This window comes from Vicugna pacos, chromosome 22 (assembly GCF_048564905.1).
Source record: "Vicugna pacos chromosome 22, VicPac4, whole genome shotgun sequence".
Taxonomy (NCBI): domain Eukaryota; kingdom Metazoa; phylum Chordata; class Mammalia; order Artiodactyla; family Camelidae; genus Vicugna; species Vicugna pacos.
The window spans coordinates 32,568,012-32,623,340 of record NC_133008.1 but is presented as its reverse complement, the minus strand read 5'-3'; the positions used below and the strand labels follow the sequence as shown (position 1 = coordinate 32,623,340).

At 57.9% G+C, this 55,329-nt stretch overlaps 4 protein-coding genes and 2 long non-coding RNA genes across 8 annotated transcripts; 4 read left to right on the top strand and 2 right to left on the bottom strand.

The window, feature by feature from the left end:
* The first annotated feature begins 9,658 nt into the window (after positions 1–9,658).
* Positions 9,659–14,302, top strand: MADCAM1 (mucosal vascular addressin cell adhesion molecule 1). The gene is made up of 5 exons (XM_006206448.4): positions 9,659–9,725; positions 9,890–10,162; positions 10,599–10,934; positions 12,598–13,098; positions 13,831–14,302. The coding sequence occupies exons 1-5, from the start codon at positions 9,665–9,667 to the stop codon at positions 13,938–13,940; spliced, it is 1,281 nt and encodes a 426-aa protein (XP_006206510.1). The 5' UTR covers positions 9,659–9,664; the 3' UTR covers positions 13,941–14,302.
* LOC140688528 (uncharacterized) lies at positions 13,409–15,468 on the bottom strand. Of its 3 annotated transcripts, none has more exons than XR_012063279.1 (3): positions 15,117–15,468; positions 14,190–14,371; positions 13,409–13,921 (listed from the first exon to the last, which is right to left on the bottom strand). It is a non-coding gene; the product is annotated as an uncharacterized lncRNA (long non-coding RNA). The 3 variants fall into 3 exon arrangements; XR_012063280.1 differs by having other exon boundaries at positions 13,409–13,910; XR_012063281.1 differs by having other exon boundaries at positions 15,192–15,468.
* Positions 15,230–21,021, top strand: TPGS1 (tubulin polyglutamylase complex subunit 1). The gene is made up of 2 exons (XM_072948161.1): positions 15,230–15,603; positions 20,231–21,021. The coding sequence occupies exons 1-2, from the start codon at positions 15,230–15,232 to the stop codon at positions 20,763–20,765; spliced, it is 909 nt and encodes a 302-aa protein (XP_072804262.1). The 3' UTR covers positions 20,766–21,021.
* Positions 21,022–21,745: 724 nt separating this feature from the next.
* LOC116278618 (uncharacterized) lies at positions 21,746–26,092 on the bottom strand. Its single transcript, XR_012063278.1, has 3 exons — positions 25,568–26,092; positions 24,182–24,322; positions 21,746–21,988 (listed from the first exon to the last, which is right to left on the bottom strand). It is a non-coding gene; the product is annotated as an uncharacterized lncRNA (long non-coding RNA).
* Positions 26,093–26,360: 268 nt separating this feature from the next.
* CDC34 (cell division cycle 34, ubiquitin conjugating enzyme) lies at positions 26,361–32,242 on the top strand. Its single transcript, XM_031673837.2, has 5 exons — positions 26,361–26,739; positions 29,479–29,565; positions 29,724–29,821; positions 30,445–30,579; positions 31,719–32,242. Exons 1-5 carry the CDS (start codon positions 26,563–26,565, stop codon positions 31,933–31,935), a joined length of 714 nt encoding a protein of 237 aa, XP_031529697.1. The 5' UTR covers positions 26,361–26,562; the 3' UTR covers positions 31,936–32,242.
* A 1,704-nt stretch (positions 32,243–33,946) lies between these two features.
* On the top strand, positions 33,947–48,272 carry GZMM (granzyme M). The gene is made up of 5 exons (XM_015241228.3): positions 33,947–34,030; positions 45,839–45,998; positions 47,049–47,184; positions 47,325–47,588; positions 48,091–48,272. The coding sequence occupies exons 1-5, from the start codon at positions 33,976–33,978 to the stop codon at positions 48,241–48,243; spliced, it is 768 nt and encodes a 255-aa protein (XP_015096714.2). The 5' UTR covers positions 33,947–33,975; the 3' UTR covers positions 48,244–48,272.
* The last annotated feature ends 7,057 nt before the right edge of the window (positions 48,273–55,329 follow it).

Sequence of the window (55,329 nt, the reverse complement as noted above, 5' to 3'; positions counted from 1 at the left end):
GGGGCGAGGTGGGGAGGATGGTGGCACAGGAAAGATGGGAGGGGTGATGGGGGGCAGACGGCAGGGAGGATGGGGACAATTGGGGGCCGAGGGGTGGTGGGGCCAGTCCAGCAGGGACGGAGGAGCGACAAGAAGCAGGTGGGTTCCGGGTGTATGTTAAAACTAGAACAGGGTTTGCAGGCAGACAACATGGGGAGGGAGAGAACTGGAGAGTCTCCAGGATTTAGTCTGAGCCCCTGAAAGGATGGAGTTGCCCTTACCTGGGGGGAGCAGGTGCAGGAGGGGCATGCTTTAGAAGATCATGAGTTCAGTTTTGGAATCGTGGCTTTGGGGCCCCGTGGGAGATGCATGTGGACGCTGCTGGTCAGCCCACTGTAGAGGGTGGGTCATCTGTCTGCCACACAACCAACCCCCCCAAAACACGGAGGCTAAAACAACATGTGTTGATTATCACAGTTTCCCAGGGCCCGTGCAGCTGGGACCTCCAGCTCAGGCTGCCTCACTGGTGTTGGCCAGGGCTGGGGCTCACGGGGAGGGTCAGCTGGGAAAGGTCTGCTTCCCAGCCCCTCTCGTTGCAGGATTTACTTCCTTGTGGTTATAGGACTGGGGGCCAGTGGCTCTCAGCTCCTGGCCATGTGGCCTACCCTGGCCTAGTTCTTCACAGTCGGCTGAGGAGGACGTCAGGGTGCAGTTATGGGGGCAGCTGTCTTCACTGAGAACCTGGCCCTTTCCCGTCTCCCGGCTTCCTCCATTTTTCCCGGATCCATCTGTTCCTTCTTCAGTTGCTGAACGGTATTACTGCCCCCAAAATTCACTGTCTCCCTTCCTGCCCTGAAGCCCATTCCGACACAACAACCAAAGAGTCTCCCAAAATCACAAGTTGCCCCCATCCTGCTCACAAAGCCCTCCCCCGGCTCCGTCTGTGCCACGAGTGAACCCACACTTCTAACTTTGCCTCTGGGTTCTGGCTACGAAGCCAGGGGCTGCACTTCTTGGGCACCTACTGTGTACCAGGCTCTGTGCTGGGGGTTGGGGACTCGGGGGCAACCAAGATGGCCCACAAGAAACAGAATGCAAGCCACGTGTGTAACTCTGAGCTTTCTGGTGGCCATGTCAAAAAGAGAAACAAGAAAAGTTAATTTTAATAATACATTTTACTTAAGCCAGAATACCCACGATGTTATCATGTCATCATACAAAAGTTAGACACGGGGTATTTTACATGCTTTTCTTCGTGTTAAGTCTTCAAAATCAGGTTGTTCCGCATTCCCAGCACACCTCGGTCTGGACCAGCCACAGTTCAAACACTTGTGGCTGGACGTGGCCAGTGGCCGCTATAGTATACGGCGCAGATCTAGAGTGTTCTAGTCTAGGACCCACCCCCCAGTCCGGTGGTTCTCAACCTGGGCTGACTGTGCCCCCAGGGGACACTGGACAACATCCAGAGACATTTTTGGTTGTTGCCAAGATGGGGGTGGGGAGTAGGGATGCAGTGTGGAGGAGGAATCAGCATTTCTCTTCACGGTGGGCAGAACCCCCGCAGAGCAGTTACACCCATTATGGCCATGTAGCAGCACTGAGACCCCCCCAACAGCTCCCAGCCCCCAGAAGCCCCACATACCAGCTGTCTCCTTCCCTCCACCCGTAACCACCATTCTGACTTCTAAAGCAGGGCTGTTGGCCTCTCCTTTCGAACTGTGCACTGCATTCTTGAGGTCTCTTTCCCCAACCTTGTGTGAGTCGTCCTGCTGTTGGGTGTGGTCCTAGACCCACAGTGCTGGGTAGGACATTCCATTGTGTGCAGATACCACACTTTATTTGATGAGCTTCTTCGTTTCCATTTGGGGCAACTGCGAAATAATGTTGTTGACAGCATTTTAGGTGGAGCAGGGGCAAAGGCCCTGGGGCAGGGTTGTGCCGGGTGTGCTGGAGAACAGGGAGGAGGCCTGTGTGGCTGGAGCAGAGTGAGCAGGGAGAGAGAGGTGAAGGCAGGGTCCTGTGGGTGCAGGGATGCCGTGACTGTTACCCAGAGGGAGGCAGGAACCCCAGAGGGTTTGGAGCAGAGGGGAGTGGTCAGGCAAAGAGAAAGGGAGGAGTCAAGAACGGCTTTGACTTGAATCTCCTGAAGGACGGGTTTGACCTCAACCCAGAAGAGGGAGCCCAGTCGTCGTGCCTGTCGGTCCGGGACACGTGCTCTAGGACACCACTGGCCTGGAGCAGCAGGTGCAGAGACTCAAGAAAGAAGTGGCTTGAGGGAGCTGTCGTCAACATCGCTGCACTGAGCCAAGGCCCCCCACGCTCCTCTAAATCCCCGTGGGGGCTGAAGGTGGGTCTGCACCCCCAGGAAGCTGGGTTATTGGATGGCCTGTTGTTCTCTCCCCGCACTGGGGGTCGGGGGGAGCGGCAGCAGGCCAGGTGTTCTCTGGGATGCCACCCATCCATTGTCAGCTTCCGTCTGCCCTCCCAGCCTGTGACCTGTCACTTCCCACCTCCCCAGGGCCCTCACAATTGTCCTTTGTCCGGCCGCCAGCCCCCTGATTCAGACTCACGCGTCTCCATGGCCGCCTACCCCTTTGTCCCACGGGGACTCTAACAAGGGAGGCTTGTTCTTCCTGGGACAAGGACACAGCGAACCTGCCAGGCTCCCCTCCTGCCTCCATCCCGGAAAGAGCTGGCTCTCCACGTGGGACCAAGCCAGGCGGGGAGGGACCAGCTCTCGTGTTCTGCTGGGCACCGAGCTGCACGCCTGCCGAGGGCCATTATAATGATGAGGACACTGAGGTTCAGAGAAAGGAAGAGCTCGAACTCAGAGGATCTGGGGGCTGGAGAGGGCTGTTCGGGAGCCTAGAGAGTTCTACCCGACCAGGTCCTTTTCTCCCCTCTCTCTGGCTTTATACATCCCCCTGGTCTTGTTTTCCTGGAACACCCCAGGTAGCTCCAGCTGCAGGGCCTCTGCACCCACTGTACTTTCTACCCGGTATAGACGCTTGCTAACTCTCTCCACTTCCTCCAAGTCTCTGCTCAGACCTCCCCCTCTGAACACATCTCCCCCTGGCCACCCAACTTACTCCTACAACCTGCCCCGTCGCCCACTGCCAGGCTCCTTCCATCTCATTTTCTCTTCTCCCCACAGCATTTATCACCCGCAGAGAATACCTTCCACCCCCTGCGCAGTGGCTGGAGCTTACAAGAGCCGACCCTTGAGTCTGCAGGAGTTTTGTAAACTGGATGATGTCGCGTTGGCAGCTTGAAACTAGCCATGAGGGGAGTACTTACACCCCAGGAGTCAGCATGTGCTACAAAGCACAGCTTTTTGCCCTGGAGAGCCAGCTGTTCAACATTTACAGGCACACTGCTGCCTGTTTACCTAACATTTATGCTCCCCGGTCCCCACTCCCCCCACCCCACCCCTACCCCCACGAGAATGGAAGCTCCCTGGTCTCTGCTGTCACCCGGGCACAGAGAACAATACTTGACAACTAGTGGGCCCTCAGTAACTATTTCTTAAATTAGGGAGTGACCCTCATCAGGGCTCCGGCGACTAAACGACCCTCAGCACGACCATGGTCTCTAGCACCACTATGCCGGCCCCCAGGCCCATCCTCCCACACGAGATAAAGCACTCACGGCCCGGGCACCTCGGCCCTGGGCAGACGACAGGAGCCTGGCCGCCTGGCACGTGACTCCATCCGAGCGCACGACCCCGCCCCCCGCAACTCCAGACGCGCCCGCGGCCCTCGCCCGAGCCACGGTCCCACCTCGCTCCTTCGAGCACCCAGCGGGCGCCTCCTGGGTCGCCCCCCCCGGCCTCAGGGGTCCTCGCCCGGCCCCGGCAATGCCCACGCATCAGAACTGGACATAAAGAGGCACGACGCCGCCGTCGTTCGCCCGAAAATACGCGAAGGCAGGAGCTCCTGCCCCAGAAGCCGAGTGCGCCCCGAAGCTCGGGCGCCCTCGCCAGCGACTCGAGGGTCGGGGCTGGCGAGGCCCTGCGCCGCGCGCGGCCTTGTGGGACACGCCCCCCGGCGGGCGCCCCGGCTCCCGCGGCATGCCGGGAGGTGTAGTCCGGCAGCGCGGCGGCCGCAGGGGCTGCCCATAGCCGCCTCCGAGTCGGTGTCGCTGATCGCAGCCGGAGCGGGAGCCGGAACGTCCCTGCGTTCGTGGCTGCAGCATGCGGGGCCGAGCCAAGCTGAACCTCCGCGTCCTGCTGGCGAGGAAAGTCGTCACCGAGGGCGGCGGTGCGGTGAACGCACGAGTCCCGGCCGGGCCCTGACCCTGGGTCCCCACCGCCGACCCTCAACCCGACCCTGACCCTCTCCCTGCTGGGCACCCACAGGTTATCTGGACCAGTTGGGACTCCCAGTCTCAGCCTCGGATGCTGGACGGTGGCCCCATTCCCCACCCAGCACCCCCAAACCCAGCCTGGTCCTCCCGGAGCCCTGCTCCAGACACCTCGGCACAGTCCTGCAACCCCAGTTTCCCACCTGCCCAGCAGAACTACCCCCAACTCCACCTTGACTGGGCTGTGAACTTTCGCCACCCCACCCGCCCCCATCACCCAGACCTAGCTGCCAGGCTTCCGTCCTCCCCAAGCCCCCGGTCCCGTTCATGTCACAGGTGCAGACCCTGCAGTCAGGCCCATCCGGTTCCCCCACATCCACCCGCAGTTTCCCTACCTCCCGGGTCTCAGCACTGCTGGCCCTGGGTCCCTATGTTTCTCCGGCGGCTGCGGGGCTTTGAGCAGCACCCCGGCCGCATCCCCTCGATGCCAGGAGCCCCGAGTGTGATTACCACAGATGCCCCCGGACATTGCCCAGGGTCCCTGCCAGGTAGGAACCACTGTCTTAACCCCTTAGCAGAGCAGGGGCTCCCAGGTCTCAGCCTGGGGTCCGGCGGAGGAGTGGGTGCCATGGTGGAACATTTCTGTTCTGTACTCACCAGCACAAGCCAGTGCAAGGCCAGAGCCTCCCCACAGCTGCAATACAGTTCCAGCCGCACAGTCTGCTCCGTTCCCAGCAGCCATGCAGAAAATGCGAAAAGAAATGGGTGGTGTGAGTAACACAAATGAATTTATGAAATATGATTTATTTAACCACATAAATCCAAAATACTACACTTTGAACCTGTAATAATAAATAGTAAGATTTTTACCTTCTTACTTCATAATAAAGTCTCGAAATCCAGTGTGTATTTTACCTTTACACGTATGTTCTGCTTAATTTTCTTTTCTTAACCTTAAGATTTTTATTTTATTGTGTCTTTAGTATAGAGTTTCACAAGCTTCCGTCTTTCTAGTTAGACAAAAAGAACACTTATTGACCATCTCCTTCAACTGCTTTCCTCAGTAATAAAATGTATTTACCATGGTTGTCATTTACAGAGCACTTACTGCATGCCAGGCCCTGTGCTGTGTTCTGTTCTGCTTAATTTTCACTGGAAGTATTTAATTTCATCTGTATATAAGATTTCCTAAAATTGTAGGTGAAAAAGTAGATTCATAAACCCAAGTTGTTCCAAACATACTTAAAAGTTTCCCAGTAACTGAGTCTTCCCACCTGCTTTTAGGCTGATACTTGAATTAAAACGTACACTGCAGGCGATGAGTGGCCACTCCTGGCTGGCACTCTGCCCGGCCTGAGTTTGTCCTATACCCCCACGTTGTCCCTTCCCCAGCCCAGCCCTCCCAGGTGGATCAGCTGGCTGGCCTACTGCATGGTTGGAACTTCACACAGCTGGCCCAGTGCTGGCTGGTGACCCACAGCAAATCCTTGGGAACTGTTTGAATTTATTGCCAGCACTTCTGCCCTGGGAAACGGCCTGCCTGCTCCTCAGAGACCCTCCAAACCTCCATCACAACACAGGGTCTGATGGAGCAGAGCTGGGCCTCCCCACTCAGCTCAGCTGGTCCCCACACCAGGGCTGCCACGGTGGGTGTGGTCAGTGCACATGAGGTTTCCAGCTGGGGGCAGATGATGCATGGAGGGATGGACAGATGGACACTGAGTGGCTGGATGAGCGGTGGATGTGTGGACGACTGGTGGCCCGGGGATGGAGGAGTTGTGATGATGGGAAGATGCACAACAGGTGGTGGACAGTGGACAAGCGGGTGGGTGTGGGGTGGGCAGATCTCTGTGGTCCCTGGTCTGCACACACCTGCTAAGGTCAGTTCGGGCCTCTTCTGCCCCTACCCTGGGGGGAGTCTGGGAGGGGTGGTGACCCCCCTGCTGTCCTGTCCCCCAGGCACAGTGCCGGGCACGAACGTGGCATCCGTGGCCTGTGTGAGGGCTGCACCCCACCCCCTCAGGGCCCTAGTGCACCTGTGCCCCATGGAGCTGAGTGAGACTGCAGCCTGGGGCCCTCTGACAAGGCACTGCCCACATCCCCACATCCACCTTGGGGGTCAGTTGGCCCCCTGATGCCCGCTGTCTGGGCACTGGACACCATCCCCTTCAGCATCTGCCCCTCGTTCCTGGTGCTCCTGATCACCCTTTGCATCCCCCAGAACCCACGAGAGTCTCCTTGGGGTCCGTGGACCGCCCCTCAGCCCTCCGGCCAGAACCCCACTAACCAGGAGCTGCCCCTGGAGGACAGCATAGCGCCGGGGGCCTGAGGTCAGGAGTCGCCCTTCTAGGTCCCCAGCCTTGCGGGAGTAGAGCCAGCACCCCCAAATCAGCTCTCACTCAGCAAACATGCCTGCCTGCCTGCCCTCTGGGGCAGGTGAGTGGCCCAAGGACCCTCAGAGCCCCCACCCACACATGTTCCGCTTTCTCCAGGTTGGCCCTGGCTGAGCCCTCCGCCCAGGTCGGGGACCAGCCGCATTCCCCAGGGAGCACACCCCCACCAGGGGCTGCTGTCCAGTCCAGTCCGTCTCATCACAGGTCGGAGCTTCCACCCTCTTGATGCTCCTGATGACTCAAACCTCAGTCCCTCAAACGGACCCAAGGGGCGCTAAAGGCCCCAAGATGGCCAGCCGGCCACCACCCAATTTGCCAAACTTGGGTTCAGCTTCAGAGAGAATCTCCCAGTGAGGCTGTCTTCACGGGCATCCCACGGTGGTTGTTTATTTGGGGACCTGGCCTCACCTTGGTGCCCTGGGTGTCAGCCCTCCATGCCCCCTCAGCCCAGCTGACCCAGGGGACTTTAGGGGCCACCAGATGGACTGGAACAGCCCCGTCCTGCTCTAGAATCTTCTGTGTGGCTATTTAATGAAAGACCACTCATAGCCTCCATCTCCTTCCTCCCCCACTATCCCTGAGATCCCCCAAGGCAGGGGTGACCCAGAGAGGGGTGCCCAGGCTGACATCCTGGGTCTGCGATTCTCCAGGGCCAGAGCTGGGTGGGGCACCTGATGGGGGAGGGGCTCCAAACAATCCAGCCCTGCCCTCCTAACTCCAGCTCACCCCAAAGAAAAAGAGCTGTGAGGTCCCCAACTGACCAGTGGTATAGCAAGAGGAGCTGGCAGGAAGGTGTCCTTGGGGAACAGGCATGTCCTGGGGCTGGGGCGCTGGCCTCTCTGGACACTGAGCCTCCTTGGCCCCGAGTACCCTACAGAGCACTGATGCCGTCCTGGGAAGGTGGGCGAGGAGGCCAGGATGTGGGTCTTCGGTGGGGCTGGGACCCTTGATGGGAAGGAGGCTTCCTATGGGGACCCCTGAGGGCTTCCTCTAGGCAAGAAAGATGCCGGGAAGGGGTGACCCAAAGCTAGCACTGCAGGAAGCCCAGGCTTGGAGATACCACCGTGGCCTCAGCCCCCACCCACGCTCAGTCCCCCAGGGCAAGGCAGGTGGGAGATGAGGTTCAGTCCCTGCTGGAGCTGGCTCTGCCTGTCCTGGGTCCATCCAGACCCCCTTGGGCCTTCTCCCCACACACCTCCCTCTGTCTCTGTCTCTCCACCCGCCTTTTCTTCTCTCCCCTCCCCCCCAGGCTCTGACTCTCCCCACCTCTGCCAGAACCTTCCTCCTGTTCAGCCCACCTGTCCCTTCCTCAGGGTGGCCTCTGCTCTCCTTAGCACTCAGCCTCTTAGAGCTGTGGGTGTCTTGAACCTGATGGTTCCTCACTGCAGCAGCAGAGTCTTAGAGCTGAGGGGCCAGCAGTTGGGGAGACCAGTCCACGCCCTGTGAGGGCGGCAGGAAGCGGGGTCAGGGGCTGGGAAGAGACCCATTCACCAGGCCCGTGGCCCCCCACCCGGGTTAAGGGCCCAGCTTCCCGAGAAGGCCCACACCTCCGGCCTGGGGAGGGCCGCACCTCAGAATGGCCTTCCTGTGCAGTCTTTCCCGGCAGGGGGTGGAGGGGGATGGGACCAAGGAAGCCAGACTTTGGGTTCCCACACCTGGGCCCTCCTCACTAGGGCCTGCTCCCCTCGAAGCCCCCCAACCACAGCTCTCTCCTCTGCTCCAGGCCCCTCCTTGTGGGCGCCAGTTTCTGCCTCTGACAATTAAAAGACTGAGTGAGAAGGCACAAACAGCAAAGTGGGTCATGCCCAGACCCCATGGCCGGGTTGCCCCCTCTTATGAGGAGGTCGGGGAAACTGAGGCACAAGCCACACCCTGAGGTCATGGGGGCAACCGAGACCCTCCATTCTTTTCTTCCTGCATGCCTGCTGCGCATGGGGTCTGGGGGTCACTGCAGGGGGCAGCAGCATTACACGGGGGATGTGACATCAGCTGCAAGACCTTGCTAAGGGCTAGGAGGAAAACGCACCAGAGGAAGTGCGGTGGGGGAGGGGCGCAGGGAAGCTGGATGGAGCGGAGAGCAGGGGGGGGCCACGTGCTAAGGTCCTGGGGCTCTGGCGGCCTCCAGGAGTTTGGCTTTTCCTTCTGCCACAGGCAGTCTTGGGGTGTCTACGTGCTCAGAGGGTATTTCTAAATCCACTCTGGGTGCCGGGTGGTGAACGGCCCAGAAGAAGCCAGGAACCAGGCTGAGAGGCCAGGAATGGATGGATTCAGGAGTTGGGAAGATGAGATTCTAGGACTCGCTGATGAGCTCTGGGGGTCCCTCCCAGTCTCCTGTGGGCCCCAGACCCAGGCCTATGTGTGGAACAGAGCAGAGGCGGCCTCCATGCCCGGGGCTCCCAGGGTCCCATCAGGCCTGCGTCCCAGGGACCGGAGGGCCTCAGCTCCATCACCCCCCGGAAACCCCACTGCCTCCACAAGCTCCTCATCCCTGACGGTCCCCTCTTCCAAGCGGTTCCCCCGACGAGCCGCCACCCCGGAGACCCCGACCCCGACCCACAAGCTTAGGGGAGGCTGCTCGCCGCCGCCCCCGCGCGGCCGTCGCGGGCAGTGAAGGACGAGATTTCCGCGACGGGGCGAACCTGGCGCCAACCCTGGGCCTGGCTCCGATTTCCATGCAATTGACCTCGACAGTCACCCCTCTCCCGCCCCCATCTTCCGATCTTCCGTGTCTAAAAGTGAGACCTGGAATCGGCCCAGGCCCTCCGCCCGCCTGTTCTGACCTTGTTCTGCCCCCACCTAAACTCTGGCCCCCAGCCCCTGTCTCTCTGTCGCCTCCGGGGTCGAGGGTCAGGGTGGGAAAACCCCTCGGGAAACCCCCGGGGAGCAGCTGGGGGGAGGGGAAGCGAGGTCTCGGGGCGGCGGGAAGGAGCCCGGGGCGCCACTATTTAAGCCTCCTCCCCGCGGGCCGGGGACAGAGCAGGGGACCGAGCATGGAGCAGGGCGTCTTCCTGCCGCTTCTTCTCCTTCTGGGGCTGCTCCCGCAGGGCCGCGGTGAGTGGGGACCGGGCTCAGGAGAGAAGCGGGGCGCCGCGGAGGTTCAGGGAGGTGATGGGGGATCCTACAGCGGAGGGCCTTGGAAGAGGCACGGCTGGAGAGGGAGGAAGGGGCTGGGGCTGGGGGCGCGGGGCGGGGCTGAGAGCGCCGTCTGCCCGCAGGTGGGCCGCTGGAGGTGGAGCCCCCCGATCCCGTGGTGGCAATGGCCGTGGGCGAGTCCCGAGAGCTCACCTGCCGCCTGGCCTGCGCAGACGGCAGGGCTGCCTCCGTGCAGTGGCGGGGCCTGGACACCAGCCTGGGAGCCGTACAGTCGGGCGCGGGCATCAGCGTCCTCTCCGTGCGCAACGCCTCGCTGTCGGCTGCGGGGACCCGCGTGTGCGTGGGCTCCTGCGGGAACCTCACCTTCCAGCAGGCCGTGCAGCTCCTGGTGTTCGGTGAGCTCCCGCCCCTCCCGTCGCCTTGGCACACGCGGAGCCCACCCGGCAGCCCTGCTTTTCCTCTGTCCCTATGCCACCTCTTCCTTGAGGCTTCCCGGATTGCCCACCCTGCCCCAGCTCAAAGCCTGCCCTGCAGGTCCTCCTGAGCCACTCTGCAATCCACTCCCTCCTCCTCGCATTCCCCTTCCTAGCCTCTCAGACTTCACTCCCTTTCCATCCCCAAACCTCCTGCACCCAAACCCCTGCCCTTTCTGCTCTGGACACCTGTCCGGCACCTTATAATTTAGCCACACATGGTGTGGCCACTGGGTTTCCCTGTCCCTGCGCCCCAGCAGTGCCCACTCACCCCCTACCCCACCCCCACACCCCTTCCTCAGGGCCCAGCCCTGACCCTCTGGGCTCAGCCCACCCCCTCCCATCCCTCCCTCCACAGCTTTCCCGAACCAGCTGACTGTGACCCCAGAGGCCCTGGTGGCCGGGCAGGGTCGGGAGGTGGCCTGCACAGCCCACAACATCATGCCTGCTGGCCCGCCTACCAGCCCTGACACCTTCTCCATGTCCCTGCTCCTGGGGGATGGGGAACTGGAGGGGGCAGAGGCCCTGGGCTGGGATGTGGAGGAGGAGCCCCAGGAGGGCGAGGACCCGCTGTTCCAAGTGACGACCCGCTGGCTGCTGCCCCCCTGGGGGACCCCCGCCCTGCACACCCTCCACTGCCAGGCCACCCTGAGGCTGCCAGGCTTGGAGCTGAGCCACCGCCAGCCCATTCCAGGTAAGTCTGCGGCTTCCCGGCTGGGCAGCACCTCAGTGTCCCCAGGACGCGGGTGAAGTCACAACACCCAGCTCCTAGGAGCCCTGACGGGCAGTGCCCAGCAGCTCTTCTGGAATCTTGGGAGCAACCCTCTGCATCCCCATCTGGGCGGGAGCACAGTGCCCACCGCAGGGGGAAAAATGCATTCAATTTTTACTCTGTCCCCTGGCGGCAGCCAGAGTGCGGCTTCTTATTCATTCGACAGCTTTCCTGAGCACCTGCCCTGTGCTGGGCCGTAACTTGCTGCCCCTCCTCTGCCCACAGCCTTCTATGGCTCCCACCTCCCTCTGGGTGGAATCCCAAATTCTCCCTGTGCCCAGGGGCCCCTGCAGAGCCTGCCCTGCCTGTCCCACCGCCTCCCTGCCCTCTCCCCTCCTCTCTTTCCCCCTCACTCACTCTGCCGTTCCCCCAACACCCCAAGTGTGGTCCTGCCCCAGGGGCCTTTGCACTGCTGTGTGTTCCACCAGCAGTGCTCTTCCCCACACCCACATCTCCCCTGGCTCCCTCTCTCACCTCCCTCAGGTTACCTTCCCAGTGAAGGTTTCTCTGACCTCCCTGTCCAAGGGGTCAACCCCTCACCCCTCACACAGACACATATACACACAACACACACTCACACATGAGCCCCTTCTCTCCTGTTGAATGTCCGTTGAGGATCTATTGACACCTTTTGTCAGCATCTGACATCTCATGTGCTTGCTTTGTTTTTTCCATGATCTGTAGAGACAGACCCTGTTGCTGTGGGTTTTATCCAGATAGGAACGTGTCGCTCCCATTCACAGCTGTGTCTCCAGTGGCTAAAACAGTGGCCAGCACATAGTAGGTGTTCAGTACCTACATTTACATTCTGAATGAATTAATGATTAACCGTTACCACAGTGCCTGGCGCATAGTAGGTGCTCAAGAAATGCTGAACGAACTAACAAAGACATTTAACGTGGGGTCTGGCACACAGTAGGTGCTCAGTTCATTTCATATGTTATTATTAGTTTAACCCACATGTGTCTAATCTGGGACGGGCCCTGCCCGCATCACCAGGCCCCTGGCAGGCTCTCATTAGAAAAGTACAGGTTGATTCTCTGATAGGGCACCTTGAAACTCATGTTAACACACTGGGGTCATGGGGGCCAGGAAAGATTCTGGATCAAGAAGTAGGAAGGGGCCAGGCAGGGACACAGAGAGAGGGGCTGCAGACAGACCTCCGGGTCTGAGAGACTTCACAGCAGAGCCTACAGATCCCCTCTCGGGGCCTCAGCCTCTTGACTGCACAACAGGGCATCTCCTCATTCCATGGGGGGCACCCTCCCCTCCCGCCCCCCACCCTTTTCCCAATACCCCAAGGCCCTGTGCTCTGGGTACACGGATCGCTCTCCATGCCAGCCCCCCGGGGTAGGTGGCTGTCACCCCACCCCCATTACAGCTGAGGAAAGTGAGACTCGGGGATTTAGACGCTCACTCAGGGTGGAACGGCCACAGTGGACCCCGACCCTGCTCCTACCCACCCTGAAATTCACCCAGGATGGGCTTAGAGCAGTTCTGGTCCAACCATGTGGTCCAGATGGAGGGATGCAGGCAGGAGAGGGGGCCTGGGCAGCAGTGAGAACAAATGGCTGCCATTTTCCAGTCCTGCAGGGCCTGACCTCCCCGGAGCCCCCCGCCATGTCCCCTCAAGAGCACCCTGGCACGACCCTCCCGGATCTCCGTATCAGGATCCCCCCAGAGCCCCCCACTACCCCCCGAGAGCACCCCATCACGACCCCTCTGGAGCTCCAAATCACAACCTCCCCTGAGGTCAGCCCCGAGCAGGCCTCCGCCCACAGCCCAGGGAGTCCTGGCCTGGCACCTAGGAACAGCTCCACGAGGCCCTGCCACCCGGAGATCCACGAGTCGTCAGCACTGGGGGTTTTGGAGCTACTGTGTGAGGCGGCCTGCGGCCCAGGGGTGGCTGTGCGCTGGACCCAGGCCCCTGGCGGACTGGCAAATTACGAGACGCGGGAGTCCGGGGCCCAGGCTTGGCTGAGCAGCAGGAGTACCCTGTGGACCAAGTGCCACCCTGAGGGCTGGTTCCAGTGTCGCCTGGACCCGGGGGGCCAGGTGGCCAACCTGCACCTGGTCCCGGAAACCTGTGAGTCTGGGGTCTGGGGTGGGCACTGGGGGAGCTGGGAGGGAGGGAAATTTGTCAAGGCCTTAGACAAGGAGGCATCCTGCTGGCTTCAGTTTCCCCAGCTGTCCAGTGGGCTCCCCGGAATGCAAGATAACAGCTGCCTATACGGTGGTGAGAACTATGTTTCCAAGACCATTGTAGATGTCACAGCACTTTGTAAACTCTAAACTACATGGGCCACGGCAGCCTGTGGAATAGAAACAGAACTAGAATACACCTACTTGGGTAATTTCAGTTTTTCTAGTAGCCACATTGAGGAAAAAAGGAGAAATAAGTTTGATAATATATTTCATCGAACCCAATACATCTCAGGTATTACCACTTCAGCATGTCATCTATGAAGAAGCATGAGTGAGATTTTTTTCTTCACATTGGTCTTCAAAATGCAATGAGTTTTACATGGACAGGGCTGTCCATTCAGAGGGGCCATATTTCACAGGCCGTCTGGCCAGTGTCCCCCTCACTGGACAGCTCACCTCGAACTATAAGATCCTATGTACCTTTCAAAAGACTCACCTTAAAGTCCTTTGGCTATTCCAGGGATTTTTATATGACTCAAAAGATGTTTCAAACCATGAAGTCCTTTGTAAAATTTCAGGGAACTTGGTGAATTGGGGTGCCTTAGGGAGAGTGCTGGGCTGCTCCCCCAAAACCTTCAGAAAGCTGTAAGTGCTCCGATGTGTCTTTCTCCAGGTTCCTCGCCAACCTCTGCAGCCCTGTGGACCGGCAGCTTGGTTCTGGGGCTGCTTCTCCTGGCGTTCCTCATCTACCACCTGCAGAAACACTGCCGGCACACCAGCTGATGGCCAAGGCCGCACTCTGGGCCCCCTGCCCTGCCCGGACCACACTGAGAGGGACTTTCCTTCCACTCAGTTGCGACTAGAGGACGTTTGCAGGGTTCTGGGCAGCAGGGGGGCTAACCGTGGGCCCTTTACCCTGATGGCCACCACATCCGGCTTCCCCAGCAGGCTGGGCTTCCCCTCAGTGGAGCCCTGGGGAGCCCCCCCACCCCAATGGTGCATAGCTAGAGAATAAAAAGCATCTGGTCTGACCTGGGTGGTTCCTGTGATGGTATGAGGAACCTGGAACCCTCTGCTCTAGATGACTCCCCAGAGAGACAAGGAGGGACACACACCCTCACCCTCCTTGGCCAGGGTTGGGCGAGAGGCTTGCCCTCTTCCTGGTGCTTTTCCTGGATGTGGGGACACTGGAACTAAAAAAATAAATAAGAGTCCTGAAAAGAAGCAGACAAGAGTATTAGTTGGGAGACAGCAAGGGCAAGGACACAGAAGAGACGTGGCTTGTTAAAGGAAACTGCATCTCTTTTAGGGTAGCTGGGGACTGAGGTGGGAGGAGAGGCGAGGGCGAGGCTGGCTGTAGATTTCAGGGCCTACAGGAACTGGGGAGCTATGGGAGAATTTAGAGCTACGGAGGGTGCAGTGAAAAAGATCCTTCTATTAGTAAGGTAAGGTAACAGCCTGGGACAGGGAACTGGGGACCGTGGGTGGTCCACTCATTCCGCGAACAAGTGCAGTGGCGGGGACTAGTGGCCGCGAGGGCTCAGAGCAGACCCCCTAACCCAGCCTGGAGTCGGGGGAGCCTTTCCCAAAGAGTTGAGCTACAAACTCAGGCGGAGACTGGGTTAGGCTGAAAGCCAGACTGAGCACAAAGGCTCCGAGGTGAAAGTCAGAAAAGGGCGGGATGGGGGGCGGCGCTTTGTCCTGGAGTATGGGTGGAGCCATCCCGCCCACGCTCTCCAAGCTTCTCTGGGCACCAAGGATGCTGGTTGCTAGGGGACCATGCTACTAAAGGACTCGCCCACTATCAAGATGGCAACCAGTCGGGCTTCATACCAGAAACCAAGCCCTTCCTAGGGAACCCATCTTGGAGCCGGGCAAAAATTTAGGTTCTGGGCCTAAGCCAGGAAAGCGAACCGACACACGTAAAGAGGGAGCCGGAGAGAGAGTGCCAATTAGAACCTAAGGAAAATGGTGTCCTGAGCTGGTTAGTTCCCAGAGTCTTCCAGGGGGATTCAGGCGCTCCCTGCCCTTAACTAAGATGGCTGCCCCGAGGCGCCAGCGCGCTATGAAATATGGCGACACTTCCGGTCCCGCTGCCCTCAGCGAAGATGGCGACGGTGGAGAAGCGGCGGCTGGCGGTATCCCAGGCGGCCGGTTTCACAGACAGCGGCCGGCCGGGGGCGTCTCGAACGGCGGCGATGACCGAGAGTGAGGAGGACTTCCTGCGGCAGGTCGGGGTGACGGAGATGCTGCGCACGGCCCTGCTGAAAGTGCTGGAGGCGCGACCCGAGGAGCCTATCGCCTTCCTGGCGCACTACTTCGAGAACATGGGCCTGCGCTCGCCTACAAACGGCGGCGCCGGGGAGCCAGCGGGCCAGCTCCTGCTGCAGCAGCAGCGACTGGGCCGCGCGCTGTGGCACCTTCGCCTGGCTCACCACTCCCAGAGGTGCGGGGCGGGGCCGGTCCTGGGCGGGTGGGGGCCGCGGCCGGACTTCAACTCCCAGCGTGCTCCGCGCGGCCCCCCCGCCATTGGCGCTCGAGCGCGAGGCATGCTGGGAACTGTAGTCCGCTGCACCTGTGGCGGGATGGGCGCGGACCTTGACGGGCTGGAGGTCCCCAGCGTGGCACCTAGCTGACTGCTTGCGTCGATAGCTCAGGCCCACTTCGTCTTTTATGATGCCTCTTTGCAGGTGCTGAGTTCCTTCTTGCAGCCCACCCCACTTTTGAAAGTCATGGAGCCCAGAAAGGACTTAGCCCAAGGTTGCAGAGCAATTCTCTGAGCCAGGTCCCTCCTAGCAGCCTCGTTACCAGCATTGTAGCATCCCCGTCCGTTAAGCCAGAAAATGAGTATTTATAGGTCTGGGCCGTGGAGACACAGAGCAAACCAGTCACCCAAGGCCCCTACCCTAGGAGTAGGCCCCCAGCAGGCACCGAGGAAGGGGCCTGCGCGACACACAGGGAAAGGTGTTTCAGTCACGAGGCAAGCAAGTGCACTGGCCTGGAAGCTGTAGTGCTGTCGTGAAGGACCCACTGGGGGAGGGAAGGCAGTGGATGCTTCCTGTGGCTGAAGCATGGTGGGGTGGAGGGGATGGCTTCCCCCACCCCACTCAGCCCCGCCCATCTCTGAGCCCAGGGAAGGGGGCTGAGGAACATGCTTTGAGTGAGTGGTCCGCGTCCGGAGGATGGGAAGAAGCTGACACGCAGCATCAACCAGATAAGGTCACGGCTGGATGTGGGTGGGCTGGGTCTCAGGTTGGGGGTGGGGGTGGATTCCCAGAAGCAGGGTCTGAGGCTAGCATTCACGTGGGGGTAATTTTAAGAGGTCGCTTCCCAGAGAACCCATGGAGGAGGAGGAGGCCAAGCAAGTGAGAGTTTCAGTCTGATCCCCAGCACTCCCTGCCCACAGACCACCCTCCCAAGAGAGTCAAGGTGCAGACCCCAAGAGAAGGGAAGCACAGAGGAGCTGGGAAGGGAGCCAGGGTATGGAAGGGGTGTGGAGAGGAGCACCAGATCTCCACCACAAGGGGAGGGGAGAGCAGGGTGTCCAAAGTGACAGCCAGGAAAAGCTGCAGGATGGCCGGGGCCACCCCTGAGATGGGGACCTAGGGAGGGGAGTGGGCTGGTGGGTGTCCATGTGCTCAGGGCAGGCTCTGAAGGTTGAGCTGCTGGGTTTGCTGGGGCCGAGGTGGCAGGGGTTATGCACGAACAGTCTCAGGTGGTCTGTGAGATGGGAAGTCACTGGTTTGGGGAAATTTCCAGAGTTGCTTGGAGACTATTCATTCAGGGTCTGGGTAAACCTCGCAGCAGGAAGGTGGACAGTCAGGTCTGCAACTGAGACATGTGACTGCTACAGGAGGTTTGTCACCTGGGAGGGCTGAGAAGACCCCAGGCACTGACTTCAAGGAGCCCCAGCTCAGAAAACCGACAGAAAAGCATGAGAAGGCAGACCAGACATGAAGGAGAGAACTAGAAGAGAGTGACATTCCAGGACATCCTCCAAGGAGGAAGAAAGTCAGTGGCAGGACCACCATGTATAGTTGTTCAGGTCATGCACTGTGCAAGCCACTCACCCCATAGACGTCACAGACAAGAACATTTATATGAAGGCTTTTTGTAGAGCTTCTTCCTGATTCACACAGAGACACTTTGTGGGCTGTCAGTGGCCCTGTGTCCGATGGCCCGATAGATGAGGGCTGGGAAGTGTCTGATGGATTTATAGCCAAGGGGGCTGTTTGAGATTCCTAGAGCTGCTGTAACAAATGACCACAGACTTGGGGACTTGAAACAACAGACATGTATCCTCCACTGTTCTGGAGGCCAGAATCTGAAATCAAGGTGTGTCAGGGCTGTGTTCTCTCTGGAGGCTCCAGGGGAGGGTCCTTCCTGCCTCTTCTGGCCCCTGGGGGCTCCAGGTGTCCTGGGCTTGTGACTGCTTCCCTCCCATCTCTGCCTTGTCTTCCCCATGGCTTCTCCGTGTCTCTGTCCTCTCTCTTAATAGGACACTTGGCATTGGATATAGGGCCACCTCATCTCCAGATCCTGAGCTGATCACATCTGCAGAGACCCCATTTCCAAATATGGTCACACTCAGAGGTGCTGGATGGACCTATATTCAGGGGATGCTGTGCACAGCACTTCAGGGGTGCTGGAGCCAGGGGCTGGTGACAGTTGGGAGAGGAGGGGCACAGAGGGTGAGTGGCAGGTGCTGGTGGCTGATGTGCCCTGGCACCTGGGTTCACCTGGTCTCCCAAGAGACAGAGCCAGTGGTGAACTCAGAAGGTGGGGTCGCAGCCAGGAGCCCCTTATCCTTGGCCGATGGGCGAGAAGCGGAAGCCGGGCCAGGTGAGTCCTGGATTTGGGAGATAGGTGGTCCCTCCGAGGCCAGGCAGCTTTGTCCTGACGCCAAGGGGTTGTCTGGGGCGTCCTGGGGCTGTTCTTGAGAGCATCACCAGCATGAAAAATTTGGGGAGAACTCAACCAAAATGAGAGATTTGGGGAGAGCACAACCAAAATGAGACCAGCCTCTGCTGGTATCTCAAGAAATCAAAAGCTCTGGCTGCTAGGACTGGTGATGGCAGCTTTGACATTCTACTGGCCCCCAGAGCACAAGCAGGACTGTCCCAGGACTGGCTGAGGCCGCCTGGGCACTGTGGCCCGAAGGCCTCCCTCTGAGCCACTGAGTGCTCAGAGGTTCAGCAAGAGTGCGACCCCTGCAGATCCTGTGGACCCAGAAAACATGCGGAAGCACCAAAGGGTCTACGCCAGTCTCAGCTCAGAGCATCCTCTAGGGAGCATGCCGGGCACTGGGGGGTGTGGAGCCGCATCCCTGACTCCACCCACTTGATGCCAGGAGCCACCCCCAGCCGTGACAACCACAGATGTCCCCAGAGTCCCCTGGGGTCAGAATCTCCCCTGGCCAGACCCCTGGGTTAGGGATTCCACTGGCCCCAAGAGACTGCATTCATGACCCTCTGACCTCTGAGGTCCTGGGGTGCTGCACACATTTAAATACATACCTGAGTGAGAGGGAGGCGGGGGTGACTCAGAGCTGGGAGTCACCTTGGTTTACACCGTCTGACTCAGTGGGAATTCATGTGGGTGTCTGGTGTGAACAGGGAGAGAACCGAATTTCTTTCCAAATAATTAACCAGGGTCTCTCCCCCTGGGCACTGCTGACATGGGGGCTGGGTCACACTCTGTGGGGGGGGGGGGCACCCTGTGGGTGATGTGCAGCATCCCAGGCCTCCAGCCATCCAGTGTGACAACCAAAACTGTCCCCAGATATCACCCAGTGTCCCCTGGGGGCGGAGTCACCCCCATTGAGAGCCCCCAGTCCACAGTGGAAAATCTCCGTGTCTGTTTCTGGACACAATCCATAAATCAGTTCCTTTTAAACAAAGGCGCAGATGGTTTGCAAACTGCTGGGTGTGGGGCTGACCCGAGTGGAGCCTCAGTTGTGCCCAGGCCCCACTGCACAGACAGGGAAACTGAGGGCCAGAGCCTAGGCCGCCAGGACGGTTCAGCAGGTGGCATGGGCGCCCCCTCGCGGCTGGGAGCTGCCACGGGGAGCCCCAGGGAGGACGGATGGGAGGCGGGGCCTAGAGGTTGAGTTTGGCCTTCCTCTGGGCTGCCCGCCTGATCCTCCAGTCTCACTGGGTGTCACTGCTCCTCCATGAGTCTCCCTGCCCATGGGGCCAGAAGCCTGTGGTCACCAGCATCCAAGCAGTGGCTGAGCTGCAGCGCTGGTTACAGCTAATGACAGGTGCACATGGGGCCCCTCCCACATGCCAGGCACAGTCTGAAAGCACTTGGCCCGAAACTTACCCTCTGTCCTCCCAAGAATCCTGAGATTCGGGGATTAGGACCCTCATTTTCCAGATGAAGGAAGCAAAGAGCGCAGGGTCCTCAAGAGGCAGCTGATCCTTGGTGTGTCCCTTGGCCCCCAGCCGTTGCAGCCACAGGCAGCCCATCTGGGACTGACATGGCCATATGCCAACAAATCTTTACAGAAACAGGCAACAGCCAGGTTTGAGCCACATCTGTGGTTCAACTCTTGGCCTGTGCGAGGAGGAAAGGTGGGCACGGGGTCCGGCCCCAGAGAGCCTGTCAGTGCAGGCATCATCAGCGGGAGGGCCGCTGGAGAGTCCGTGGGCAGGTGCCCGTTGGCTGAGTCAGCAGATGATCCTCGGCCCCCTGGGCAGCGTTCTGGGTACTGGGGCTATAACAGTGACCAACAGATAAGCCCCCTGCTGTGGGCTCCTGGGCAGATGTGGGAGAGAGGAAACTCCTGAGGACCCCAGACAGTGGGTCTAATGTGATGACCGCCAGGAAAAAAAAGTAGAGGAAGAGGGCAGGGAGTTGGGGAGGCCCCTCTCCCCCAGAGAGGCAAAGACTGGGAGGAGCCTGGGGAGGTCTGGGGAAGCGCACTCCAGGGAGGGCATAGCTGGTGCAAAGGCCCTGAGGTTGTACGGGCCTGGTGTGCTGGAGGAGGAGCTGCGGGGCAGGGGCCGAGGGTGGGGAGGGGCGGGGCGGGGCTCTGCCCGGCTGGCCCAACGCCCCTGTCCGCCCCGCAGGACAGCCTTCAACAACAATGTCGGCGTGGCCTACGAGTGCCTGAGCGCCAGCGGGCGCAAGAAGAAGCCGGGGCTGGACGGGCGCACGTACAGCGAGCTGCTGAAGCGCATCTGCCGGGACGGGGAGGCCCCTGAGGAGGTCGTGGCGCCCCTGCTGCGCAAGATCCAGTGCCGAGACCACGAGGCTGTGCCGCTGGCCGTCTTCCGCGCGGGGATGCTCACCTGCTTTGTGCTGCTGGAGTTCGTGGCGCGCGCCGGCGCCCTCTACCGGCTGCTGGAGGACCCGGGCCTGGCCACGGCCGACCGCCGCGTGGGCCAGGCGGTGCTGGACACCCTCGAGGGGGCCCTGCAGGCCAGCGACGACACCGCGCCCGCGCGCTACCTGGAGGCCGGCTCGCGCCTGGGGCCCGACAGCCTGGCACTGGCCATGGACCGCGCCCTGGTGGCCCGGCGGCCCAGCGTCCCCATGACCCGGGAGGAGTTCCTGGAGAAGGCCGCCGCCCTCTTCATTGCCAAGGTCAAGCCGGTGGGCTGAGCCCTTCCCTCGGCTGCTGCCACCTGCGCCCAGAGCTGGGGCCCTGAAGGTCCGGCTGGCCTGCTCCCGGCTGGAACATAGTCCGGGGCCAGGACTGGGATGTCCCTGCATGCCAGCGGGCTAGGGGGAGCCCCCCCACCAGCTTCCGACCTGAAATGATGTCCCATCCCCCTTCAGGCGGAGGCCAAAGCTCCCTCTCCGGACTCCCACCAAGGCCCCTCTCATCCACAGAAATAAAGTCTGTTACCGAGGCTGACCTGGTGTGTGTGCGCGCTGCCCCAGCCCCAGCCTTGTCTCACCGCCGCCCGGAAACCCCACGGCATCCCAGGCTTTATGGGAGCCGAGGGCACTGGGCACCCAGCAGCCCAGAGACCCAGGAGGCACAGCCAGCCCCTCACGAGCGCCAAGCAGTTCCTCCCCAGCCTCTGTCCCAGAAGTCAGCTGGGCTGACAGTCACGCCCGCGATGGTGGAAACTACCGACACACCCTAGCCCTGCTGTGTCTGGGTTCACGCTGCCCTAGGGTGAAGGCAAACCACTGCCCACAGGTGGGGAGACCCAGGCCCAGAGGAGGGACAGTCCCAGCACCAGCAAGGGTGCCACCCAACGCAGGCCCGCACTCGGCACCCCAGACCCCACGCTGCCTCCGCCTCCACCGCTGCCGTCCGGTCCGTCAGGGGTCCGGGCGCACCTGCGAGGTTCACCAAGCACCCCACAGAGTGGCTTCCTAGAGGCAGGATGCCGAGGGAGCAGAGTCCCAGCCCAGAACAATTCCTGCTGGGTGACTTCACTCTCTTGGCTTAAGCTTCCTCCTCAGTTAAATAGGACTCAGGACAGCCCCTATTTTGATTGAGGGCGATCACGTGGGGACAGAATCTAAAGCCCTTCACAAGCTACTGAGGGCGGGACCACCTTGCCTCCCAGGTCCCAGCACCTGCCCTTGGCCTCTGGCAGGTAATCAGAGAGCCCACGGACTGCAGCTGTGTTCTCCAGTTACAGCTTTCTTTGTGTTCCCACCTGCTCTTCCAGACTCTCCCACCCCCTGCAAGGGGCTGATGAGAGGCGGGATCCGTGTCCCCCTCCTTGAACTTGATGACTTTTGTGACAGACAGTACACAGCTTCCGCCCCGCGGGTGCTTCCAGGACATGACACCCACGTTGTGAGGACGCGCAGGCCACGTGGAGGTGTTCCGACTAGCAGCTCCTGCTTTGCAGGTCTGTGAGCTGAATAAATGGTTGTTACTGTTTTAAGCCATGAAGTTTTGGGGTCATTTGTTACATAACCACAAACAGCGTACCGCTCAGCAAGCATGGCGCTCCGGAAATGCGCCTGAAGCCTCAGCCACCCAGGCTGAGCATTTAGGGGCTAGACAGCCTCAGGGAACCAGAGGTGGCAAGGCCCCCGCCAAGAGCTTGCGGCCAGGCGCAGCACCTGCTTTAAGTGCAGGCCAGGAGCAGGCCACGTTGTACGGTGGACTCGCAGGCCCCAGCAGCTGCTGGTCAGTCTGTGGTCCCACTGGGGACCACTGGGGAACCTCTCCCTCTTGGCCATCGGAAACTGGGCTGCTTAGAGTGAAGCAGGTGTCACTGGTACCACCAGACCTCCTTCCCAGCTGCCGTGGCTCACAGCTGTCCCTCCACAGAGATGGACTCTAGCCCAGGAGGCACCACCCCCATCTCGGGCAGGAGTGGCCAATGAGTGACCAACAGCCCCAAAGCTGGTCCTCTTGCCTCAGGTGGACCTGACTCTGGGGGCAGCTCACCCTCCAGGGCCCCCAGGTCAGGCTGAGGCCGACTCCAGCCGGGGTCACCCCCTGCCCTGTCCAGTTTCCCTCACTGCCTCCCCTGAGTCACCATCACACCTCGTCTTGGGTCCAGAAGTCCTGCTATGACCTTTGCCTGGGGAAGCTGAGCTGTCCTGCTTACCTGACCTCACAGCAGGGTGGACCCTCAGTCTCCCTGTCATCCACACCCCCGCCATTGGGGTGGTCTCTCCATAGCCCCCTGGAAGGCTGCCCCTCTTCCCCTGCTTCCCTGTGGAAGGCGCCCTCCTGCTCTCCTGGGGCCTCTCCTCTCCTCTCCTCATTTGGCATCTCCTGGGCCCACGGCTTCAATTACTGCCTGGTCACCAAGGAGTCTCAAATTCACGTTTCTGGCTCCACCCTGCCCTACTGCAGCCCTGGAGAGCCAACCACCTGCTGGGTGTCTCTTCAAGGACATCCCAGGTCTGCCATGTCCAGCATGGAGCCTCTGGTCGGCCTCCCTGATCCTGGGACTCCTCTGGAGCATGTGGTCTCTGAGGAAGCCCCGGTCCTCCCAGGACAGGGGCTGGGCCTGGGTGCCTCCCCTGCCCCCTTAGCTGGCCCTTCTCTGCATCCTGTTGGTTGCACATAGCTTCATTCTGCCTGATCCTCCCCACATTGGTCCAGCCCACAACCTCACCCACCTGGGCAACCCCACCAGCCCCACCAGCCAGTAGGAGTGCTCCAGGCACCTTCACCTCAGTGATTGGCTCAGGAACAGCATGTGACTCCAGCTGGCCAATGAGATGCAGCCCTGGGACTTTTTCTGGGGTGGCTGAGCTCGGAGGACCTGGGCCTAGATTCTGGAGCCACCTGCTCACCACATGGCCTATAAACTAAGTGAGTTCTCAGGAAAGATGAGCCAAGACACTCCCCAGCTTCTTTTCTTGCCTCTGTTCCTCACTCAGCCCCAGGCACACTGGTCACTAGCTGGCCCAGAGTGTCCCTACCTCAGGCCTTGACACGTGCTGGTCCTTCTCCCTCTAACACTGTTCCTCCTGATTCACTCCATTCTGGTCTCTGCCCAAATATCACCTCCTCAGCGATGCCTCCCTGGCCTCCTAATCAAAATAACCCTCCTGCCCCGCCCCTGTTGCTACTGCTTCACGGTGCTTCATTTTCCTCCGCAGCAATTACTGCTACCGGAAGTTGCTTATTTATTTATAGCTTGCTTAAGTCCCTTCTACCTGCCTCTCCGAGGGCAGGAGTTTTTACTTATTTTATTCATTACTGTACCTCTGGCACCTAGATTTGTCCGTGGAAGGCCATGAACCAATTAATCAATTTTCCAGAGGAAGAACCTGACGCTCACAGAGGTGAGGGTACTCACTTCCTGCGGCTGTTGTAACAAATCACCACAAAGTCAGTGACTTAAAACAATGCAAGTTTGTGACCTTACAATTCCAGAGGTCAGAAGTCCTAAAATCCAGACGTGAGAAGGGCTAGTCCCTCTGGAGGCTCCAGAGGAGATTCGGGTCCTGCCTTTTCTAGCTTCTAGAGGCACTGCATCTCTGGCTCACGGCCCCTCCCTCCACCCTCACCACCAGCAGAGCAGCATCTCCCGTCTCTCTCTGACTCTGACCCTCCCACCGCTGCGGGATTGCTCTGGGCCCACCTGGATAACCAGGACATCCCCTTCTCAAGGTTCCTTCTCTCAGGCGAGGTGGCACGTTCCCAGGCTCTGGGGTCAGGATGTGGACGTCTGCTGGGCATTATTCTCTGCCACGGTGGGTAACTGTGTCCCAGATTGCATAGTCTGAAAGAGGCAGAGCTGACCCTGAAGCCTGTTCTGTCATGTCCAGAGTACACCCACATGTAGCCTTTGTCCCCGGCCCCATGGCCCTCTCCCCCATCAGGGGCCACATTCTCTCCCAGGCATCCCCTTTCCTTCACCCCTACAGCCCCTCTGTCTCCTGAGATGATGCCTGTCCCAACAGGCACAACTGCGGCAAGATGCTATTGTGCAAGTCTCCATAACATGTTCCAGCTCTATGCTAAGAGCTTTTCAAGTATTCCCTCACGTCACCCATTTTACAAATGAACAGGTCCGTTTGAGGACCACTTCCAAAGTCCTAGCAGAACCTAGATCTGAATTCAGGGCTCTTCTGTGACATGTGATGGAAGACTCAACTCAAACTGCCTTATAAGAAAAGAAGTAATTCATTAACTTGCACCATTGCAAGGGGAATCAGGCATGGCTGGATCCAGGAGTGCAAATAGGGTCATCAGCACTTTCTCACCAGTCAGCTTGGCTTTCCAGAGCCAACTTTGTTCACAGGCCTCATGGTGGTGATAAGGTGGTCCAACAGCTCCAGGCCCAGTTGAGGCACCCCAGCACTGTGTCCCCAGAAAAAGTCCCAGGCTGCAACTCATTGGATGGCTGAATCACATGCTGTTTCTGAACTAAGCACTGCAGCCAGGGGACTTGAAGCTCTCTAACTGGATGACCCAATTCCAACCTCAAAGACTAAGAGTGGAAGTCCCCAGGGAAAAATTGAGGTGCTATGTCCAGAGAACAGGCAAAACCCCAGATGTCCATCCCTCCAGGGTGTTTCATAGCCTGAGGTGCAGGCTTTCCTGGGGTGGGGGGGAGGCCCCACATGGGACCAGCTAGAGGGCCAGAAACCTGGTACCTTCCTTTACATTTCCAGGACCGCCGCCACCCACCCAATAATTCCTGCAATGTGGGGTGTATGCAGGGAGATATCTTGGGACACTTCTGGAAGAATCATAATCAGTTCTAATTACTGTTCATCAGCGTGGCGCTGCTTGTCAACGCTATCACACTGGTGATACGGGCAGTGTGAAGGACAGACTGGGCAAAGTGTGCTCAGCCCATTTCATACATGCAGGGCCCCACCAGGTCCCCCAGGGTGAGGGCAGAGCCCCTTGCACTGATGAGTAAGTCGTGTGAAGCTGCTGCTCCGCCGAGGGCTCTCTCCTGGACTCCTCCTATTTCCCCACCTCCCCACCTGTCCTTTCCTTCCCTAGACCCGTTTACCTGCCTGTCCTTCACTGGTACCAGCGAGGGCCAGGTATTGGGGCGCGCGGGGCAGAGAATCAGCTGAGCCTAGCCCGTGGTGTTGGTGCAGCTGTTGGCTGTCTGGGACAACTGCCAGCAAGGCCACCACAGGCCACGGTTGCCACGCCCACCCTCGTGGGGAGATGTCACCTGCGGAGGCGCAGGGATGGAAGCCAGCGCATCACATCCAACTCTCCCGACCCAGAGGTGTGTAGGAGCCCGGGCCCGGGGCGCAGCCAGGTCAGAGCTCAGGAGGGGTCCGGGTGAAGCCCAGGGTCAGGGCTCGATGGGGTCAAAGGTCAGCCTGAGATAGGGTATGGCGAGGGCCAGGGCTCTCGTGCTTCGGCCAGGACCTGAGGAGTCGGTGCTGCAGGAGTGCTGAGTGGGCAAAGGGCCGATTTCTCCCCGCTTCTCCGGGAGCGGTGGGACCCTCCCCCTTCCCCCTCTCGGCCGGCCCAGGGCGGCCAGGGCCGGGGTCGCGAGTGGGGAAACTGATGCTCAGGCCGGCCCCCGCCCCGGCCCCGCCACAAGCCGGGACGTCACAAAAAGGCCCCAAAAGCGCGGCAGGCCGGGTGGGGTGGCGCAGCGCAGCCCTGGGCGCAGCCCCACGCACAGGCGTCCGGGGAGCTCTTCCGAGCTGGGGCGGCGGCGGCCTCCCAGGGGGTCGGCAGCGCCAAGGCGCCCGCGCGCACGGACCCCGGCTCTCGGCCGCGCGCTCGGAGGCCGGGGGAGGGATAGTTTCCCGGCGTGCCCCGCGGGCGGGCGGCGCGCAGGCGCAGTCGGCGGGGGCGGGGCGCGGCGGCCGAAGCCAGCGCCGGGCGGCGGCGCAGAGCGGGTGGAGCGCCCGGGGTACGGCGGCGGCGGCGGCGGCGGCGCAGAGGAGGAAGGCGGCCCCGGCCCCGGTCCCAGCCCCGGCCCGGCCCGCGGCCCCGCGGCCCAGCGCGCCCCCGGCCCCGGGCCCATCCGCCGCCGCCATGGCCCGGCCGCTGGTGCCCAGCTCGCAGAAGGCGCTGCTGCTGGAGCTCAAGGGGCTGCAGGAGGAGCCGGTGGAGGGCTTCCGGGTGACCCTTGTGGACGAGGGCGACCTGTACAACTGGGAGGTGGCCATCTTCGGGCCCCCCAACACCTACTACGAGGGCGGCTACTTCAAGGTGAGCGAGGGGCAGGCGGGCGCTGGCGACCCCTCCTCCGGCTCCTCGGGGCCCGTCCCCCGGCTCCCCGCCCCGCTGTTCCCTGCCCTCGCCCCTCGCGGCGCCCCCTCCTTCTGCACGGCTGGGTCCGTCGGTCACCCCCTCTGCCACCCCGTCATTGTCTGGCCCCAGGAGCCCCTCCATGGCCGCTTCTGGCCCCCAAAGGAGAGGCCCGGGACCTTCCCAGTTCCTCTCGGTGCGGGGCTCTGGTGCCCCCAGCCCCTGGTGTCCCCTCCCTTCAGCCCAACCCTGCCCTGCCCCCCACCTTCCCTGCCCGCTGCCCGCAGGAGACAAAGGGGCCTCCCCAGAACAGGCGCGCTGTTCTGGGGAGTGCCGGCCCTAGGGGAGGGAGCGAGGCCGGCCGGCCGGCCTGCAGACTGGACCCTCCACTTGCTCGGGTTCCAACAAAGGCCCGGATGGGGCCTTGGCAGCCGGGACCTGCTTGGAAGGCGGCCACCCTCACTGATAGCAGCAGGCCAGGCCCTCTGGGTTGCATCCTGAGCTTTACATAACCTGTTCTCTCCTGCGGTCACTCCCATCTTCCACCCTGTCCCTGGGATGTGGGAGCCTCGCACAGAACAGACCTCGGCCTGGCCTCAGAATCTTGGGCTCCTCTCTGGCCCAGCTGGCCTTTCTCAGGTTCTACTGAGCGGGTGGCTGCTTGAGCCCAAACATTTGTGGGCCCTACGTGTTGGCTGGATTCTGAGCAGTTCCCACTTTTGTCGGGAGCGGGGAAATGAGTGCCTTCCCCGGGACTGGTCACATTTCTGTCTGGTGTGACGAGGACTCAAGCCAAAACTTGGGCAGCTTCCTTGACCCCCCTGATCTGAGTCTAGACGTGGCCTGGGAAGAACCCCTCCCAGACGGAAGACTGCTTTTCCAGCCTGAGAGACAAGGCAGGGGGTCTCCCTGCAAGAGAGGTGGGGCCTGAGCCCTGGGCTGGGACACCCCGTCACCGCCTGCCAGGAGCCCAACTGGCCTGCCAGGTTCTGCCTGCCTGCAGGCCTGGGGGAGGGGCGAGCTGGTGCTGGGGCAGATGTCTGTGTTTGCACATTTGGCTGACGTTTTAGCCACGCCTGCTCAGTGGCCCTGAGGAGCAGCCTGGTCTGCTGTGGGCCATGCCTGAGTTGAGGTTCCCTCACAGCTTTGGTGGGATGGGGGGGATGAGTGTGGACAGCCCTGGGCTGAGTTTTGTGTCTAGAGTCCACCTTCCCCATACAGGGGAACAATTTGGGGCCGATCACCAAATGGTTTAATCAGCCCCCTCCTGCAGCCTCTTCTGTTTGCTTCTGAGAGCAGTTGGCTGTGAGGATAAGAGCTCTGCTCACAGCTGGGAAAGCGGAGTCCCATCCTGAGGCGTCCCATCCTGAGGCGAGGCGGGGACTCTGAGCGAGGCTGGGACTCTGAGCGAGGCTGGAAGGGAGGAGGGACGTGGGTTTCTGCCTGTTGCTGGCTGTTTGCAAGGGATTGTGGGTAGGGCCCTCCAGAACGGCTGTAGCGGGGTGGTCCTGTGTTTCTGGAGAAGGATGGGCTGGGAAGGGGGCTCTGCACATCTGATCACACCTGCTGTAGGGTGTGTCCCCAAAGAGCCCACACAGGACCCAAGGTGATCCTGCCATCTCCGATCCTCCTATCCCGACTTGGCTGGGTGAGGAGGGCTGGAGGGCCCAGCGTCACTCCCCAGCCAATTCCTACAGCCCTTCCTCCCAGCCGGCTGGCCCCTCCTTCTCCCTGTGAGCAGACAGCCCCAGGCACACTGAGGGGTGCCACAGAGACCTTGTCAGGAGCCCCTCCAGTGCTGTGTGCCCTCAGGCAAAGTGCTCTCCTTCTCTGAGCCTCAGTTTGCATAGTGGAAAAGGCATCTCTGGAACTTCGTGGGTGCTTGGGGCGGGGCGGAGGGGCCTGTCCCCCTTGCTCCGCTGAGGAGGCCTCAGGTGGTCTTAGGCCGTCACTTAGAAACCCAGCACTGGGCTGGGGGACCACAGGGCAGGGTCTGAGGCCCAGGTTCCAGGCTGGCTCTGGGCCTCAACGTGTTCAGTCCAGGACAAAGGAACTCCCCCCAGTGCTCTCAGCGTCCCCACCCAGGAGAGCAGTTCTCCAAAGACGGCCTGACGGGTCTGCAGCAGAGGTGCCCTGCACGGTCCACGGCACTGCCAGGGTCCCAGGACTGGGCTTAAACAGGCGGAGGACAGGGCACAGCTCTCACCCGGCTACCCCGTGACCTCCCTGTCTGCCTTCCTGACCCCTCAGAACTGACACCTGCGGGCAGAGAGCCCGTCAGCCCAGCGCTGACTCATCCCCGCCCACAGCGCCTGCCCAGGGAGGTGTCAGGAGTGGTTGCCCAGTGAACACGGGTCTATTTTAATCCTTCCCACAGGCTGGAAACTGAGGCCGGGAGTCCAGCACAGTGCTTGGGCACCCAGCTCCCAGCACTGAGGCCCGGGCCCCTCTGCTGGCCTTTACCATGAGTATGCTCTTCTCCTCGGGGCCCAGGCTCCAATCCCTCCCACAGGCCAGGGCCGGGCAGGTGCCCATGCCCGCCAGCAGCAGACGGGGACCAGGGCCAGCTCAGATGCGCCTGGCCCAGGCCTGTGAGGGGTGTGGGCAGCAGGCAGGGTCCCAGGCTGATGTCCTGCTGGCGTGTTTGTGGGCAGCCTGAGCTGGGGGCCCCTCACCCCCACCCTCTACCCTCCCTGCCAGGCGCGCCTCAAGTTCCCCATCGACTACCCCTACTCCCCGCCGGCCTTTCGGTTCCTGACCAAGATGTGGCACCCCAACATCTACGAGGTGAGCCTGACCCTCCCGGCCCCTGTGTTGTGGAGGGGTCGCGGACAGGAGCCCCTCAGACGCCGAGCCCTCCTATGCCGCACAGACTGGGGTCTCCTGCGTTTGGGGGGGTCGCGAACAGGAGTCCTGCGGACGCTGACCATTCCTGTGCCGCACAGACTGGGGACGTGTGCATCTCCATCCTCCACCCGCCAGTTGATGACCCCCAAAGCGGAGAGCTGCCCTCAGAGCGGTGGAACCCCACACAGAACGTCAGGTGAGGCCAGTTGGGGTCCTGGCTCCCTCTCGCCGGGCTCCCTGGGGCCTGCCCAGCCCTGGGTACACTGACACAGGGAGACCCCGGTGTCATCCTCGGGGCCATGGCTCCCTACAGGGTGGCGTCTATGGGAACCAGCTCCCTTCTGGAGTCCTACCAGCCTTTCTGCCCATTTCCCAACACTCCCTGCTCCACCCCTCTTCAGGAATGGCCTCTGGGCATCCTGTGTCCACATCTGCCTGTCCCTGGGGTCTCCCCTCCCTGTGGAACACAGCCCCCTCCGTCCTCAGGGCCAGACTGCTCACCCTGAGTGGCTTGGGTGCCCTGCATTCTGGCCCGTATGTCCCTGGTCCAGCCCCAGCCATAGCAGAAGTGGGTAGCAGGGGACCCACTCTCTGGGCAAGATGCTGAGGGGATGGGTCAGGCCTGCTCCGGTGGAAGGGGGAGGTCCTGGCCTCCGCTGCCCACCTGCTTCCCATCCCAGAGCCAGGCACACGGCAAAGGGTACGAGGCGGTGGGGAGGGGGCGGGACAGGTCCAGGGTGTGGGGCTCCCGGGCAGGCAGTACTCCAGGCAGGCTGGGCTGGGCCATGAATGCCCCCCACAACTGGCTCATGCCCCCAGGACCATCCTCCTGAGCGTCATCTCCCTCCTCAATGAACCCAACACCTTCTCTCCGGCCAACGTGGATGCCTCTGTGATGTACAGGAAGTGGAAGGAAAGCAAAGGCAAGGACCGGGAGTACACGGACATCATCCGGTGAGCGGGGCCCGGCTGGTGGGGCAGGGGGCCGGGCTCCGGCCTCAGTCCCCGTCCTGGTCCCTTCTCTGAGTTCTGGAAAATCCAGTGCTTTTTTCTCTTGGACTCATTGTGACACCACAGTCATGCAAGTGTGTTGTCCGCTGTCTGCTGTCCTGCACAGCGGTGCCATGCACGTGGGTGTCGTGGCGCGTGTGTGTGCACCTCCCACTGGGGCATCGTAGCGCAGTGTCCACCAGGTTTCAGCAGGTTTTGCCACAATTCCTTTGCTTTGCAAGTGAAAGGGTGGCAGTCCCACTGACCTCCCTCTGCGCCCCGGTGGCCCTGTCCTGTGTGCGAGTGCTGGAGGCGGGGGCGAGCACGTGCGAGGTCTGTTTGGGGTGTGCGTGTTCCACACGCTTCTGAGACACTGCTGCGCGTGCTCTCTCCCCCTCAGCGTGAGCAGCTCTTCCACTGGTGGTTGTGGGACTCGGAGTTGTTCTCCAAAGGCAGCAAATCCATCTGGCACTAGCATATGTAGGAGATCCCTTCTTTTATGGAAAATAATTTCTTTTTGGTTACAAAAGCTTCAGAATTTGTCAGGTTGAAGCTCCATCTCAGCGTCATTGTCTCTGTTCTCTCACGAATGAGCAGGTGCCAGTCCCCACAGCAGGGTCTGTACAAAATCTTCTTGGGAGCGTGGGCCCCGCGGGGACTGGGGTCCCCAGTGATGTCCCCAGGAGCCTGCTCTCCCCTCCCCGTTGTGTTTGTTGTGTCCTGTGAGCTGCTCTGTCACCATTGTCCTTTGTCACTTGTCCTCGTGTGGTTTGTGACTCATTTCACGGCTGTTAACCCTTCACTAGGTCTCTTCCAAATAGCTTTTGAGTTTATCGTTTACTTCTTAGTAAAGCAAGTGAGTTAGACCTGCAGGCCCAGTGTTTCCCCAAGAAGAAAGGGCACACATCCTCACTCGGCATCCAAGGCCCCCAGCCCCGGCTCCTTCTGCCGCCTGGCTTCCTGTGCAGCCCCCCGCTGGGCTGGAGGCTCTGGTGTCAGCCAGGGGTCCCTCGGGGCTGGGACGCGGGCTACGGGCTGTCTGCTTTCCGCTGTGACCCCATGCCGTCCCCATGGCAAGCAGACCCAGCCCTGTGTCTCCCCAGGAAGCAGGTCCTGGGGACCAGGGTGGACGCGGAGCGGGACGGTGTGAAGGTGCCCACCACGTTGGCCGAGTACTGCGTGCAGACCAAGGCCCCAGCGCTGGACGAGGGCCCGGAGCTGCTGTACGACGACTACTACGAGGACGGCGAGGCCGAGGCCGGCAGCTGCTTTGGGGATGACGGGGACGCCGGGGATGCCTCGGGCCCCGAGGAGTCCTGACACCGCGCCCCGCCAATAAACGTACACGTTTCACCTCAGCTGCCCGCCTGTGTGGCTCTGGGTGCCTCCAGGGTGCGCGGGCTCCCCCGGCCTGCCCACCGTCCACCCTGGTCCGCTCGGCTCCGGAGGGAGGGCCCCCATGTGCTGGGCGCCGCTCGGGTCCTGGGAGCGGTGGAGCCCATCCTGCCCACGGCTCCCGCTGCTGGAGCCAGAGACCTGGGGTCTCGGCTCGTGAGTGGATGGGTTAACTTGGGGTCAATTCTCTCCTTTGGTTTGTTTGGAATCTAAATAAAGTGACTTTATGAGACGTCTAAGGACCCTTCTCTCCTTGGCCCCGAGGACCGTGGGGCCAGGCGGGGGCAAAAGCCCAGGTGGCCGTGTGCGTGTGACCTGGCTCGGGCAGGCGGCAGCTGCCCCTCCGAGCCTGCAGGGGCGGCGGGAGTCCTGAAAGCTCCGAGGGACAGGGGCCCATGCCCCCCAGCAGGAGGCCTGTCTGGGCTCGGTGATCTGGGGAGGGGGCCACAGAGATCCAGGGTCTGGGTAGGAGGGAACCGGTTTATTAAACGAAGCCCCAGCAGCCTGGGGGTGTGGCCATTAGAGGTCCTGCCCAGCCCCCAGCCCTCAGGCCTCCACACAGCTGCCTGGAGGTGCATCACACCAGGGGTGGGAGGCAGGTGTCACCCACAGCGTGAGCTGCTCCCAGGGCTGCGTTTCCTGTTATCCCAGAGCTGGCCAGCAGCCCCAGGGGTATCTGCACGGGGAGACCCTGGGGTCCTCAGCTCCTAGGCCACAGCCAGATCTGGTCACTGCCCGTCCTGTAAATAAAGCTTTATTGAAACAGGCACACCCACTTCTTAACCTACCACAGGTGGGTTTTTGAGCCGCAGCTTCAGGGCCGAGTGAGTGTGGTGCAGAGTGTTTGACCCAAAGAGCCAGAAACACTTAGTGTCTGGCTGTTCACAGAAGCTTGCCAACCTCTGTCCCAGCCCGCCTGCCTCTACCCTCAGGCCCATCGGTCTGGCCCGTCTGCTCTCCCTCAGAGCTGGTTCCTACACTTCTGCTGCTGTGTAACAAAGCACCCCAGACCCATCCACGCTGGGCCACCCCTGTGCACCATAAATCGAGTGCAACTTGTGCGGGTTGGAGGTCCATGGACACGGGGACTCAGCGCAGTTCAACCATCTAGGTGACCGGATCCTTGAGGCCTAGAGGTGTCTGGAGGCATGGGGTGAGGTGTACTGAGCACCCACAGGCACCTCCCCACGTCTCATGGGCTTCCTTGCGGCCCCAGGGCCGGGATGAGGGCCCAGGAGCCAGGCCGATCCCCCTCAGCCTCAGGGTCACACGGCGCCACTACCACTGCGGGTCAGAACAGGAACGAGCCCCCAGACCCAAGGGGACAGGGGCTGAGGTTGGTGGCCAGCTTGTAAAACTCCACTCTGGTCCCCTGTCCCCTTCAGACTGTCCCCACACTTCACCGCAGTACCTGAATGATACCCAAGGCCTCAGGGAGCCTGGACTCCAGGCCAGTTAGGTTGCCCAGTTAGATGCAGGCTGCAGGTGAACAGCAGGTGGCCCACCTGAAATCAGATACAAGCAGGCTCCCCTCACCCCACAATGGTGGAACCTACTTCCTGGGGTTCTTTGGAGGATTAAACAGTGGGACACGTGGACACAATAAATACTAATTTCTCTTCACCTCACCGCTTGCCTCCCTGGTGAAGACAGTGCCGTCAAAGGGGAGGGGGTGGTAACTGGGCTCCAGGGCCCTGGTACCCAGTGAGCTCATCCGCTATGGGACCCACGTTTCAGCAAAGGAGTTCTTGCCAATTTTTCAGGTGCGACCATGGCAATGGGGTTTTGTCTTCGGAGAGACCATGTCTTTCAGAAACACTTTCTGAAACACTTAGGGGTGAGTAGAACCAGTCAGGAGCAGTGTGTGCACTGTGAGGGCAAAGCTGTGAATGTCACCTCCCCCACAGGAAGGGGAGGTGTGGGCGACGGGGCCCGGGCCGGCACCAGGGCTGCATTCCCAGCGACATGGAGGCCCGCCTGTCCCAGCTGCTGCTGCTGGTCCTGGGAGCTCTGTGGGCAGGTGAGCGTGGGGGGGACACTGAGGCCCAGGATCCGGGCAGGGGAAGGCAGGGCACTGGGTGTCAGAATAGAGTAAGGAAACAACCCACTGTACCCAGATGGGGACCCATGGAAGAGACGTCCCCACTCCACAGAGCTGCTGTGAGTTTCTTTAAGTGAAGACCAAAGGCGAGGGTTATGGCCCTGGGGTAGAGATGAGGCCACATCAGGACAGATATGTTAAAGTCTCTGCTTTCTGACTTAATTCTGACCCAACAGAGAAGCCATGAGAACTGTGCAGATGACTCCTACCTTCTCTTTCCTGAATCCCTCAGGTGTGAGCATTTCCCGCAGTTGCGTTGTCACTGCCAGGTGTGGGTGTAAAATACAAACATGTGTAGTTGTTACTATTTTTCTGAACCACTTAATGGTGAGTTGTGGATGCACTTCCTTTCACCTCTCAATGCTTCAGGGTGTGTTTTCTGCAAACAAGGACATTCTTTTATGGATAGATGATGGATGGATGGATGTTGGATGGATGATGATGGATAATGGTTGGATGATGGATGGATGGATGGATGTTGGATGGGTGATGGATAGATGGATGTTTGGATGATGGATGTTTGGATGATGGATGGATGGATGATGGATCACCCTTGGGATTCTGAGGACATTGTGTGCTCCTCACTCCTCACCCTCAAGCTGTATTCACAGAACATGGGGCAGATGTAGGCTGTTTGCCCCCTAGCAGCACCTAGGAGGCAGGGTGTGTTACATACATTTATATGTAACCCGAAGTTTCAGACTGGGAAACCACAGTTCAGAGAATGAGGCAGCCCACCCAGGATAGCCCGGCTGGGAGGGATGGAGCTGGAATTTGAGCCCCAGCTGACTGCCTCCCCAAACGGTATATGCTTGGCCAGAACTGGCACCTGGGAGCATGAGATGGAAGGACAGGGATGGTGGGCATCTCACTATTCTGGCCTGGATGGATGACAATTGTTCTGGGATAAATTAGGGACCCAGCAGGATGGGATCCAACCATTCATCCATCATCCTTTCTCCCTCCCTCTTTCCTTCCTGCTTTCCATCCATCCATCATCTTTCTATCCATCCATCCACCCGTCCATCCATCATCCGTCTGTCCGTGCATGTTTGCTGAGCACATACTGTCTCAGGCCTGTTGTAAACAAGACAGGCGCAGGGCCTGCCCGCACATCACTCACAGATTAGTGGCGATAGACAGGAAATGAGCAAGTCTGTGGGACATCAGTGTGTGACAAGTGCTCAGCAGAGAACAGAGCAGAGTAGGGGGAGCGGGGTTATACCAGGAGGCAGTCTCTGAGACTTTCGAGCTGATACCCAGTGAGAAAGCCAGACTTGGGAATGAATGCCTGGGAGAAAGGCTCTTTCCGCTGCCAGAACAGTACATGTAAGTGCCCTGAGGGGTCACAAGGGCGGTGCCCTGGAGGAGTAGCAGGGGCCTCAGTGCTGGAGGGGAGCGAGGGAGAGTGTGACAGAGGCGGGGTCAGCTGATGTGTGTCTTATGGGTCGTGGGGAGTTTGGACATTTAAAGCATGATGGAGAATCATAGGAAGAATTTTAGCTGATTAACACTAAAGCATTTTTTTCAATCCTTTTAAACTCATGATTGGTTTTAGAACAATTTTAATAGCTTTATTGAGATATCATTCACATAGTATACAATTTACTCATTTAAAAAGAGGACAATTCAGAGAATTTTAGTACATTTGTTACGGAAATGACAGGCCAGCCAAGAAACAAGCACCACTCGGAGGGTTGGAGTACTCAGATTTATTACGCCGGCGGGCTCAGAGGGGCTTCTGCTCCGAAGCTCTGAGCACCTCCAAGACGTGCACATGAGGTTTTATAGGGTTAATTACAAGTATGGGGCTATTAGCCAATAAGGTTCAAACAACAAAAAGCAAGGAATCAGTACACTGGAGCTTATCAATTTGGAACAGATCACGTTACTGACACTTGTTGAGCTTGGATTTACGAGTTAGCTTGTTAGCCCAGTAAACTGACACTAAACTTTAGATTTACAAGTTAGCCCGGCAGAACTTATATCAGTAAACCAACACTTATCACACTTAGATTTGTGACTGAGCTCGTTAGCCCAATAGACTGACACTAAACTTCAGATTTATGAGTTAGCCCAGCAGAACTCAGATCAGTAATCCGACACTTGTTGCACTTAGATTTGTGACTTAGCTTGTTAGCCCAGCTGGGCTTTTCCTTCATATTCCCCCCTCTTGATGCTTTTACAACCCTTGTTGGAGTAAGCATCATCATTTACCTGTTGCAGGGGCTCATAATTGGAGGCTAACATCTGAAGTTTTATAGCCTCTATCCGCTCACTGACAAAGCGGGTCAGGAAGTTTAGGACACAGGGCCCAAACAGCAGAACTGCAAAAATCAGGAGTAAGGGACCTATGAACGGTGCCAGCCAGGAGGTCCAGCCCCAGGGGCCTGTCCATGGGCTCTTATCTAAAATATGTTTTCTTTTTTCCACTCGGTCTTGTAACTCTTGAACCATCCCTCTGACAATTCCTGATTGATTGGCATAAAAACAACACTCTTCATTTAGAAAGAGGCATAGTCCCCCCTCTTTGGCCGTGAGTAAGTCCAGACCCCTCCTGTTTTGTAAGACCACCTCGGCGAGAGAGTCAATCTGATTCTGCAGAGTTCCCAGGGTTTTTGCTATTTGTTGGAGATCGTGGCTGAATTTACCTGTAAGCTGATAATAGTAATAAGAGGAAGAGGCGATGCCCCCGATTCCTGTGCCTACCCCTGCTGCCACTCCGAGCCCCACTAGCAAGGGGATCAATTGTATAGCTCGTTTTATTCTCCGTGGATGCTGGTGAGTTATGACAGGGATGGGCAGACTTTGATTATTAGGCATAATGTCCATTCGGGGAGTGAGATAAGCCAAAGCACATAACCCTGCCCATCTGGCAGGGAGGCACCGGTAGGCAAATTCACCACATACAAAATAAGTCCCGTTATTAGAACACCATCTTTGTGTGGGTTGGCACCCTAGACCCATACAGTGAGAGGTTTTAATACATTGATTTATAGTTAGATTGCCCTCTAAAGGATTAGTTCCATTGTTGAAATAACATTCTGGTGCCTTGTAGGCGAGCTGTACCCAGTTCAGCCTGGAACTCCTAGTGGTAGAAACGGCATCGCTATGAGTTGTGGTGAAAGTCTTAGTGAGGTTTGTCAGAGGTAAAGCCAGGTGCTGGATGGGGCCAGGACGCAAGCATAGCCAGCAATCTTTAGCCAGGTCTGGATTGGAATGATTGAGAATCCCATGGACTGCGGCTAACAGCCCATTTATTTGTGGATCCAGATCCCGAGGCTCGGCTAAAGATGGAAGTTTTATTGGCTTCCGGGTAGGTAATAACTTCCGGTGTTGCCTCTGGACTGCTTGTTGTACTGCTTGCCGGCGTGCCTGGTCCTGTACGCCCCCTCCATCACTCATCCCATAATGTGTTTGCTTGGTCCAGCACACCAGCTTGTCGGGTGTGCCATAGCATTTGATGCTAGATACATAATAAGCCTTAATTGTGCCAATCCAGTAGGATTTTCCCTGATATGTGCACTCTGAAGCGGAGTCATAGCATTGACTCGGCTGATAAGTATAAGCTGAAAATACAGGCCGGTATATGGACCACCTGTCACCCGGTTCCATGTAGGTGCACTGTACAGCCAAGGAGAGTGAGGACATTAGCATTAGTAACATGAGCCTTATGATTATCTTAGACATGATGCTGCGGTGATGGCACTAATTATAAGAAGATATAAAATAGCTATCAGGATTTTATGGCCTATGTTCCAGTCAGGTGGGGTGGCGCTAGCTAGCCCCACTGCTAGTACGCAGACTGGTATAGAAAACAAGGAAAGAGGCAAGGGAGCACAAAAGAAATATATTTAACAGCTGCGTTGGGCTTTCCTCAAGCTTCGGCCGTGCGTTGACTAGCCAGCTTCCGGGTGTGGCTAGAGCAGGGCTCATCGATCCTTTTCTGGTCCCTCTTGATCTTGATCTTGAGCGGGTCTCCCGGGACACTCTCAATTTTCCAGGGACCCTCTGTCTGAGGTGCAGTTGCTCTCTTGACTCTGGAGTGGTGGATCCAAGGGACGATTCCTGCAACTTTAACAGCTGTAGGAGTAGTTAATACCACTAAATATGGTCCCTTCCATGTTGGTTTGAGAGGTTCCTTTTTCCAATTCTTCACCCATACCTGGTCACCTGGTTTATGGGGATGCACTTGAACCCCTAATGAAATGGGGGTTTTTTCTATCACCTAACCCCAAACTTCTCGTAGTACTTTTCCTAGTCCCAACAGTTGTTGGTGGAGCCCTAGATTTCCTATTTCTGGGGTGGGGTTTCTTATCCTGACTAAAGGTGGCGGTCGCCCATAGAGGATTTCAAAGGGAGAGTACCCAATATTAAATCTTGGGGTGCATCTAATTCGCAACAGAGCCAGGGGTAGAATGTCCACCCAGGGAAGCTGGGTTTCTTGGCTGATTTTAGCTATAATTTGTTTTAGAGTTCTGTTCATTCGTTCTACTTTCCCTGAGCTTTGAGGCCGGTATGCTGTGTGTAGGTTCCAGCGGATGCTCAGTGCCTTTGCCACTTGCTGTACAATTTCTGACACAAAGGCGGGTCCATTGTCAGACCCGATGGAGGTAGGCATTCCAAATCGAGGGATAACATCCCTGAGAAGAGCCTTTGTCACTTTCCTTGCTTTCTCTGTCCTGGTGGGGTAGGCCTCTACCCACCCTGTGAAGGTGCAGACGAAAACCAGCAGGTACTTATATCCCTTACTGGGCCCAAGTTTAGTAAAGTCCACTTCTAAATCTTCAAAGGGAGCCAATCCACATCGTTGTATTCCCATTGGCCCAGTGAGCCCTTGTTTTGGATTGTTTTGTGCACAGAGCAAGCAGCGTTGGGAAACTGATGCACATAGAGTAGGGAGACGAGAAATTAGGAAATATCGCTTTAAGAGGGCCTCTAAAGCTGTTTTCCCATATGTGTGGCTTCGTGCTGTTGTTGGACTAAACGATAAGCTAGTCGTTCTGGGATGAAAACCCTTCCATCCGTCATGATCCACCATCCGTCCTTTCTTTTCTCTCCTCGTTCAGCCTGTGCCCACTTGTTTTCATCATGACTATATTCTGGGGCAGTGGGTAGCTCTGGCGCTGCCATAACTTTAATTACTGAGTGTTCCCAGGCGGCTGCTTCTCTTGCCTTTTGATCAGCTAGCCTGTTCCCCTGGCTCACAGGGTCATTTCCTCTTTGATGTCCCTTACAGTGAATAACGGCCACTTCCTTTGGATCCCATACTGCCTCCAGTAACTGTAAAATTTTTTCTTTGTTTTTGATTTCTTTTCCCCCAGCAGTCAAAAGTCCTCTCTCCTTATAGATGGCTCCATGTACATGCAAGGTTGCAAATGCATATTTGGAATCAGTGTATATATTGACTCGTTTTCCTTTCCCTTCCCTTAGTGCCTGGACCAGTGCCCAGATCTCTGCTCGCTGAGCAGACCATCCTGGGGGAAGGGACTCTGCCTTTATTACCTCTCGGGTTGTTGTTACAGCGTAACCTGCTCGCCGTTGTCCATCTTGCATGTAACTGCTGCCGTCTGTGAAAAGTTCCAGGTCTGGGTTTTGCAGGGGCTTGTCGGTTAGATCAGGCCTGCTTGCATACACCTCTTCAACGATTTCTTCGCAGTTGTGGTCAGGCTGCCCTTCCCCTTCAGGCAAATATGTGGCTGGGTTTAAGGTTTGCACAGTCTCTAGACGGACTCTTGGATTTTCATATAGAAGCCCCTGGTAGTGGGTCATCCTTGTGTTAGTTATCTATTTGTAACCTGGGCCATTCATCAGGGCCACCACAGAATGGGGCACTTTTACATTTAAAGTCTGTCCCAGTGTGAGTTTGTCTGCCTCATTGACCAGGAGGGCTGTGGCAGCGAGGGCCCGTAAACAGGGTGGCCATCCTGATGCTACAGGGTCCAGTCTTTTAGATAAATAAGCCACAGGGCGCTGCCATGGCCCCACATTCTGAGTTAGGACTCCAAGAGCAGTTTGGTCTCTTTCATGTACAAACAGATTAAACTCTCGTGTTACATCTGGTAAGCCTAGTGCTGGGGCTTGGGTTAGTAGTTCCTTTAATTGCCTAAAGGCATTTTCTTGTTTAGTTTCCCATTTGAGGGTTTCTTTTCCTGATCCAGCAGTTGCTTCGTAGAGGGGCTTGGCTATTCTTGAAAATCCGGGGATCCAGATCCGGCAAAACCCAGCTGCGCCCAGGAACTCTCTCAGTTTCCTTTTTGTTTCCGGTCTGGGTATGGCACAAATAACTTGTTTTCGTTCTGGTCCTAGGGCTCGGTGTCCCTCTGAGATAATAAATCCCAAGTATTTGACTGTCTTTTTGCAGATCTGGGCCTTTTTCCATGAGACCTTGTACCCAGTTGTTTGGAGTAACCCTAGGAGGGCTCGAGTTCCTTTCCAACAGTCCTCTTCACTGGGGCTGGCTAACAGCAAGTCATCCACATACTGGAGCAGAGTACAGTTTAATGTTTCCCCAGGGAATTTTACAAGGTCTGCGGCTAGTGCCTCTCCGAACAAGGTGGGCGAGTTTTTAAAGCCTTGGGGAAGACGTGTCCATGTCAGTTGAGTTTTTCCTCCTGTATGGGGATCCTCCCATTCAAATGTGAATATGGGCTGGCTCACAGGTGAGAGTCGAAGACAGAAGAAAGCATCTTTAAGGTCTAGGCATGTAAACCATTTGGCATCTGCCGGAATGAGGCCCAGAAGAGTGTATGGATTTGGCACTGCTGAATGTATTGTAGTGACTACTTCATTTACTTTTCGTAAGTCCTGCACTGGCCTATAATCTATTCCTTCTGCTTTCTTCACTGGGAGCAACGGTGTGTTCCAGGGAGATCTGCACTCAGTTAGGATTCCCTCTTGTCTGAGGCGCTGTATATGCTTCTGGATTCCTAGGTGGGCCTCTCGAGGCATGGGATATTGCTTCTGTCTGACTGGGCTGGCTCCAGGTTTGAGGTCAATCACCAGCGGTGCCTGATTATGTGCCAAGCCTGGTGGTCCATTTTCAGCCCAGACTAATGGAAACTCTTCCAGGAGTTTGCAAGGATTTTCCTGGAGTTCTCTGCTCTCATACAGACGCCACTCTTCTTCTCGGGGAACTGAGATGGCTAGAATCATAGACTCTCCCTGTAGGGTCAGATGTGCCTGTTTCCCGGGGACAAAGGTAATTTGTGCCCCCAATTTAGACAGAAGGTCTCTTCCAAGCAATGGTATTGGGCATTCAGGCAAATATAAAAATTCATGTGTCACTAGATGGCCCCCTACTTGACAGGATCGTGGTTGGCAGAAATGGCGGGCAGTTGAGTCCCCAGTAGCCCCAATAATAGTCGCCTTTTTTTTGGTCAGGGGGGCTACAGGTTGGGTCACCACAGAATACTCTGCTCCTGTGTCTACCATAAAAGTCATTGGTTGGCCCCCTATAAACATCTTGACCTTGGGCTCCCGGGGGCCCAGGGGCAGGGAGCCCGGTCTCTCCTATTCTGAGTTAACCCCAGCCAGTCCGATGTGATTACTGGCTGGTGGCTCCAGCTGATAAGTAGGCCTTTTAGGGAGTGCTCTCTTTCCATCCTTTCTGTTTGGGCACTCGTTCTTCCAGTGCCCTGTCTCCCGGCAGTATGCACATTGGTCTCGGCCCAGGGGCATCCATGGTTGGGGTCCCCTCTTCCGGGGTGGTGCAGGGTTCTGGCTGAAGCCTGTTTTCCCCAGGGCTGCTGCAAGGAGCGCGGCTTTCTGCTTCATTCGCTGGTCTGCTTCTCGTTGGGCTTCCCGTTCTCGGTTTACAAAAACTTTGTTTGCTACTTCCAGCAGCTGTGTAGCGTTCATCCCTGCGAATCCATCCAGTTTTTGGAGTTTCCGGCGTATATCTGGGTATGATTGGGCTACGAAGGCAGCGTTGACCATCCGTTGGTTTTCTTGGGCCTCAGGATCAAAAGGAGTGTAGACTCGGAATGCTTCACACAGTCTCTCATAGAAGTCAGTGGGGGTTTCGTCTGGCCTCTGGGTCACTGTGGTCGTTTTAGACATGTTAGTTGGCTTCTTGGCTCCTGCTTTTAGCCCTTGTAGGATGGCCTCCCGGTACTCACGTAGTGCTTCTCTTCCTTCTTGAGTGTTAAAGTCCCAATCTGGTCTGGTGTCAGGGGCACGTGTCATGGCCCACGCCTCAACATCCATTGTGTCCCCAGGGGCTCGGCCCTGTAGCCATTTTCGTGCTTTAGTGAGAATGCGTCTCCTCTCCTCTGTATTGAAAAGAGTCAGAAGCAGCTGGCGGACATCTTCCCAGGTGGGCCGGTGAGAATGGAAGATAGACTCTATGAGGTCAATCATAGCCTGTGGCTTTTCAGAGTAGGAAGGAGTGTGATGGCGCCAATTGAGAAGGTCTGTGGTGCTAAAGGGTTGGTAGTAGAGTACGGGGTGCCCAGGCTGAACAGTCCCGTCTTCCCCAACTTGCTGTGGCCCTTGTGTCTCCCGCAGCGGCATTTGGAGGGCCGGTGGTGCTGGCTTCACGGCTTGTGCTGAGCGGAGTCTCCTTCCTACCGGCTCAGGCTGGGGGCTGAGTTCTGCCTCTGGGTCCTCAGGTTGGGGAGGTGGTGACACAGAGGGTGGTGGTGTCTCCAATGGGACTGGAGGTGTTTGTGCCTTGGGGGCATATGGAGGGGGCAGGCATATCTCGTCTTCTGCGTCTCCCTGGAAAATCGGTTTTTTTCTGTCTGTCTTTTTGGCCTGGACTGGCTGAGCTGCTAATATCTTGCATTGTCCAGGTCCATTTGAGCAAAACCGAATCCATGGGGGTAGAGTCTGGGCGATATTCAGCCAGGAGTCAATGTAAGGGAATTGATCTGGGTGGCCTGGGGTTCCAGTGATTATTTGATAGACTGCTCGCACTGTTGCTAGGTCCAGAGTTCCTCCTGAGGGCCACCCGACTCCAAAGGCAGTCCATTCAAGCTCACACAAAGTGCGTAGCCTGCCAGGGGTCATTCGAATTCCATAGTCTCCTGAGAACCCCTTTTTGAAATTCTTAATCATGCAGTCTAGAGTGGTGGGTTTTGACTTAGAGCCTCCCATTCTTTTAGATATTTAAGGATAATAGTTCTGTTGCTTTAGATGTTTGGGAAGGTAGCCTTTATATCTTTTTCTTCTTCACTCTTCAAAACACCGGAGTTCCCAGAGAGACTGCTCTCTTGCTGGGTCTATGAGTTGTTTTAAGGCTAACTTGGTCAGGGACTCTGGGTTCCAGTCTCAGCTGATGTCTCTGGATCTCAAGGCCTCAAGCAGTTTCAGGGACTTTCTTCATAAAATCCTCTCTATATTCTGAACTAACGTATCAGGGGCGTGGGACTGACGGCAGATGGCAAAACAAATGGACTAGAAAAGGGACCTCCAGGGCTGGGCAAGCCCGGTCCTGAAGGAATTCGTCTTCTAAACTTACGTCCTGGGTGTCTGGGGCTAGGCAAAAGGGGCACTACTTGGGTCAGTTCAGTAGGGGAACAATAAGTCTCGGGTGTTCTGTGACAGAGTCAGGTAGGAGACTTTCTCAAAGAAATAGCATCCTAGCCTCCGAGGGCACAGGGGCGTTGACTCGTTGGCTGTCTATGTCCTTTTCCCTCCCAGTGTAGCCACCCTGTGCCGGTGTCGCAGACAAGACAAGGGAGGGTTTTCGTTGCGTCCGCCTGGCCGCTCCCCTCGCGGGGACGAAGGTGCCTCTTAGCTTTGGCGGGTCAGTATAAGCCGCTGACTCCGATCGGGACCCTGAGGGACCGATACCGCCCTGAGCCGTATGAGGTCACCACGGAACCGCAGGTTGGGACTCACTCGAACTCCGTAGCAGAATGCCGTGGAGCTACAAACTCGAGCCTGATCGCATGCTTCACAGGCCGCTCATTCACTCACACATACACACACACACAGAGGTTAACAACATTCCTCCCACCAATACCAATATCCTATTTCCTGTAGGAGGGGATCAGCCTCCTCTTCTGTCCACTGGGACAGGACCTGATTCCTGACCTGATTCCTGATTTCCCCGTCTGAGTTACCATCAGACGGAGAGCCTGTAGGAGGGGATCAGCCTCCTCTTCTGTCCAATGGGACAGGACCTGATTCCTCCCGGGGGATCCTACCTTGTCCGGACGGCCACCTGGTGAGTCTGTCCGTCCCTCCACGGAGTCTGGCTCTGGTTGTAGCCCAGCCACCCGGGGGGCCGAGTTGCCGTCACGAAAGAGAACCCGGAATACCGTCGGGTGGCGCCTCCTCGTTCGCTGCCGGAGTCCCGTCCCCCGGTGGGCCAGAGCCACCAGTCCAGCGGCTCAAGGGGCCGGCGTGGTTGTATCTCGCTGGAGCCTCCAAAAATGTTACGGAAATGACAGGCCAGCCAAGAAACAAGCACCACTCGGAGGGTTGGAGTACTCAGATTTATTACGCCGGCGGGCTCAGAGGGGCTTCTGCTCCGAAGCTCTGAGCACCTCCAAGACGTGCACATGAGGTTTTATAGGGTTAATTACAAGTATGGGGCTATTAGCCAATAAGGTTCAAACAACAAAAAGCAAGGAATCAGTACACTGGAGCTTATCAATTTGGAACAGATCACGTTACTGACACTTGTTGAGCTTGGATTTACGAGTTAGCTTGTTAGCCCAGTAAACTGACACTAAACTTTAGATTTACAAGTTAGCCCGGCAGAACTTATATCAGTAAACCAACACTTATCACACTTAGATTTGTGACTGAGCTCGTTAGCCCAATAGACTGACACTAAACTTCAGATTTATGAGTTAGCCCAGCAGAACTCAGATCAGTAATCCGACACTTGTTGCACTTAGATTTGTGACTTAGCTTGTTAGCCCAGCTGGGCTTTTCCTTCACACATTCAGAGCTGTGTGACCATCACCAGTCTAGTTCCAGAACATTGCATCACCCCAAGAAGAAACCCCATTCCCGTGAGCAGTCACACCCCCTCCTCCCCCAGCCCCTGACAGCCAGGAGCCCCCTCTCTGTGTCTGGGGACTGGCCTGTTCCGGACGCCTCACATCCACGGACTCGCACACTGTGTGTCCTTCTGTGTCTGCTTCTCTCCCTGAGCACCGTGCTCTCAGGGTCCGTCCACGTGGTGGCAAGTGTCAGGGCTTCTCTCCTGGTCACGGCTGAGTGATGTCCTTGTGTGTGGAGGGACACATGGTGTTCATCCATTTATCTGTCGATGGACACTTGGGCTGTCCCATTTCTGGCTGCTGTGAGTCCTGCTGCTGTGAACCCATGTGTGCACATCTCGTTTCTGTTGGAGCAAATCCCTGGATGGGGCGGCGCTTTAACCTTTGAGGAGCTGCTGGACTGTCTGCCCAGTGGCTACCTCTCTCACATTCCCACCTGGCAGGTGTGAGGGTCCAGCTTCTCCACTTTGAAAAGCTCTCTGGCTGTTAAGTAGGGGCCCGGGGGCTCAGGGAGGCTGAGAGGTCTGGAAGCAAGGGATGGGGTGCAAGTGCAGGATGGCCACTTGCTGGTGACCGGGATGTGGAGTGAGGGATGGGAGGGGTCCAGGACAGAACTGCCTATCAACCTGAACACCCCAGGTAGCAGAAGGGACTGTGTTAGGGTGATCCATCTGTTATGGGTCCAGGACCCCAGAGCTGGAGTCACAGGGTTGTGGCTGAGGTGAGGTACCCAGCCCTAACATGACTTTTCATGTCCCCTCCTCAGGAGGCAACACATTCGAGACCCACATCATTGGGGGTCGAGAGGCTGCCCCCAACTCCCACCCATACATGGTCTCCCTGCAGAAAGCCGGCACCCACAGGTGTGGGGGGGTCCTTGTGCACCGGAAGTGGGTGTTGACCGCTGCCCACTGCCTGACCAACCGGTGAGTCACCCTGCCCTGCCCCACCCCCATCACTCTGTCTCCAAATCTATCCTGTGGTCCCTGTTCTCACCAAGAGGTGGGGTCCTGAGAGATTTAAGACCCCTGTAGCATTGCAGGAGGTCCCGTTCACCGCTCCAGTGATCCTGAGGTGTGCATATTGACATCGACCTCAGGCCTGTGTCTGTGACGTTAGGCTGAGAGGATTCCAGGGGACCGTTTATTTGCTACCACAAAGCACCTTCCAACTGGACAGAGTTGAGCCTCTTGTGACACCCAGGAATATGTCTCCCACTTGTGGCCACGGGGATAGAGCTGGCCTATGAGTGTGGCAGAGCCAACACAGAGAGGAACCTGGGTCCCTGGTGCCATTCTGAAGCCACCAAATAAGCCCATCCTGGAGCTGCCCTACCTCTGGCTTGGCCAGTAATAAAGACCACAGATCAAACTCGGTGAAGTAACCAAAGGCAACCCGTTGGTTCATGTAACTGGAAATGCTAAAATGACACGGCAGTCAGGCACAGCTTGATCCAGGTGCTCACTGAGGTGCTCAGAAGCCTGGGCCTGTCTCTCAACTCTGCTGTCTTGCCCCTTGGCCACATTATCAAGAAGGCGCTCCCCTGTGGTGGCAAGGATGAGCCCCCTTAAGTCCTGTAAAAAGAGCTTGTTTCTCTACAGTTTGGGCAAACGGATAAGGATAGATACTGACAGACCCAGCCTAGGTCTTGTGCCAGCTGGCTGATGTTGAGTCATGACAGATGCCCTGGGTGAGACGGGAGCTCCTGCTGTCTGGAGCCCCTGGCTGTGGGGAGCCAGGGGGCGGTCAGCATTTTTAGACACACACAGCACATGCCTCTGGCCTGGGCTTAGCTGGAGTCAGGGGCCAGGTGGGAGCAGGGAAGGCTTCCTGCAGGACGATGGGAGAAAGCAGGTTAAATGGGAGCAGGAAGAAGCCACAGGGAGGCTGGGTGAGGATTACGGGACAGCAAGTGTGTGGGGTGTGTGGAGGGGTCCTGCAAGGCTGCTACTCACACCCTCACCCTGCTGCCACAGGATAGAACAGCTGAGGCTGGTGCTGGGGCTCCACGTGCTGGGAGACCCCAGCCTTACCTACCGCATCAGGAAGGTTGTCAAGCACCCTGAGTACAAGGAGGCCCCCAGTCTGCAGAATGACCTCGCGCTGCTTAAGGTGCTGTCGGTGGGAGAAATGATAGTTCCTGACCTCCCCCTACTGTCTCTCCCAGAGGGGCTCCCTCCCCCACTGCTCCTCCCTCAGTGTGCCCCCCAGGGTCCCCTCCACAATCCACCTGCCCCTTCCTGTCCCCATAGCTGGATGGGAAGGTGAAGCCCAGCAGGACCATCCGGCCCCTGGCCTTGCCCCAAAGGCGCCAGGCAGTGGCAGCAGGAGCACGGTGCAGTGTGGCTGGCTGGGGCCTGACCCACCAGGGTGGGCAGCTGGCCAAAGCGCTGCAGGAATTGGATGTGCACGTGCTGGATGCCAGGATGTGCAACAACAGTCGTTTCTGGAACGGGGACATCACCCCCGACATGATCTGCCTGGCGGCCAACGCTAAGAACCAGGCCCCCTGCAAGGTAAGGACATACGGTGGGGTGGGGCAGGCAGCAGCCCTGGTGGGAGGCACGGGCCAGCGGCCAGGCAACTCCACAAGCCCCGACTCTCCCTTGGCCCTGGCTCTCTCCATTCGCTGGGGGTCCTAAAGGTTGGCACTACACAAGCCCACTTCTCACATGCAGAAACTGAGGCACAGAGAGGTTAAGCAGCTTGCCTGTGGTCACACAGGCAAGAAGCGGCAGAGCGGAGGTTTGAACTCCAGCACCGAGGAAGATCATGGCATATACAGCACACGGCAGCTTGTGCAAAGGCCCTGCGGTGGGAAAGGAGCAAAGAGGGTTAAAGGGACAGGAAGGAAGGAGAGAGTGAAAGAGGTGGGGGGAGGGAGGGGCCGGGAGATAAGGGATAAGGCCTAACAGCCACAGGGCAGGGTCTCTGCCCTGGAATCAGCCTCGCGCCCCCAGGGATACTCAGGTCCCCCGGGAGCCGGCGGCGAAGGTGACCTGCGCTCCACCTCCGCAGGGGGACTCAGGCGGGCCTGTGGTATGCCGCAGAGGCCAGGTGGCTGGAATCGTGTCGTTCAGCTCCAAGGTCTGCACCGACATCTTCAAGCCCTCCGTGGCCACCGCCGTGGCCCCCTATACTCCCTGGATCAAGAAGACCATCCGCCGCTAGCAGTCCCCGCTTGGGCCTGACCTCCAGAGGGTGACCCGACTCCTGCGCTCCTGCGGGATTAAGGGGGCGAGGGGGCAGGCAGACAGGGGACGCATGTCAGAAGACCAATAAACTGTAGTAAGGAAACCGTATGAGTCTATCCAGATTCCACCCCGCGTCCACCCGCGCTGGCCGTGCTCAGCCTGGGTTCCCCGCCGGTAACACAGCGGCCGCGCTTCTGAGGCTGCGCGGGCCGCTCAGCTCCGCGAGGGCGCCGGGCGACGGCAGGGGGCGGTGTTGGCCAGCGCTGGGTTCCGGAGCCAGCCACTCTCTCTCTCTCTTTTCTTTTTTTGGTTTCCTTTTTTACACTTTTCCTTTCTTCTTCTTTTTAATGTTTTTTAATGGAGGAGGAGAGGTAATTTAAGATTTATGCATTTGTTTTATTTTTCTTTAAACAGAGGTGCTGGGGATTGAACCCAAGACCTTGAGCATGAGAAGTGTGCCCTCTACCACTGAGCTACACCCTCCCCCACCTGAAGCCAGACTCTGTCCGGCAGGGGGCGGGCCGGGCGTGCGCGCAGGGTGCTGGGTGCTGGGCGGTGGGGAGGTAAGGACAACTGAAGGAAGCACCCTAGAGAATCCTCCTCTCTTATTTTATTTATTTATTTATTTAGATACTATGTGTAATGAGATATAATTCACATGCCACCCTTTAAAAAAATTATTTTTTTAATGGAAGTACTGGGGATTGAGCCCAGGATCTCCTGCATGCTAACCACGCGCTCTACCGCTTAGCTACACCCTCCCCCCAAAATTATTTTTAATAACTGCTTTTTGCTTTATTCTGCATTTCACGTAACAGTCCCAAGCCCAACACGTGGTTTTTCTTTTCTGACTTTGTTATTCTTTCAACAGACATTCTCCCAACAGCGTATGCAATGGGATCTTCACCTGGTGGGTCCACGTTGACCCTCCAAGATCCTGGCTCTCCAGCAAGAGACCATGGTCCTTCCTTTCCACTGCCCCCACGTCTGTCTGTGCTCGGCTCTGCCTTGGTCCCACACCCTTGAGATGTCTTCAGGACAGGAACGCCAAACAGTTTTATGTGTCACCAATGAGTAAACGCGGCGGGGGGCTCCTGGGAACCTCGGATGGAGGGTAAGAAGGTGGGCGCGTCTGGGTTCCCTCACAAAGAATGCTGCGCTCGATTGGCCACGCCCACTAGATAGACTCTTCTGGAGAAGGGGTGCGGGGAGAAGGGGTCCCACGCTGGCCACGGATGTGCACTGCATCCTTGCCTTAGGGGATTCAGCTTCGCCGGCTGCGCTGTCTCACGGGCCAGGTGGCCAAGGAGGCAGTCTGAAAGTGCGTAAGCCCCAAGCGAGAGGGAGCTTGGAGGGACAGCCCCTGTGGGGCCCCGCAGGGGTCCACGTGCTGCAGGCCACGCTGGCATTACCTCCTTGACCTCTGGAGTTGGGCTTGTCCAAAGAGTTGGACGCCACTCAGAAATAACCGTAGTCGCTGGATAAACTTTCAAGAATGTCCAGTCCAAACTCAAGAGGTTTATCTTCCATGTGCTACCGAGAAATTAAGATAGAGGTAAAGGACGGTCTGACTTTAATCAAGTTCCAAAGTGAGGGCTCACTGCTTTGACAAGCAGCGTCCTATGGTGGTTGGGGTGGGGGTGGGGGGGTGGCGTATTGCTTAAGTGGCAGAGCAGACGCTCAGCAGGCACAGGGTCCTGAGTTCAATCCCCAGTGCCACCTCTAAAACTAAATAAACCTAATTACCTACCCCTCAAAAAACAAACCACTTGAAAGAAAGAGAGAGAGAAAGGAAGAAAAGCAGCGTCTTGGAAGAAGACGCCAGGGTGTGAGTAAAAGAATGTTTCCAGAAAACACAGAAGGCACCAACATGAACCTACTGTGCCGTCGGCTCTCCTCCACGCCTCTCCACATCCTGAGAGGGGAGGCTGCGTCGTCCAGCCGGCTCTGCGAGGCCACCGTGCCCCGTGGGCACGTCCAGGTGTCTGTTCCAGTCCTCCACTCTCTCCTTGGGGTTTTGGATGCTCTTCAAGCCCCTTTCCGTTTTGCTGGGTCTTCTCAAGGCTGCCTGAGAGCCTCAAGGCTCTCGTCTTCATTCTTTCTGCTCCTTCCTGTTCCGGGAGCTTCACCTCATCTTTCTCCTTTTCCTTCCTCCACTTCAGCCGAGCCGTGCGATGCCTTTTAACTTTCGGGACCCTCCTGGACCTGCTCATAGGCGCCCATTTCACAAGTCACTGTTTTAAAAAGTGAACAAGTCAGTGGTTTTCAGTACATTCACAGGGCTGTGTAACCATCACCTCTGTCTAGTTCCAGAACCTCCCATCACCCCTAAAGGAAGCCCCACCCCCATGAGAAGTCACCCCAGCCCCTGACAGCCAGGAACCCCATCTCTGTGTCTGTGCACTGGCCTGTTCTGGGCGTTTCACATCCATGGACTCACACACTGTGTGTCCTTCTGTGTCCGCTTCTCTCACTGAGCATCGTGCTCTCAGGGTCCATCCATGTGGTGGCAAGTGTCAGGGCTGCTCTCCTGTTCACGGCTGAGTGATGCTCCTGTGTGTGGAGGGACACACGTGGATCTGTCCACCTGTCAGTGGACACTTGGGTTACTTCCACTCTGGCTGCTGCAGACCTGCGTGCACAAGCGTGTGTTTTCGGTTCTCCCAAGTGTGAGAGATTGCTGGGCCAGGTGGTGACTCCATTTTTAGCAGTTTTAGGAGCTGCTGTTTTCCAGCAGAATCTCTTGATTTGATTAGGAAAATGCTCAAACATACAGCCAAGCTGAAATCATGGCACACGGAACAGCCAGGTGCCCACTGTGCAGGCTCTGCTATGAGCAGCTTCGTCCACATTCAGTCCATCCCTCTGTCCACTGGGCTCCGTTGCTGGTGTATTTCACAGGAGGCCAAAGCCTCCAGGCAGGTCTGCAGAGGCCGCAGTGTAGGGCCAGGGCTGGGACTGCGGCTTTATTTAGAGCCCTGTGTCTCCCACCATCTCACTCACAAGGCAAAGTGCAGACATCTGACTCAGGAATGTGCTGTTGAGACAGCAACAGATGTGTGTAATCCAAGCCCCGAGGATCCACACCAGTGACCCCTCAGCCCCACGCAGTTGGTCTTGTCTTAAACTGAGTTTTTGCATAGTGACTACTGCCCAGGGACTGTTAGTGAAAGGGACAGAAGGCCACCCAGGGGAAGACAGTGCCCCTGACCCCGCCATCCCCCATGAAAACATTTTCCCTTAGAAGCAACTGTCACCAGTGTCTCTCGTCCTCACCCAAGGGCGTTCTGAGCAGGAAAGGTTGCAGGCCCTCCACCCAGGCCTTGGACCAGCTCCTGGCCTCACCTTCACACATCTCCTCCGCGGTCCCACCCGCCACCCGGCCCGCACCCAAGGGTGTATCTGGGCTGCAGGCCCAGAAGTGGAGTTTGCCCATCAAATCCAAGTGCTTTTCCCTGTTTGGCGATACAGCAGAATTTCTTGTCTGCTGAGCACCGACTGAATGCCAGGCCTCCCAGGAAGCACCGGGCTGCATTGGAAAACCCTCCCCTTCTTTATTTCAGAGCAAGAGCGAGGAGGGGGAGGGAGGGAGACTGCGCACAGTCCGTCTCTCTCCTTTTTCTGTTTTTCTAATTGCTAAAGGTTCTTTATCTTTTTAAAATTTTTAACTTTTATTATTTTTTAATTGAAGCATAGTCAGTTTATAATGTTATATCAGTTTCTGCCGTACAGTGTAATCTTTCAGTCATATATGTACATATGTATATTCCTTTTCACTTTCTTTTATCCTTTTTTAAAATAGAGTTCATTTTTTTATTTGTCTTGTTTTGCTTGTTCGTTTTTTGACAGAGATACTGGGGACCGAACCCAGGACCTCGTGCATGCTAAGCATGTGCTCTGCCACTGAGCTGTCCCCTCCCCTCTACCCGCAGTGGAGATTTTTCCCCAGTGTTTCTCTCATGACTGGATAACCCATCACAAGACTGATGGGGCTGGGACAGGCAGGTGCCTTGTTAACCTTTTAACACTGTTTACTGAGGTGTCACTTGTGTACTGGACACACCCGGGCCACAGCAGCCCTGTGACGTCCCACAGAGCAAACGGGGATCCGAGTCTGTGGTTGGTCTTTGTGCTGCCCTGGCACAGAACTCCCAGACCCTCCCAGTGTCCTCAGTGCTGAGAGAGGCCAGGGATCAGCTGCTGCTCCCCACACGCCCCCTTCAGTCACACGAGTCTGTCGGTGACGGGGAGGGATGGGGCTGGAGGCCAGGGAGACCCTCTCAGGCCCACCCGCCGGCCTCTGGGAAGGGAGGGGACGGCAGACCCGGAAATTCTGGAACTAAGAGATCTGATGAGCTCAGGTCGTCCACGAGAATCCCCACGCCGGGAGGGTGGCACATCCCACCCCACGAGGACAGGGCCTCTGAACCCCGCCCTACAAGTGTCTTCCTCTGTTCCTCGGTCAGGACTCCAATAAACTCATGTAACTGCTTCCCTGGATTCTATGAGCTGCTCCCGAAAACTAATTGAACCCAAGGAGGAAGGCTGTGGGAGTCCCGATTTACAGCCGGTTGATCAGAAGCTCCAGTGACCCCTGGACTTGGGACCAGTGTCCGAGGTGGGAGCAGTACTGTGGGGCTGGGACCCTGCGCTGTGGGGTTGGGCCTGAGTTCACTCCACAGGACACGGCCGGCCAGAGAGCCGCCTGCGTTGCTGGTAAACTCCCCCCTCCCAGAGCCTTGTAACCAGCGCCCAGAGGGACAGACAGACCAGGAGTGCCCCGCCCAGTGCCCTCCCCAACACGGTTCCCACCGACGGTCCCCAGCCCCTGAGCTGGGTCCTGGGGTGCTGTGACCCTCTGCCTCTACCCCAGCCTTTCGTGGGTGCACTGTCCAGCCGGCAGAAAGGCTGGGGGACCCTGTGGAGAACAAGTGTCCCTCCCACTGCCAGGGCCCATGGTCAGCACAGGTCTGCCCTGCCTGCGCCAGGAACTCGGGGCTGAAGGCGGTGAAGTGAGTTGTGACCCTCACCCTGTGTCACCTGCCCCTCATCCCAGAATGAGGTCCCCCCTCTCTGTCCCCCAACGAGGACTTCACCACAACCCCCCAGGGTGCCTGGAATTCCGCTCAAATTCTGATTCCCCTGCACTTAAAAAAATCTTTTAAAAGTTGTGGCAAAATTCACTCAACATACTATTTGCCCACGTAAAGTGAGCAACTCAGGGGCATTTAGTACAATCACGATGTGCCACCATCATCTCTAATTCCAAACATCCCATCACCCCAGAAGGAGGGCCCGTCTCCACCAGCAGTCACTCCCAATCTTCCCCAGCCCCTGACAGCCAGGAGCCCCCTCCCTGGGTCTGGGGACTGGCCTGTTCTGGACGCCTCACATCCGTGGACTCGCACACTGTGTGTCCTCCTGTGTCTGCTTCTCTCCCTGAGCTCGTGCTCTCAGGGGCCGTCCACGTGGGAGCGGGTGTCAGGGCTGCTCTCCTGCTCATGGCTGAGTGACGTTCCCGTGTGTGGAGGGACCGTGTGGTGTTCATCCATTTATCCGTCAGTGGATGTTGGGGTGTTTCCACCTTCTGCCTACCCCAGCTGGCCACTGCTCTCCTGCAGCTCAGCTCCAGTTCCACCAGCCCCGTGGCCCCTGCACTCATTCTGCCAGAAGCTGAAGTGGGGTTTTTTGTTTGTTTTTAAAAATTTTTTTTATTTTTTGGTGGGGGGAGGTAACTAGGTTTATTTATTTATTTATTCTTAGCGGAGGTACTGGGGACCTCATGCATGCTGAGCGCACGCTCTGCAACTTGAGCTATACCCTTCCCCCCAGTTTTTATGGACCTTTGACGTCCTCCAGTGAGACCCTGATTTGGGGGCTGGCCGGGGCCTGGGTAGCTCCAACTGGATGGAGATCAGTGGAGGCCCGGCTGTGGTTCGCAGGGCTGGAGCCACCCTGGGGAAGGAAGCTTATCTCTCCTCCCAGCTGTTCCTTCCCGGGGCCCCACCCTACCCGCAGGGGAGCGGGAGCCTGCGCAGCTTAAAGTGACAGAGGGAGCCAGCAGCGGGAGATGCTGGTGGACTCAGGGCACCCCAGGTAGCGTCAAAGGGCACAACCAGGTGGCGTGGCTGGGCTGGGCGGGCTGCTCTGGTCTCTGCCGGTTTCAGCTGGATGGCCATGGAGGGGGAAGGGGCTGTGCACTGAAGGAGTCTCCGGAACAGGGCCCATTGACCCGGCCGCTCAGAACAGCTGGATCCTGTCCCAGAGTGATGGCCGCAGGAGCAGCAGGGCTGCTGAATGCCCCACAGGCCGACTGGCCCTGGGACCTAGGAAAGGCATGCCCACAAAGGCTGAGGTCGAAGCGTCGGGAGATGTACCGGAGGGTGCAGAACCAAGATTAATTTACAGGGACACTGGGGTGAGGCCTCAGCTGCCACCCGTTCTGTCAGATCTTAGGGGAGAAGGTGGGTGCCCCTTCTCACCCCCAAACAGTTCTGGGAAAAAACTGTGAGCGGGAGAGACAAGGGGAGACACAGAGACAGAGACAGAGAGACAGAGACAGGGAGGCAGAGAGGGCGCCCGCGTGGCCCACGTGCCCAGCTGGGCATCCAGGCGAAGGGGGTTACTGTCCACACGACTTCCCTGTAGAGCCAAGGGCTTCTCAAAACAAAAGGTAGAGGAAGAAAGACCCCTCCTGTTCTTCCGCTCAGACAAGACGTCAGCAAACCGGGTGAGGGACCCTTAGCCTCCAGGAAACTGCAGACGCTCACCACCCAAGATGTCCAGGGAGGGTTTCCGTCTGACAACCCCCCGGGTGCTGGTGACACTGCATGTAACAGTATAGCTGCGGTGCAGGGGCAGAATCTTCCAGATTCTGCAGTCAGCACGGCGAACCCACCCCGGACGGGGGAAAGGCTGGGCCATCCTCGTGGGACTCGGGATGGCGGGGGTGCCGGGGTGACCCTCTGCCACTTTCTGGGGAGAACACAAGTGGACTGAGGAGACGCCCAAGGAGGTGAGAGCACGGCTAGGCTGTGAACCCCGCCCTGGGCGTGTCTGCCTG

Coding starts and splice junctions, on each gene's coding strand:
- MADCAM1 (XM_006206448.4), top strand. CDS start 9,665: ATGGAGCAGGGCGTCTTCCTGCCGCTTCTTCTCCTTCTGGGGCTGCTC. Junction 10,163..10,598: donor CGTGCAGCTCCTGGTGTTCG/GTGAGCTCCCGC, acceptor CTCCCTCCACAG/CTTTCCCGAACCAGCTGACT. Junction 10,935..12,597: donor CCACCGCCAGCCCATTCCAG/GTAAGTCTGCGG, acceptor GCCATTTTCCAG/TCCTGCAGGGCCTGACCTCC.
- TPGS1 (XM_072948161.1), top strand. CDS start 15,230: ATGGCGACACTTCCGGTCCCGCTGCCCTCAGCGAAGATGGCGACGGTG. Junction 15,604..20,230: donor CTGGCTCACCACTCCCAGAG/GTGCGGGGCGGG, acceptor TCCGCCCCGCAG/GACAGCCTTCAACAACAATG.
- CDC34 (XM_031673837.2), top strand. CDS start 26,563: ATGGCCCGGCCGCTGGTGCCCAGCTCGCAGAAGGCGCTGCTGCTGGAG. Junction 29,566..29,723: donor GGCACCCCAACATCTACGAG/GTGAGCCTGACC, acceptor TGTGCCGCACAG/ACTGGGGACGTGTGCATCTC. Junction 29,822..30,444: donor AACCCCACACAGAACGTCAG/GTGAGGCCAGTT, acceptor TCATGCCCCCAG/GACCATCCTCCTGAGCGTCA.
- GZMM (XM_015241228.3), top strand. CDS start 33,976: ATGGAGGCCCGCCTGTCCCAGCTGCTGCTGCTGGTCCTGGGAGCTCTG. Junction 34,031..45,838: donor CCTGGGAGCTCTGTGGGCAG/GTGAGCGTGGGG, acceptor TCCCCTCCTCAG/GAGGCAACACATTCGAGACC. Junction 47,185..47,324: donor ATGACCTCGCGCTGCTTAAG/GTGCTGTCGGTG, acceptor CTGTCCCCATAG/CTGGATGGGAAGGTGAAGCC.